This window comes from Urocitellus parryii, chromosome 7, assembly GCF_045843805.1.
Source record: "Urocitellus parryii isolate mUroPar1 chromosome 7, mUroPar1.hap1, whole genome shotgun sequence".
In the NCBI taxonomy this organism is placed as follows: Eukaryota; Metazoa; Chordata; class Mammalia; order Rodentia; family Sciuridae; genus Urocitellus; species Urocitellus parryii.
Window position 1 is genome coordinate 90926057 of NC_135537.1, and position 72089 is coordinate 90998145.

General features: G+C 44.8%; 2 pseudogenes; both read left to right on the forward strand.

Annotated features, from left to right (window-relative positions):
- Window positions 1-26575: 26575 nt before the first annotated feature.
- LOC144256318 (small nucleolar RNA SNORA70) lies at window positions 26576-26722 on the forward strand (annotated as a pseudogene).
- A 16625-nt stretch (window positions 26723-43347) lies between these two features.
- LOC144255840 (phosphatidylinositol 4,5-bisphosphate 3-kinase catalytic subunit delta isoform-like) lies at window positions 43348-54584 on the forward strand (annotated as a pseudogene).
- The last annotated feature ends 17505 nt before the right edge of the window (window positions 54585-72089 follow it).

Here is a 72089-nt window from a genome sequence, read left to right on the forward strand (position 1 = left end):
GTGCTGCCTGCAAACTTCCTTTTTCTCATTAAATATAAAATATTTTGTAATGCTGCACAGGAAATTTCAATTTCAGATTCTACAGTAAGTGTTTTTTTTTTCTTCAAAGATTTATGATGCACTTATTCAATCCAGTAGCTGTCAGCTGTTCCACCCTTTTGACCTTACACATTCTATTACAATGAGTTTTGCAGTTTTGCACATTTTTTAAATGTCATTAACTGTTAGGGAATTTTACTTGAATACTGAATACATATATGTGTATACTAAAATTGTGTTAAAAAGGAAATTAGAGTTGCAGTAAATTTTCAACACTGCACAAATAAGGCATTTAATTTTTCAGTAGAAATTGTTCTACATAGGCTTTATTGATTTGCTATTGAATAGTTTTTTTTTTTTTTAACGTGCAGTGTTAAGTCATTTCATAGTGTTAGAATTGGGACTAGGGCTTCAATTTCACTTCTTAAACATCATATATTTGATATGCCCAGACTGCATATGATTTTTAGCAGAGTACAATGACTATTGTAAAGCTAATGTGAAGATACTATTAAAAAGGATTTTCCCCCAGAAACTTGGTATCTTTCAAATTATACCTTGACCTTGACATTTGAATACCTAGCCATTGTATTTCTTAATGGTGTAGAATCCCATTTTCAATAACTTATTGGTGCTGAAATTGTCCACTAGCTGTGGTCTGACTAGTTATAATTTACAAATACAGATTGCATAGGACCTACTACAGCAGCATTTATAGACTTTAATGGTAAATAGATTAGGCAGAACTTCATCTAAAGTTTTCTTGGTAAATAATGTTTTCCATACCTCATCAATTTCACTCAACAAAGTTTTTAAATTTTTAACAAAGCTCCTAGGATTTACACATTTATAATTAAACACTGATATATAGAGTATTGATGGCTCAGAAGTTAAATTGGTAAAGACAGAGACATCTATTCCTAAAATCTCACCATTGAAATTTATGACACCTTATGTTTCATAAATGCTGAAAATAATTGACTAAAATGAGATATCTATTCCTGTTTTGAAATTAGTTATTAATATTGTTCTTTATTATAGTTTTGGGCACAGCATATTAAAACATAACTTGTATTGTTCCGATATGTAACATGGAGGGCCAGGTCATAAATAATGATATATACTGGGCTTTTGCACTGTTATTATTTTTCCTTTGGAATGTGAAGGTCTGAATGAGGGTTCTGATTTTGAATGTTTCAGTGTTTTTGAGAAGCCTTGCTTACATTTTATGGTGTAGTCATTGGAAATGGAAAAATGGCATTATATATATATATATATATATATATATATATATATATATATAATATATATAACAATATATATTATACATACTCTCTTTCCTTTATTTCAGTTACCATACCCCTAGAATTTGACAAGAATTGTTATGAATGAAAGGTTTTCAAGTCCTAAACTTTATTTATGTCAGTATTCATAATTAGCCTGAAATACATTCTGTAGGTAATCTCTCCCAAGTTTCTGGAATGTTTTCTTAGACTTTTTGGATATGCAGCAGCTTACATGTCTGAAGTTACTTGAAGACATCACTTAAGAAAGCTTACATTTGGGCCCTGTACCATACCAAGTCCTCTGTAACTCCTCTTGAACATTTTTGCCATAATTATGAAAGGGTAGTTGAATAAACAGCATCACCATTCTTTGCTGTGGCACAGGTTATAAACACATAAGTGGAGTTTACCAGCAGCATCAAATGTTTCAGCTTTAAAAATATGAGTAGGGTACAAGTTACATGTTTAGTTATAGAAAATTTGTGCAATATGTTCATAACGATGGCTGTGGTTGCCACAAAGTGCCTCGTTTACCTTTAAATACCATTAATGTGTCATGCATGCAGATGGAAGGGGTGGAACTGTGCACTAAAGTGGGAGCTTTAACTGTAGTATTTGGCAGAGTTGCCTTCTACCTGCCAGTTCAAAAGTTCAATCTGTTTTCATATAGAATATATATACTAAAAAATTTCAGTCTGTTAAACAGCCTTACTCTGATTCAGCCTCTTCAGATACTCTTGTGCTGTGCAGCAGTGGCTCTGTGTGTAAATGCTATGCACTGAGGATACACACACACACAAAAAAATGTGTACAGGATAATGCCTCATACCAATCAGATTTCCATTTGTTATTGTGTTTGTTAACAACCATTTATCTCTTAGTGTTATAAACTCCACTTAAAACTGATTAAAGTCTCATTATTGTCAAAAAAAAAAAAGAAATTCAGCAGAGGCATTGTAAGGAAATTTTGTAGGCAATAAATTCTGGACCATTATTTCCTTGTGATTCCTCAGGTAAAAGATATTGACTTGCTTTCATCATCTGGAATTATGCCAACAATGTATACTATATTACTAAAATAATTTCAAAATTTTCATTATAAAAGGATTTCCCATGAAATAAACTATAAACTCATCATTCCTTCAGCAAATATTTATTGAGATGACAGCTGTGTGAGGGATGGTGAGGGATATGTGGATTCAAAGGGGTGTGAAGGCTAAAATAGATTAGAATTTGGGTGTGTATATTCTCAGAGATTCTCACAATGAAGCTGATAATGGAAACTAAAATCCTTTAATAGAGTTGGACATTTCTGTAATACAATGTATTAAGGTGATGGACAGCTTGGCACTTAAAGATGGTACTTATTATTGGTAGGGGCTAAATCTTGGAAGAAATTCTGAGGCCATTCTTATACACAATTATGAGGCTTTTCTCTTTCATCCTACGCACACAACCTCAGAACTTGGTTTGCCTTTTGGGGGTGGGTTGGTGGGGATTGAACTCAGGACTATACCCCCAGTTCTTTTCTTTTCCTTTTAAACAGACATCATCCAAGGCTTATTTGGGAAGGTAGATACACATTCAAGGAAAATGTAGGAGAGAGAGAGAGAGAGACATCCCTGACTTGGGCTGAGGATCCAATATGTATAAAAGGACTGTACCAGCAGCTGAACTAAAGGTGGATCATGATGTATTTTCACAATTTTGCACCATTTTCAGTACTTTTTAAATTTTATTTTCATACCAGGTCTCACTAAATTCCCCAGGCTGGACTCAATCTTGCAATCCTCCTAAATCTTTTATGGTATTTAGTGTATCTGGTTGACTTTACCCTATCTTTTAAATTCTGTTGTTAAAAACTGTTTTTATTCTTTGGCTATAAACCACAAAGAGTTGATAAACAATGATGTAGATTGTCACTTAATTATTTGAACTTGTCTCTGAATTTAGGGCAATGAACAAAGGCTGATTAAGCCTTACAGATATGTATACATTTTGCATGAGATAAAGAAAAGGCAGCATAACATTTCCACATCTTTATGTTGTTTTTCATGTATGTTGAGAACTAATACATGGAACAGATCTAGCTGGTAGACTATTAGTGATTCTAGGTCTAGAGAGGGATCTTTTGGACATCACTGTTGATGGGCAGTAGAACTATTTATGTTAAATTGTTTCTAGCTATTTTAATCTTTGCCAAATTCTACAAAATAAAGATTATGTTTTGATATTTTGTTTGAAAGGGAATTATATTGAAATGCTATTCTATATTAAACCACTGAGATAAAAAATGTTTTGATTTTGCTGGGATTTATTTCATCTGATTGTTCATGACCCATAGTAAGCATTTTAGTGTTAGCTTCTGCTATTATAATTATTATCATTTCCTTGTACTATGTGATTGCTACTTTGTTTATCCGCATTTTAAGAAACCAAGTTATGATGGGTATGGTGGATTTAGTCATCCCAGCAACTTGCAAGGCTGAGATACAAGGATTGCAAGATCAACTCTAGCTTCAGAAACTTCTGCCCTAAACAATTAAGCAAAACCCTGTCTCAAAATCAAACAAATAAGCAAGAAAAACAGCTAGGGATAAAACTCAGTGGAAAAGTGCCCCTGGATTAAATCTCCAGTTCCAAAAATGAAAAAAAAAACTGAGTTATGCACAAATGTGTACAAGGTTACTCACCTAAAAGATCTCCCTAAGCTTTTTTTTTTTTTTTTTTTGCCAGTTAAAAGGTCTATTCCTCATTATTATGGGTTCCTTATTCCAGAGTCCTTCAAGGATGACTGAATTTGTGAAGTAGATATTTCTAGCCCACCATAAGCCTTCTCTGGCCTATTCACTATGGGCAATCACAGGTAGTCACTAGGCAGGCAGGCAGATGAGTTTACCTGGTGAGCACTTCTGTGTTCAAAAAAATAGTAGGGAAGTTATTGACCCAGCAGCCAGCTAGGCATGAGGAGAGAATGTGGGGCAAAACACTACAACTTCAACATGGGCTGTCAAATTGCTAATTGAACATACACATGTGCACATGCACACTCATACATGGACTGCTTAAAATCAAAGAGTTCCTGGTTGATATTTTTTTTCTACCCATTTGCCCTACTTTTATATTTCTAGTCATAGATTTCTGTGAGATGGATAAATGTCAAATAAAATGTATCTTTTGGGTACCAAAAGTTCTTAACTGGTACATTTTTTAAATTCAAAATGACGTTTTACACCTTTTATCTACTTTAGAACCCAAGACAGACTTAGGTTCATCAGGGAAGCTTTCTCTGGCTCCCCTGAGGTGGCATGATCACCTTCCTATACACCAGCCTATTGCACACAGTGCTTGTCCCTGTCACAGTAACAGTGGACAATTGAGTTTTCTTTAAGTTATTGGCACAGAGACATTGATCATTTAAATCTTAACTATTCTTTGTAACCATCAATCCATGAAATTCAAAACTGCTGTGGAATGTACACAGTGTTTCCAGCTTATAAGTGGTGGCCAGGGTTCTAAACCCTTGGCCTGGGCCTCCATTGATGACAGAACTGTAACCAACCACCTGCCTGCGTCTGTCTCCTGAAAGAGTTCCGGTTTCAAACTGAGAGCACTCCATAATTCCCAAAGTTACCTCTGCACATTTAAGATGCTCTGAAAAACAGTTGTGTTATCACTTTTATGCCACTGTTGTTTGAATTAACTCTCAAAGGCTTGACGTACAGGAGAAGGGAGATTATGAAAAAGTTCTTACTACCAAGTAAGAGCTTCCTGTATTCTTGTGATCCTTATACGTAACTACTAAAGTCTCTCCTTAACTTTCAGAAGGGTCATTGCACTAGTGAGCATGTTTGACCAGCAAATCCTTCATTTTTCACCAATCTGTGTCATTTGATGAATATTTTACTTAAAAAGACAGTCCATTTTCAGAATTTCGGTTATGTGCACATTGATTTGATTTGTAATTTATTTAATGGCAGAATATTTAAATGTTTCTTCACAAGAATTCAACAAAGAAGTTTTTGTATGTATTCTCACTTTTCCAATAAACTTTTTTTTGTGTGTGTGTGTTCTAGACATAGTCCATTTTTTTATCATTCCTATTTATTGGAGCCAGAATGGACAGGTGGCATCATGTTTAAATTATGATGATGATAAAATGTGTGTATTCATTTCTAGGGGATGACAAACTATTGTCTGTTAGTACTGTTGCTGGGATTACTAGGAAATAAAAATATCTGCAAGTGTAGCACATAAAATTCTGTGCTTGATAAATCTCTAAATTTAGAATTTCATAGCATATCTTTTGTGTTGCTTCAATCTTATAACTTGGCTTTGAGTTTGTGGAATTGTTGGATGAATAGACACAGTAACTTAAAATATGCAATTAGTTCTGTCTCCCTTTGTTCATTTACTGGTTTTTAACAGATGCTAATGTTAGTCTATCAGAGAGAGTAATTACACAATTGAAAATCAACTTCTCAAGAGAGACTCCCATAATTCAGGGAGAAGTAGCATCTCTTTCAAAATTGAGGGTTGACTGTTAAAAGGAAGAAGAATACCACCCTCTTGTCCTCATCATGACAGAGATAAGTTCCTGTCCTTTTTAGACTGTGGACAGTCTCAGTGGGTGCAAACCAGTTCTCAAACAGCACAGGAATGGACATGGTGTGGAGCTGGTGGTGGCAGTTCTTTGGAGGGCTTTGAATAGTTTGTGATTTTCTTCTAAGCCAGGGTATAGGGTCTACTTCACAGCATTTAGTCTCCCAAGTTGAAGAAAAATGAACTAAATTCTTTTTTGCTTGGTAAAGAAAGACTCAAATCCTGGGTGTTAGAATAATGTCTAGTACATAGGGGCTGGGCTGTTTCTTCATATGTCATAAGGCCTTAAATTGGTATGAGCTGTATAAAATTAAAGGAAAACCAAATGCTTCCAATTCACCCCTTGGATGGGGTGTTATGTGAGCAGGATGGCTGAGAGGAAAGAGGAAGCAGAAGAGATGAAAAGCTAGTTCCAGAACAGGCTGAACTAGATATGCAGCCCCCAACTAGATATGAAGTGCTGGAAGCACTGATGTCAGTGACAAGGTTAGTTATTTGGTATTTTACTTAGTATTTTCAGAATGAACATAAAATTCAGTTTGTAGTTGAGGAGTAGATTGGTCCTCCACTTGTATGCTTGAAATGGAAACATAGTAGACTTATTAATATAAATGTTGATTTGTACCCCAGACCAATAAGACTTGGGTATATGAATTTTTCTGAAATCTGAAGATAAAAATCACTTGAAAAGAGAATGTACTTGATCAGTTTTCCATAGTCTCTTCATTCACTTTTTAAAATATCTGTTCAACTAAATTTGAGGTTCTTAGCTCATCATCAAAATACAGGACTTGCATAGCCTGTGCTTGCCTTGGTCTTCATATTTTCCTATTCCAGTGTTTTTTCCCATATATACTTCACTGATTTAGTCATTCTAAATTTGGATTTTGTAACATGAAGTTTCATTTGTCCCTCTCCCTCACTTTCCATCCCCATCTTCCCAACCTCATTTTCTTCTTTTTCCTCTTTTTTCCTTTTAGAAACTGGTCACTTTCTATTTTTTCAGGCAAATTAGTTTAATAGCTCAGCAGATCACCTTGAACATCTAAGGGCAAGAATATCTGCAAGTATTTGTCAAGATCTTATGTATCTTTTGTCCACATGTATGCTTTCTTTCCTGACTGCTATCTTTTAAGTAGCTATACTCCTTCCTCCACCATCAAACAGCCATCACACAGTGACTTCCCAAGTAGTGGAAACAGCAAACGACTGGGCAAGGAGGTCCAGCCTCCACATGCATTTGCTCTATTATGGTCAAAAGCTTGTCATTGTGAGGAGAGCAGTTACTGGTGAACATCTTCAAATTCAGCTGCTTTAGATAAGCATGGAGCATAATTAACTGCCAGGCCCCAGCCTTGTATGGGGTCTCAGAGGACAACTGGATGACAAGGAGTCTGCGAGGAGTGGTGGAGAAACAACACAGACACAAAAGTGAAGGTGCTGAATCTGAATCTTCACTTATGTCTTGAATCAAAAATGCTATTCTTTTTGGAGTGATTACAATACTTTGTGTTTACAAGGCAGGAAGCACAGAAGTTGTTATTCAAGGAAGTATTTTCATTTTTGAGTAAGCCTAATCAGACAAAATTCATCATTAATCCTAAGCAGCAGTAAGCACTTTTAACTTTCATTTTGTGTTTTGCCTTGAGCTGTTACACTTAGCTAAGCTTAATAATAGTTGGCTATGACTCAAACATTTATCCTATCTCTCAAGCTGATTTATAGTATTTCAAACCTGGACCAGTGCTGCAGTTATAGCAAGTGGTTAACTTGAAAGATTGGACTATTATTTTTAATCACTCTAATGGTGAAGAGTCATACCATTCAGCCCTGCTAGCTGGTCCCTGAGTCCAAAACCATCGACTTATTTGTTTTCTAATGATTAACTTTTCTTCTCTAGGTTTAAGCATCAAGGGGTCCCCCTATGTCTGCTTCATTCCCATTTACTTAAATCTCTATAGCATACCCATTTATTAGTAACATTTAATATCAACCCTACATTGGGATCATATTTTTCTGCCCAGGACCAAGGAGGCAAGGTGGAAGTTGGCTCTGGTCCCGGACTATGAGGGGACGCCAAAACCTACCCCCAATCATGTTAGCTGGCCCATAGGGCCCCATGACTGTTGGCATAGGCCTATATTTTTTATTATTCTTTTCCTTATGACCTACTTTATCAGGAAGGACCTTTGGACTTTCAGGAGTAGATTATTAAGCTTATTTATTAAATTTAACAAGCTTTTCATAAACTTCCTTAACTGTTTTTTTCTTAGGGAGTTTGGCTATAATGCTTAACTGTGTATGAGAATTGGCTGCATTATTGCAGTTGTTGCAAGCTCACCTATTTTCCAGGATTGCTATGTTTATCCAGAGAGTAATGTTAATTCCCCTAGACTCAATGGTCACATGAGAGGTGAGTAATATTCCAATAGAATAAAGCCAAACAAATTCCATTCAATTCCCAGAAACATGCTGCACTCCCCTGGACGTGGGTTCCCTAGCACCATCCACCTCAGGAAGACCTTACCGTTTCCTGAGTCAGGGGAGGGGTGAAGCAATTAACCAGTCTTCTAAAAGTTTTTACCTAAGAGTACCAACTTATTTGTAAGATAAAGAAAAGTCAGATTAAACTAATGTCCCCTAGTAAGTCAGATCTCTAAAAGTAAGAAATTTTACTTTCTTCAGTTCCAAGATGAAGAAAGTACCCTACATGTGAGTGTACTCAAATCAATCAATGAATAATAAATGGCATTGGGTTGAGAGTTGTTTATCCATATAACTACCATAAAACACTCAAACAATGAGTTCAATAACCATGTTACTTTCATCTTTGTGTAGGAATCCCAATAATACCAGTAAGAACTGCTGCTGCTACTAGGTCCTCTTACACAGGTGATAGAAATGTCTTCCCACATCAACCCTGTGGATCCACTCTGTTATCCAACTGTTATTTCAAAAGGGAATGGGGACATGTCCCAAATAATAGCCCTCAAAGAACACAGAGCTACTCAGGTCACACTTACATTTGACTATGGGACACAGACACTTGAGAAGGTGTACAGAAGAAATCAACATAATCTAACATAACATAATGAAAGCATGGCTGAAGGAAGGAAGAGAGCACAAAGGAGAGAAGATCATGATACTACTACTGAAGCAGTTCCTACACTGGGGCACTGTGCTGTGTGCATGAAGAGTCCTGCTCAATAAACAGGGGTCCCCAAGCTATATTGTGCAGTATCTGTTACAGTTTCAATATTAGATGTCCCTCAATAGCTCATGTGTGAGACAATGCAAGAAGGTTTAGAGGTGATATATTATTGAGTTATAAGAGCCTGAACCCAATCAGTGAATTAATCCCTTGATAGAGATTAATGGTTTGGTAACTGTAGGCAGGGAGGGTATGGCTGCCGGAGGTGGGTCTCTGGGGATGTGCCTTTGGAATATATGTTTTTTGAGCTGGGCTTAGTTTTCTGCTTCCTGGCCTCTGACCAATTCTCCCACCAATGTTTTGCCTCACATAAATTCCCAAGGAATGGAGCCTGCTAGAAATGCACAGATATCTGTGAAACTGTGAGCTCCAAATAAACTTTTCCTCATCTAAATTTGTGCTTGTTGGCTGTTTCAGTCACAGCAGTGAGAAAGTTCACTAAAACAGTTATCACATTTCATATATTAGAAATCAATCCAGGTAAATCAATGGTTCCAGGTCAGTCAGTCAGATTCTCAGGTCCTCCTCATGTAGAGATTGGAACTCCACACTGTCCCAGAGGAATTTACAAATGAAGTGACTCCTTATTACACTATTCTAATGTGTGTATGCTTAAAATTTTCCATAAAGCTATTTTTTTTAAAGTTGCTCATCTAAGTGATCCAAAATGTACTTGAACGAATTATTTGAGATCAAGGAAATATAAAATATTTTTTATATTTACTATCAAATTAGATTTAAAAACTGCACAGGAAATTGTCAAAGGTATATATAGCATTCTGATTATGTAAATATTTTTAAATCACCTAGATGGATATCAAATTTAACATTCACTCATTCATCCATCTATTTTGGTGCTAGGGTAGAACCCAAGGCCTTGAGCATGGTAAGAACATGTTCCACCACTCAGTTACACCCGCAGCCTCAATGTTAATTTTTTATTAACTAACTGGATTGTACCACTTTTGTTGGCAAGAGAAGTTGTTTGTAGTTTGTTTGTTTTCAAGATCATCCTTATTTTGCTATTTCTTTTTCAACAGCACTGAATCTGGCATGCAAGAACTGAGGAAGTGGTAGATATAAACTAAATTATTATTTATAAATGATAGTAGTAAACGACTAATAAGCCCTTTTCCCCAACCTATAATTTCCACTGTTTAAGCAGTCTAAAGAAGTACCAGAATACGAGAAAAGAGAAACTGCTTTCCATGTATGTAAGGAGGCTCTATTTATTTAGTCACTGGTGATATACAGTGGTAGTTTTCCCATGAAGGATACTTAATAGAAATGTACAAGAGTAACCTTAACAGGTTAAATCATCAAGAGTTCCATAAGCCAGTGCAAGCATTTGATACTAAAGGGCATAGTTGTCTTCCCTGGTTGGTGTCTTTAAACAGATGAGAAGCATCACAAACCACCAACTGTGGCTGATCAGTTACATTTATCTCAACTTATAAAAACCCATTACATTTTTATTGACTACTTCACTTATTTTTCTGCTTAATGCATCCTGTAACATTACTATCTACACAAGTTCCTCCTCTGCTAAGTCTTCTTTCACATGTTCAAATTCAGTCTCTCAAGAAATGCCTCCCCACTCTACTGAAGTCATCATCTATGCTCTCTTTCATATTGCATGTTTCCTGAATAAAGAAACCCAAGGAATTGCCCTTTCTTTACAGGGAAGCACGCCTCCAACTGTTACACCCAATCTCTTTGTCCAGGCATGGCTATGTTTTTGGATTCTTTATTCCAAGAAATACCTGCAACAACTAAATGAAAATTTTTAATGAGAGGGAAATCTCCTCTGTTCTTAGAGTAAAAGTGAAGAATCTAATCTCCTCAGGTTTACACATACAACTGTTCCTACAATGCAGTGCTCCTCACTTCAAGGCTCTCCACAAAATACAGCATTACTTGTACTTGGCATTCTTCAGCATCCACATAAAAAAATTTCCCTATCACTAACAGAGTCTCAGATGTAATGGGGTTCCCAAGCTGATGTGGAGGATATTAGCTGATGAGGATTTTTTTTTGCCCCCACAAACTTCATGCTACAAAGCAAGACAATGTTTGTAAAGAACAGAAGACCAGCATGAGAACAGAAATGCACAATCAAAAACATCACTCAATTTCTATCCATGCATTTCACCAAGTCTTGTTGATGGACATATCACTGGTGACTGCTGGATTTCTAACTCAGGTGGCTGGGATCGTAAAGTCTCAGGTAAATGAGATTCCCAAATCTTCTATCAACACGCATTGCCTAACTTCTAGTCCTGGCCCCCAGAATATTTTACACAAGCTGAAAATTGGAAATGAGGATCATTTAAGGTCACAGCTATCACCTGGCTATTTCATAAAAGCATAGTATCACATCTCTTGGAACTATGAAAAGAGTGACAGACAAAAGCCTCACACAACTTACCTAGGAATGCAGGCTAGATATAAAATGATTCTCCTGAGATCCTCCTGCCATATACTGTCTTGATTGCTGCAGGCTGAAAATGTTAAAAGTGATCTCCATGCTTACCTCTACCACCTAAAAAACAAATATTGGGAACACATTTAGACTAAGGAGGATGAAATGAGACTCTCTACTCTCCATTTCAAGTCGAATGTTCTCATCTATTCACTCAGTCCCAATGATACCTAAGTGAACCACAGAGAGTGGAAGAATCACTCACTGCCCAAGATTCCTCAGGTCATCTGAGCTGTGTAAAGCTCAGATGGAACTCAGAAGAACAAGTCTTAGTTTGAAGGACAAATAGAAGGTTCAGCAGATGGCTTGCCTTTTCCTTCAGTGTGTTGGAAGAACGCCTTCCTTTAAGTTAATATGTGGGGAGAAAATGTACTTGTATGTGTGTGCTTTCTTGCCTCTCCACTCCTTTCTCACCACCCCTTTCCTATGCCCTCCTCTGCATTCTGAACCTTCTTTTCTTCTGCATCACTTAAACTGGGTTCTTAAAAGTCTTAAAAGGAAAAAAAAGATGCTATTCAAACGTTATCCCAATGATGACTTATTAAATGTGATATCTGCTGCATCTGACCACCAATAGCCAAGCTTTGTCAAACTCTTTCACAAAGTCACACATACAAAAAGAGAAAGATGGGCAAGAAATCACTTTAGAGAACTAGATTAGCTCAAGGACTTTTGAAAAATTACACCATACACCAGGAGTAAAAATCTCAGGCAGGCATATTTCTCATTGAAAGGAACACAATTTGAACACAGTAAGACTGGGTACTTTTGGTGAAACTGTCATATTTACTCTGTATTTCTCTCAAGGTTGTTAGCAAAGTAGAAAAGGAAAATAAATCCTTCTATAAGAGGTCTTTCATTTAGTTTTATGACTCTGATCATCTCTCTTCAAAAAATCCCACACTTCAAGTTACAATACAAAACTCTTAATTATTCTGTATACCAAAAATAATTAGCAGGGATAAAATTAAAATCCAAGCAAGGAAACAACAAAAATACCTTTCTTTAATGTAATCAAAATAATATACAATGCTGGGTGCAGTGGGGCATTCCTGTAATCCTAGCAGTTTAGGATGCTGAGACAGAAGGATTGCAAGTCCAAGGCAAGCCTCAGCAAATTAGAGAGGTCCTAACATCCTTTCTGAAAATAACAGCAAAACAAACAAACAAAAAATCTATATACACAGCAGAAGATGCTGGTATTTTGAAAACAAATTTTATCAATATGTTTTTTTTTTCTAATTTTCTAGAATGATTACACACGTTCTAAACAGTATGAAACTTAATTCTGACTGTGAATAATTAAAATGATTCTCACGTACTGTCTAGTCATGTAAACTAAAAGAAGTCTTAAATATCTGTAACTCAGTTATTCAGACAATCAATGGGAGCAACACCAAATCACAGATATCAATAAATCCTAACCATCATGAATGGTTAAGAAAGGGACAACCAGACTCTCCCAATAAATTCCCCACAGAACCAAACACCACCAAGTATTTCACATTCCTACCCTGCAAAATAAGCCAAGTCTCATCAAGCCTCAAGACCTAACTCAGAGTTTACAGGAAACTCAGAGGGAAGAGAAGCATGTTGAATGAGCACACAGGGACACAATGAACAAAATATAGAATGATAAAAAATCTACAGTAAAACACTCAACTTCCTCACTTAACAAAAGAGGGGATAAGGCAAAAAAAAGCAAGAAGGATGAAAAATCTGTAGATGAAAAGAGACTTATCAGATATCTTAACCAACTGCAACATACACTTGTTAAGAAACATTGAGAGAGACAAGTAAGGAGATTGAATACTGATTGGCTTTTATGGATTAAAGAATGATAATTCAATTTTAGATCATCTAATGATAGTGCGTTTTTTAAAACTTACCTTTTATGTATATGTGTGTGTGTATATATATAAAAAAACATAATAAAAATATATATTATTTATATATATTATAAATATGCATATATATTATTTATAAGCAAAATTGCAGGTCTAAAATTTATGTCAAACTTATCCAGAGCATGGTGTGCACACATATGCCATACATGTGATGTTTTTTCCTGTATATGCATACCTACGATAAAGTTTAACTTATAAGTTAGTTATGAACAATAACTCAATAAAATAAATTAATAACAACTCAATAAAGAAACACAACAATAGGCTGTAATAAAGGATTTTCTCACATGCACTAATCTCTCTGGAAAGAGCGAAGACATACTGGTATTTCAACCACAGCCTGACCACGGAGGGAGTAAATGAAACCATGGGTAAATTAAATGACATCCTCAGATAGAGGCAGGGGAGACTGCTGTGTATAAACCACATTCAATATAAAGTGTAGAACACTTCATTAACTAACTCTGACTTATTCCACTTGTGCTACTAGAACAGAATACCACAAATGAATAACTTATAAGGAACAGAAATGTATTTTCTCCTGGTTCTGGAGGTTGGGAAGTCTAAGATCCAGGTGATAGCAGGTTGGGTAACCTGGAAAAGACCACTTCTTCCCTGGAGGAGGATTGGTGGGGATGCTGCATTCTCATATAGTGTGCAGCTTGCCCAACCTGGGCTGATGATTGAAGCCAGGCTGCACACACACAAAGCAAGAGCTTTGCCACTGAGCTACATCCACATCCTATGTAGCCTTTCCTAAGACGATCATGCTACTAACTGCTTAACTGTGGAGAGAACACATTCAAACCACAGTGTCAGATGTGCCAGGTAATTTCATTTAATTCATCCTAAATGAAGGACATAATGTGTAGCAATCTTACTTCAATGAAATGAGTATTTTTAGGGTAGCTAGAGATAAGATGAATGATCCAAAATATTCAAGTTCATGAAATTCTAAGTGTTTATTTTTTTTAGAGATTCTTCCATTATAAGTATGTCATAGAATCACTTATCTTTTATCCTGCTTTTACTAAAGCCGCTTTTGTGCCGGGCTACTACGCCTCCCTAGATACATGACACTGCCATGCCCCGTCTGCGATCCTTGTGCCCAGGGCCAGCACAGTACTTGAGAGGAGAGCCCATTTTGGTTGGGTGTCAGGTGGGTGGGGGAACTCCCTCCCTCTCCCCCCCCTGCACCAAGGGGAGAGAGCACTCCCACTTCCATGGGGAGGCCACATGGACCTGGGTGTCAGGATGGGGGGGGGAGCTCCCCCCCAGCACCCAGGGAAAAGGGCACTCCCCCCTGGGTAGGGAGGCCCCTCGGACCTGGGTGTTGGGGTGGGTGGGGGGAGCTCCACCCACCCACACCCAGGGGAGATGGAACTCCCCACTCTGGGGCGGGGGAGGCCCCTTGGACCTGGGTGTGTGTGTGGGGAGCTCCCCCCCTCCGCTCCCAGGGGAGAGGGCACTCCCCCCAGCCGCACTCAGTGGATAGGGCACTCCCCCCTCCAGGGGTGAGACCCCTGTAACCTGGGAGAGTGGGGTGGGAGCTCTGCCCCTCGGGACCCACAGGAGAGGGCACTCCCACCTCCAGGGGGGAGGCCTCTCTAACCTGGGTGTCAGTGGGGAGAGCTCCCCCCTCCGCACCTAGGGGAGAGGGCACTCCACCATCCAGGCGGGAGACCCCAATAACCGGGATGTGTGGGGGGGCTCCCCCACTCCGCACCCAACAAAGAGGGCACTCCTGCTCCAGGGGTGAGGCCCTCTAAACTGGGTGTCCGGGGGAGCTCCCCAGAGCACCCAGGGCAGAGGGGCACTCCTCCCTCCAGGGGTGAGGCCCCTATGACCTGGGTGTCAGAGGGAGAGGTCCCCCCCACCCCAGCACCCAGGGGAGAGGGCACTTCCCCCTCCAGAGGTCAGGCCCCTTGGACCTGGGTTTTGGTGGGGGGCGAATCTCCCCCTCCCTCAGCACCCAGAGAGAGGGCACTGCCCCCCTCCTTGGGGGAGGCCCCTCTGACCTCAGTGTTGGGTGGAGGGGTGGAGCTCCCGCCCCGCACCCAGGGGCAAGGGTACTCCCCACTCGGGGGAAGGCCCCTGGGACCTGGGTTTCAGGGTGGGTGTGGGGGAGCTCCCCCTGTACCCAGGAAAGTGAGCACTCCCTACTCCGGTGAGGAGGCCCCTCAGACCTGGGTGTCTGGGTGAGGGGGAGCTCCCTAGCATGCCCAGGACAGAGGGTCACTCCTCCCTCCAGGGGGGAGGCCCCTCTGACCAGGGTGACCCTGGTGGGGAGAGATCCCCAGTGCACACAGGGCAGAGGGACACTCCATCCTCCAGATTCGAGGCCCCTCTGACCTGGGTGTCAGGGTGGGGCTCCTGCCCTGCACCCAGGGGTGAGGTTACTACCTCCTTGGGGGGAAGGCCCCTAGGAAATGGGTGTCAGGGTGGGTGAAGGGAGCTCCCCCTGCACCCAGGGGAGAGGGCACTCCCAGCTCCAGTGGGGAGTCCCCTCCTACCTGGGTGTCAGGGTGAATGGGGAGCTCCCCACCCCCACCTGTCACCCAGGGGAGAGGACACTCCAACCTCCAGGGGGGAGGCCCCTAGGACCTGGGTGTCGGGGGGAGCTCCCCAGTGCACCCAGGGCAGAGGGACACTCCCCGCTCCAAGGAGGGGCTCCTCTGACCTGGATGTGTGTGGGGAGCTCCACCCCTCACCCAAGGTAGAAAGCACTCCTCCATCCAAGGGGAAGGCCCCTCCAACCTGGGTGTGTGTGTGGGGGGGAGCTCCCTCCCCCACCTAGGGGAGAGGGCAGTCCCAGCTCCGCGGGGGAGGCCCCTAGGACCTAGGTGTCCTGGTGGGGGTGGAGCTCCCCTCCCTCCACCCCGCATCCAGGGGAGAGGGCACTCCACCCTCTGGAGGCAGGACTCTCAGACCTGGGTGTCCGGGTGTGTGGGGAATCTCCCCCCCACCTCACACCCAGGGGAGAGGGCACTTCCCCCTCTGGGTGGGAGTCTCCTCGGACCTGGGTGTCAGGGTAAAGCGGGAGCTCCCCACCCCCACCCCGGCACCCAAGGGAGAGGGTACTCCACCCTCCAGGGGGAAGGCCCCTCAGACCTGCGTGTTCAGGTGGGGGGGGAGCTCCCAAGTGCACCCAGGGCAGAGGGTCACTCCACCCTCCAGGAGGGAATGCCCCTCTGACCAGGGTGTCAGGATGAGCTCCCCAGAGCACCCAGGGCAGAGGGACACTCCCCATGCCAGAGAGGAAGCTCCTCTGACCTGGGTGTGGGAGGGGGGAGCTCCACCCCTCAACCAGGGGAGAAAGCACTCCCCCATTCAAGGAGGAGGCCCCTCTGACCTGTGTGTGTGTGGGGGGGAGTTCCCCCCCACCTATGGGAGAGGGCAGTCTTCCCTCTGGGGGGCAGGCCCCTCGGACCTGGGTGTCATGGTGGGGGTGGAGCTTCCCCCCTCCACCCCACTCCCAGGGGAGAGGGCACTCCACCCTCTGGGTGGGAAGCCCCTTGGACCTGGGTGTCAGGGTAAAGGGGGAGCTCCCCACCCCTACCCTGCACCCAGGGAAGAGGGCACTCCACCCTCCAGAGGGGAAGCCCCTCTGACTTGGGTTGTGGGGAGGGGAGCTCCCCCCCACCTAGAGGAGTAGGGCAGTCCCTCCTCAGGGTGGCAGGCCCCTCAGACCTAGGTGTGTTTGTGGGGGGGGGCTCTCTGTCATTGCTTGTCGCGACCCCTTGCCCGCAAGGAAGACGCAACTCGGGAATCTTCTCTCAGCAGTTTATTCAGGTCCTTGATACTTTTTCTTCTATCCCCTGGATGCCCCTCCCAGCCTTAATAAAGCACCTCAAGCCCCAATGCGAAGCTGCCACGTGGACTTTTCTCATAGGGTGCCAAGTCACAGCGTGCCAACTCATTCTGATAAGGAGTTGTTTGTCACAGACTACAGGGGAAACCAGCGCCATCTTGTAATGGCGGCCACAGTTCACAGAAACGGCTCACCACAATTGCTCTCCACACCTTTCTTGTCTCTTGTCTTCTTGCTCTTATTTGAATCCTTGTCTGTCATCAGGGAGTTCAAACTAAGGCTGTCAAATTTCTAGTTCATTTATCATATACAACTGTGTACAATTCATAGTATCTCTGAATTTCTGACCATTTGGTTAATAAATCCATTTTATTGTGCTTTAATAATTTCTATTGTGTATTATAATAACAAGAATTGTTATCATTTACTTTTTCAAATAACTTTTACAAGCATATTAACCTAATTCAGTGTTCCTTAACTCACTTTTATTTTTCTTTTAAATGTTTTTTTTGTGAATTATGGAAATATCAATTGACAAGAGATCTGAAAGATTACTTTTAGTACACCATTATCACTAAACCCCTAAGTAAAAATGAAAAGAAGAAAAGAAAAACTGTTTTGGAAAAAAAGTGAGGTGGGGCAGATGCAGAAGAGCTTAAATTACACTTAAAAGGTCTAGAATACCTGAAGTTTTTAATTTCTTCTTCTGCAGCTAAATGGGCTTTGCTCTGTCCTATTAAATCACTGTTTAAAAAGTGACCTAGAATTGTAAAGGTGATTGAACTCTAAACAATTCTTAAGTTGTTGGAGGTAAATCATCTCAGTATTACCAGGCATTACACTTCTTAGAAAGAAAGGGTTTAGGGATGTTAGGAGGAAAGTCACTTGATTCAAGTCCCCCTGAGGTAGATTTTTAACCTACTGGGGTTGCCTACCTATTTTGAACACTCTTCCTGTGCTGGGAAATTCTCCAACTTTTGATTCCAGGCCTTCCTGTGACAGAGTCAGACAACTTCTCCTACCTCCCAGTTAAGTTGGAACCAGTGAGTGACACAGGATATTCTAATAAGACACACTCACGCAACACCTCAGAACAAAGACAAGCTTCCAAAAAACTTTCTGGGTCAGCTGTGAGCTGCAGTGATGATGCCATTTGGTGACTCCACTGGGACCCATCTTCTGGTAGCATTTGCACATATCTCTGGGCCTTATGACCTTCAAAACTGATGTTCTGCTCCTCCTGAAGACTCTTGTGCTAGCAATAATATTTGATACATTTAATTACTGCTTAAAATATTTAGAATTAATTTCCCTTACTAGGAACTATAACTATAACTTTCATTTGTTCTGTTATATGTAAAACACTTTTGTGGTGGATAAAGCATCTCTGAAAGTTATAGTCTCAATGAAATCCTAATCTCAAAATTGTATGTCTGAGACAGGAAGATTTGTCCCTGTATTCCTTGGTTAAATTTTGTACCATTTTACTGGAAGTTTAAAAGTAAGGGAGGGTGCTGTGGTTGTGACTCAGTGATAGAGCACTCTCCTAGCACACTTGAGGCCTGGGTTCAATCCTCAGCACCACATAATTAATAAGTAAATAAATAAATAAACAAACAAATAAATAAATAAATGTATTTTAAAGAGTTTAGAAAAAGCAAGGGGGACTTTATCTTTTGTTGTATTTGGAGAAACCCATTATTTGCCCAGAAGCAAGTGAATTTACACTCTCTAAAATTTCCAATGACTTTGTAAATTGAACATAAATTATTTTTATAACATATATTTACAATTTTCATTTGTACATTTTTAATCAGTATGATTTGGGTTCCAGTAATGTTAGAACTGTTATTTTTTAAATTACAAATTAAATACTAACTTTAAGGACACAGAGTTGACTTTTCAAATACTGACACTAAATTCTCACTTTACCTCAAAATTTTGGTAATATTAAGATACTAGGACAATGAACTTAAGGATCCCTGAGTTCAATCCCTGCTACAAAAACAAATAAGGTAATACTTAGGACATTGTTTTTGAATAGACTGAAAAAAGACTAGTTATTGAAAACATATTCTGTAACAGGCTACATTTGGCTGTGGCCTTGATCATTGTTACTCTACTTCAAAATTGGGAGTGAAAAGGAAAATCCCTAATTCCAAGTATTGAGAAAGCAGTCAAGGTATCACCTCTGCGTCTCCCCAGCATCTCCTCAGTTCACATCAACATTCCATTATGTGGCTCTGTAGATAATTGGGAAACCTGTATAGTCTTCCCTAACTTCTTTAGGAGATTGTGATGTTCCACCCTCCTTATCCAACAGATGTGACTTGTTCATCGATTGATAATTTTCTAAGATCCAACCCCCAAATTTCCAGGACAATTACCCTACATCTTACACTCATATCTTTTTCACATGGGGAAAAATGAAGTTGACCATGGAAAAACCTTAATATTTTTGCTGTGAAAGACCTGCATTTTAATTATGGCAATTTACATGAGTCTCATGTTTAATGGTGAACAATATGATTTGAAATGTTTGCTAATGTGACATGACACTTAGGGAAGGAACAACCCTTCGAAGGCAACATGTGCCAGTGAGTTAATTCGCTGTGGTAGTAACGTAACAGAGCCTGAGACATCACCTCCCTTTATGAATAATTTTACATAAAAACTTATGGGTGTCTGACATTTTATTTACATGTGCCATGGGGGAAAAATACAAAACAAAACAAAACTAACATTATTTGGTTTGCTGTCAAATGTTGTCTCTATTTTTGTTGTCTTCAGTGCTCTGATTCAATGCATTCTAATAAGTTTTTAAGAATGCATGAATTACAGTCAGAGAAAGGCTGGGATGACACACACTCATTATAGAATATAATGGAATGAAACATTATCTATTGTTTGGCATGCCAGAAACTCTTAATACCCTTTCTCTTTAAGAACTGAAACATTCTCAGTGCAACTGGGCATACACCACTTGGCATAATTTGAAGTGCTTCTTTAAGAGGCTTTAAATCTTAAGTCATGCTTGAGGTATTCTGCAAATTTGATCTCCTCCAGATTTTAATCGGCTACATTAGTATCTGGGCTTTGGAAAGCCTCTTCCCTCCATGGCTATTAGAGGTTCATAGTTCATTGGGTGTATCTTGAACCAAGCAAAGGTAAATGTGAAATACAGTGTTGTTTCTGTGAAGGCATGAAGGATGCATGCTCATCCTCTTGATCTTTGGCATGTTATATCCAGTCAATGATGAAAAAAATTTAAAAGTTATAGCACTAATTATATCAATTGTTTTAGGTGAAAAAATAATTTGAACTCTTATTTGTGCTTCAGTCATCCCTATACAATGGGAAATCAGTATATTCAAGTTGCCTGCTTATTGCTGGAAGTAGAGCTTGTATTTTAAGTGACCAGAACTAAGAAACTTCGCCCTGGATCCATAGCCAATTTATGCATGCTAAAGCCTTCAGCAAGAAATTTCCTAATGCCAAGAACAATCCTAGTATATTCTAACACTGGCTGATATTCCCAGCAGCTGCAAGTAGAATGTGTAGCCTTTAGGAGAGGATTCTGTACAGGATACCACAGTATCTAGAATAACTATGTAATGTGCTCATGAATACAGAAATAGTAAAATGCTGAAATCTAATCCAAGTCTGTCCAACCTTAGCCTGCCCTCTTAGCTTTGATGCTATATCAGTTCCCATTGCCAGACCTATCTGGCCAAATTGCTACTATCTGATAGAAAATTTACATTTATAATACATTTTTTATGGTTTAGAAATGTCTAGTACACTTTGTCCTTCAAATTACCATCTGCTGAGGTTCCAGTTCATTGCCTTGTGTTCTCCCTGGGTCAGAGACAGGGTCAGACACTCTAAAATTGAAACAAAGCCAGATGTTAGTTTAGGAGTAATGATAGATCTTAATAAATAATACACTGTTGCAATGGAGAAGAGTACAGTATGTACTGAACTAAACTTCCATTTATACACTGGTGACTCAATATATTATTTTATTTTTGCTAATTTTTGTGTTTTGGTACCAAGGATTGAACCCAGGGATAATTAACCACTGAGCCATATCCCCAGACATGCTACCCCCATTTTTTTGAGACAGTATTTATAAAACACATTTGTTGATAGTCATTTTTCCCCATAATTAAAGGTCTTTGGGGGTGGTTGGTATCAAAATAACATTGGTTTTCCAGGGCACGTGGGTATATGCCTGTAGTCTCAGCTCATTGAGAGTCTCAGGCAGGAGGATCACAAACTTGAGGCCAGTCTGGTCTCAAGTAATACCTGGTCTCAAAATAAAATACCGAAGTGAAGGGGTACCCTTCACCCTCAGTGGTAGAGTGCTACTGTAACTTTGGTCATGAGTCATTCTAAACTTAGTAATTTAAATCTTCTCATTTTTATTTACCTCTGTGTTTTTCCAGTGATTTCATCTTAGATATATTGATTATTTAGATACTCATTGTCCCTCTCAAAAGGTTTTTAAAAATGTTTGGTTTCATCTGTATTTTTTTGAAGTTCTATTTTATTAATGTCTGTTCTCACTTTATTATTTCCTTCCTTTGTTTTCCTTAGATTTCTGGTTTGCCTTTTCCTTTTTTGTAAGTTAGAAGGGTAGATTATTGGGTTGAGAGTGCTTTTCTTTTATAATGTAGGTTTCCATGTTCAACGAGGAAATTCAACTAAAAATTTGCAAAGAACTTGGAAATAAATGAAAGTGAAAATTAAAGGTCGCAAACTTATGGAGTAAAGCAGAAACAGTTCTTAGAGGAAAACTAGTAGCTTACATGAAAACTAGTAGCCATAAAAACCTACATTATCCCAAATCTAAGAATTCCAGCAACAGCTATCAAGGACACCCAATAGATGCCCACTAATTATATCTACCCATCATATTTGAATGCTAGCCTCCATTTTCCTCTTAACAGTCCTGTATTCCAGAAGGCAGAGAAAATCACACCCTCTGGGACAGGAGTCCACCATGTTTCTCCTTAGCTAGCAAAACAATAAAACTCTTTTCCCCATTTTTCTCAAACCCTGCCATCTTTATTGGCTAGGCAATGGGGACAAAGACCACGCTTTAGGTAGCAGAAAGGGTACTCCATAATGTTCCTTCTGCACCTTCTTATTTTATTATCCCTCAGAAGGGTCAATCAGTATTATCAGTGCTATCAACATCTGCTCCCTTTAATTACAACAAAATCAATGAAACAGGGCTGGTGTTGTGGCTCGGTGGTAAAGGGCTTACCCTGCATCCGTGAGGCACTGGGTTTGATCCTCAGCACCACATAAAAATAAATTAAAAAACAAACGAACACATTGTGTCTATCTACAACTAAAAATATATATTTTTTAAAAATCAATGAAACATGAAAACAAAGAGGGACATTTGGGAAATGTAAGGAATTGAAGAAGAGGACACAGAGACTTATTGCAAGAATCATCTTAACAATCAGCTTGAGCGATTGTTAAATGCCAACCATCTGGCGATAAAACCCTGGTGCCAGCCATTTTTCAGTGAAGGCGGGTCCCACTGCACTCAAGCCCAGCTTCAGACTTTTGGGGGGTTGGAGCAGCCACACACGGGCGGGGTAAAGCAGAGCCCCAAGCCCAGTTTCTGACTTTTCCCGTGTCAGACCAGCTGCACCTCAGGAGGGTTAAGGCACCGCCCCCACCAAGGTTGGGACTTTTGGCGAGGTGGACCAAAGCACAGCAGGCCGGGTAGGGCACCGCCACCCGCCCACCCGCAGGAGGGGTGGTAAGGCAGCGCCCCACGCCCAGGATGGGACATTTCACGGGTTGGGTGAGCGGCACCACCCCACGCCCAGTTTCAGACTTTCCCCGCACCGGAGGCCGGTAAGGCACTGCTCCAAGCCCAGGTTAGGACTTTTCACAGGGTGGACCAGCCCCACGCAGGCGGGGGTAAGGCATCACCCATCCACGCGGAGATTTCGACTTTTTGCGTGTTGGACCAGCCGCAAGCAGGCGGGGTTAAGGCAGCGCCCCACGCCCACTTTCGGACTTTTGGCGGGGTGGACCAGCCGCAAGCAGTGGGGTAAGGCAGTGCTCCACTCCCAGTTTGGACTTTTCGGTGGATTGGACGCACCACACCGCAGGCGGGATAAGGCACTGCCTTTCTGTCCTGCGCACTGGGGTTAGGGCACTACCACTTTCCCTCCTGGCCCCGACCTCGATCCTGCTGGTCGAGTGCACTCGCTGCACCCCTGTGCGCATGAGCAGAAGGCAGGTGGTGAATCTGTCCCAAGAGTTAACATGAGGCGGACCAGGCGCATTCTATAGGTTTCCTTGACAGTGTGGGTGCTGTTGCTTGGCGGTTCCGTGGACCCACGGGGTGGAGCGTCTGAGGAGAACTGGAGGGAGCTGCAGGAAGGAGCGGGGATGGCAGAATTGTGAGTGTGGGGTGTTTGTCTCGCTACGCCGGCCAGAGTCCCTATGAGCCCGCACGCCCGATCTCCTCCCTTTCCCCAGGACATTGCCTCCCAGTCACGGAGCTGCGCCCAACTCCTCCCGACACTCACCTCCCCAGGGTCTGTGGCCAGCTGGGTGCCTCCTCCTGTTTGCCTACCTGGGAATAGTAAGCTGCTTCTGCATTGTGTTCCCCCACTTCTTTGCTAGTGCTCTGGTGTGCCACAGGATCTGTGCTGTGTCTGATTCTCTCTCAACTTTTTGTCAGGGCTTCGAGATTGGGATTCGGGAATAATGGATGGGGTGGCGTCTGACTAGTTCCCATGGTGTTTGTTTGAGAATGATACTTTACAGACATCCAGACTTACTTTCGTTAAGCTTTCTGCACAATCTCTAGCCTTTTGTTTTCCTTAGGAAACATCTGTTTGTGCTGCTGGATTTAGGATTTATTTTGTGGTTGTTGCACATGCTAAGTGGAAATAGGGTTATTTTAAAATATGTGTGCCCCCTCCTCACATTCTCTTTCTGCATCTCATTTTTCCATTGTGTATTCACAATGTAGAGGATCCTTGATTTTGTGACTCCTCGGACTTTGTAAGTGATGTTGCATTGAAAGATAAAATGAATTATTACGGTGGTTATTACAAACTCCTAATAGAGCTGGGTTGCAGTAATTCAAACAGACTCGTGTGTCTTGTGTGGTGTTTCGATTTAAAGTCCTTCTGCTGAAGTAGGAAATAGCTGTCTCTGATTTAGATGCTAAATGGAGTGGGATAACCGGTATTGGCCAATGGCACCATTATTCTCTATTGTGTGTGCATTGCACACTTTAAATACATTATCATACTTAATTCGCTAATGATAGCATTATCCCATGAGACAGATGAGAAACAAATGCCTAAATACCTTAATTGACCCATGCGGCTATTGCTATACTAGCTTTCTTTGGGCTTCCAGAATAAACATTGATTGTTAAAACACCTGCATCTTTAACACTCAGGCAAATACTCATGGATCCTGGATGAAGTAAATTGGCAGTTAAGGAGGCAAGTGGGAGTGGACAATGCCAAAAAGACAACCCAGAAGACAGGTTCAGTGACTTTTGAGTCATCAAAAATAAGAACAAAAATAAGATAGGGAAAAATGTTTAGTATGCATATAATCTGCAACTTGGTGGAAGGAGTCTTCAGGCACTGTTGAAGCTGCGGAGGAGAGGAAGTATAACCATTGGCAGCATTTGTTTTTTCCATCAGTAGATTGTTTTAGATGGGGACCTGTAAAATAGCTAATATTATAAACAATATGTTAAGCACTAGTGATTGTAAATTTATAAAATACACTCAAATATTCAGGATATTTTTAAACTCATTTGGTCAAATTGTCAGTATAACATCAGGAGAGGTATTAAGGAGAATATAACAAACATACTACACTGATGATGAGCTAAATCCAAATTAAAGCATCAATCAGAAACCATAGGAGAGTGTTTTCCTTCATTGTCCCTGGCTAAGGATTCTAAAGGTTAAAGAATTCTTTTAAAAATACAAGGTACAATGGTTTGTAAAAAGCAAGAATTGCTGCACTGGGTGGCACACACCTGTAATCCCAGGCTGAATCGAGAGGATCACAATTTAAAAGGTAGCCTCTGCAACTTAGCAAGGCACTGTCTCAAAATGTATAAACGGGGGGTGGGGTGGGGTTGGGGATGTGGCCCAGTGGTTGAGTACTTTGGATTCAATCCCTGATACCAGAAAAAAAATGAAAAGAAAATAAAGAAAAATATTTACTAGCCTTAACAGTCTGCTTTTCATTACAAGCGAGTTATTTTCAGTTAATGTATTTCTGATCAGAAGTTGTTATAGAAATATTTTAATTGAAATAAAACTTATTGTTAAGGAGTTTGAGTTTTATGTATAGTACTAATTTGATTACTCTCCTGTGCCTGTTTTGGAATTTCTCCTAAATCAGGTCAAGAAAATGAAAATACAGAAAGTGTATTTTTTTTTTAGCATTTTTATGCTTCATTTGTTCTGATTCCATAAGCTGAGGCAAATTTCAGAAAGCAAAATTGTAGGGAAAAATTAGGACCTGAGAAGATTATGAATGCCATTAAAATGCTAGTGTGGTTGGGCATAGAATTTGTAAACTCAGGGTCTTGGAAAATGGCTTGCCAAGAGTTTTTTTTTTTTTTAACCTGCTTAATATTTATGTGGGGGTTAGGTTTTGAAATAATACTTTTAAATAAAAATGCAGGTCTCTGGCTTCTTTTAATATTAGTAGGCTTCCTTCTTGTGCCAGCCATCCCTGTGGCAGTTCTACAGCATAGTAGTAGCTGCCATAAGTTGGAACTTGGGTTTCCTCATTCACCGTAGACCAAGGTAATTTTTTTCCCATTTTTCTAACAACTTACATTTGATTCTGCTGTATATAATTCTTAAAATGATAAGTTAAAAATTGAGGCTTCTTGTGGCCACATTATAGTAGAAAAATCCAGGGGATTTTAAGGTTCAATTATTATTCATGTGAAAATGCTCTTCTAACTTTAAAAATTTATTCTAAGTATTTCTGTTATGGAGGGTTATCATCCTTAATGAATAGTTCTTTTTGTTTCAAGATGCAGCATGAATCTTTATTGTGAAGATAAATAGCCATCTTTGGTGGGGAAAACTCACAGAATGATTAGTCATTTATAAGGTTATGTTATCTGAATCTCCTTTTTCCACATTATGTGCTCCAAAACTTTCATTACATTTTGAAGACATAATGTTCTCCATCTAGTTAAATTAGCCACAGCTACTTAATCCCACTTCACTTACCATCTCTCTGATGGAAGCTCAGCATACAGTGACTGTCAAAGCAGATTCCCTGGTTATGTATACAACTCATTCCTGGTTTCTGTTGTTTGCGTTGCTCTAAGGGACCTTGAGTACATCATCCTCTCCCTATTGCTCTGGCCTCCAGACTAGTATTTAATTTGTTTTTGAGAAGTCTGATAACACTCTGGTCACAGAAGATATTGGCCATGCCATCATTTGCAACTCACCAAGCTTCAGAATAAGGGCATAGTAGTAATAGCTACCTCAAGTTGGAACTTGGGTTTCCTCATTCACCATAGCCCAAGGTACTTTCTATTTTTCTTTCAAAGTCAAGGTCACATTTTTATTTGACTCTAAAATTGAATTTCATATCTAATACCTATGATTTAAGAATATGGGCTCTTAATAACAAAGCCCTAAGGTCATAAGGTCAGATACACTCTTGTGTTCGTTCCCTGCACAACTAGTGGGTCTTGTCCTTGAAGTTTCTCTCCCTACCAGCGTCAGTCTTATTCGTGGTGGTCACAATAAACCTGGGTACCTGATTGCACTGTCCCAAATGGTAACAATAGTAACCATTTATTGATCACTTAGCTATTGCAACTCCTGAAGTTTTGCATTTCTGGTTTAATCCTCACACAACCTTATGAGATATATAATATATCATATTGCAGATAAGAAAACAGGTTAATTCTCAGTCAATTGTGCTTGACACATGGTTAATAACAAGTGTAAGCTGGGATTGTCACCACCTTTATTATGAAAGATTCATAGTCTTTCCCATTTTAGCATCAACATAAACTGTGTTTTTCTTGTATGTCAGGTATTATTTGATTTGAAACCGAAGAGCCTGTTTTTTTTCTGTTAACTCATCCCTAGTATTTTTAATAATTATCAATCAGTGTAATTGATTAAGTGCGTACATATATACACAAATGTCTTCAGTAATCAAAGTTGACAAATTTTAAATTGAGCTAATATATAGTAATGTGTTTTCTAAAGTTGTTTTAACTACATAATTTGAATATTCTTCATTTATAACAAAACTCAATTATTTTAGGCACAATTTCCACAATCTTAATATCATTGAAATAATTCAGAATCGCCTTATATTAGTGACTGTCCCATTTAAAACCTGCTCTATGTCCTTTATCACTTGTAGGACTGAATGAATGGTTTATCATAACTGCTGTTTCTACTCTTAGTCAATAAGTATTTGAAGATTCTCAGTTATGGAGAAGGATGCATCAGAGTGTAATCATATCAGTAGGCCTCTACCTAGGATTAGGTTTGAAGAGTTGAGGTAATCTCATTTAGCAAGTATTTTAGAGAGCTCATTTTGCTTTATTAGTACCCTAACTTTCTTTAGAGAGACAAATAACACATGAAGCAGTCATGGTTGTCAGAGATTTGCAGTTATTTGGAAAGTGATGCTCTTGTGAAAAGGTGTGATCATGTTCAGCATAGGAGATGATTGAGCTTAGAGTGCTGGTGAGTCCTTTGGGAAATAGGATGAGGGGGGGAAACCTGCTGTTTACTGGAGCAATTCCTGGAGCCAAGCCTTGGCGAGGAAGTAGTGGGTGATAGGGTATTGTTAAGTCAGAATGAACAAAGGACTCTTTCATCTGCAATATCAGGTCTTTTAGTTTTATTGATATTCTAATCTGGAGTTGGAAAATCTCAAATCTGCCTACTGGCTTTGCACCTTGATGTCATTATCTGGTAAGCTAAACATTAAGGAGTACTTCTTCTCATTTAAAATTTTGCCAACAAGGTGGCAATTCTATTGGGTATGGGGGTGCATGCTTCTTATCACAGTGATTCAGGAAACTAAGACAGGAGAATGGATAGTTTGAGGCCAGCCTCTGCAATTTAGCAAGACCCTGTCTCAATGTAAAACAACAATAACAACAACAACAAAGTTTGGAGATGTAGCTAAGTGGTAGAGCACTCCTTGATTCAATCCCCATTTCTGCAAAAAGAACAACATAAAAACAATTGGGAAGATCCTTGTTTATGTATATATCTTGTTTTTTCTTGTCCATTTTTCTAATTTCATTTTGGCATTTTTAGTCACCCATCCTCCCTTTGTATCTATTTAAATTCCTTTTTTCTGTATCCTGTGTTTCTCTCCCTCTCTTTTCACTCATTCCTTTTTCCACATTCCCTTTAGTTGGCTAAAATCAGTATTCCTATTTCTTTTTTACTTGTAAATACCTGTGAAGTGATGTGGAATACACTGCCCTTTTTCTCATGGCATTTACTTTGCCTTTTTCTCTTAATTTCTGCTTGTTGCATTCTTACCCTTCCCTTAAAGAACAGGTTAAGCTCCATCTTCTCCTTCAAACTTTGTGGCTTTGGTGGGATCTTCCTTGTGGCCATTTCTCTGCATGGAAAAGGATCCCCTAATACTGTGGTAGGTAGGTAGTAGGGAACTATTGAGATTTTGCACTTGAAGATGCACAATACTGGAGAGCATTTAGGACAGTTGGAGAGAATCCCATATATTGGGAATGGGAAGCTGGAGGTGGTAGAAGGAAGAGTGCAAAGTTGACTCTACATAGAATCATTGAAGTCCCTGGAAGGAAAGCATTGCCCGGATGCTGCCTGTAATTTAAAACAGGATAGCAGAGTATGATGGAAAGTACCATGGGGGTGGAATTTAAACTTATAATTTAAAAATAACTAATTTTTTTTATACTTCAGGCACTATTTTAGTAAATTTTCTTATGGAAACTTTATATATATAAAATTTTTATTATATATTTTATTATATATTTTATAATTTATAAAATATATAATAAAAATATATAATATATTTTTAAAATATTATATATTTTTATTATATATTTTAATTTATATATATATATGTATATAAATTATCCATAAGGTTTGAACATAAAAGAGGCTTGGCAGATCACCAGCCTTCACACACTTTGCAAATGGCACCTTCTGTCCACTGGTTTTAAGGCACCAAGATCAGGATCATTGTGCATTGAGTCCCAAGTCCTGCTCCTGCTCTGGGTATTGGGATTTAAATAAAGAACTCCAAAGGCCTGGCCTTGAGCAACTGGGGTCTTGGAAGACTGAGTTACTTTGTTTGGTCAGCACTTTGCTTAGTTGAGGGTGTGAGCATTTGCTGGTGACACCAGAAGTGGGTGGATTCTGGTCCCACACCTGCCCCAGGGCACCTGCCCTGGGCCACATATCCTGGGCCATGTCCTTCCTCCAAAACCCTCTTATTACTTGCACCTCTGCCCTGAAGGCCTGCCCCAGGCCCTGTGGTTTCCATCCCAATACTAATGTTGGCAACCTCTGGCCTCTCCAGGATCCAACTACTGTGTGTAAGCATATCCAAGGAGACCAAACCCAGCCTCAGGCTCCGACACTTGGTAGAAATCACAACTGTGAGGATCTCTGTGGGTTCCCAGCACCCTCTTCCACATAATGCCCACTGTTGGGCTTTTTCAGCCCAGGGTGTGTGGAACAGGAGAATGTGGACATCTGCTGTATGGAGGCTAGGGGAGGTTGGGGCATCCCCCAGAGTGGACATGACCCCACTGAGGAGACCAACAGGTGCAGGAGGTCACAACTGGAGGCAGGAGGTTGCAACCACACTGTGATTGTCTGGACAAGTACAATGTTCTCCTCTCCTACTCTGATCACATCCTTTTTGCCTACCAGGTGATGGAATCCCCAGAGTCTTGACCACTGCCCTTGAAGGGATAAGCCAGGTCCTCAGCAGTCTCCAGACAAGGATGCCTTGTTTGGGACAAGAGGGACCAAGCAGTTCTGCATGGGTCGTCCCCTCCCCTACCTCAATTCTGGACCTAGCCTTTTCTGCTCAGTACCTCACTAGCATTTCCTACTAAACTTTGCCCTTGAACCTGGCTGGGTTAGAGGAGGGCAGACCTGTTCCAGAGATTGGGGCCAGCTCCCTGCCAGGAGATGTCTTTCCCCTGACCACCCTCTTATGATTTCTTTCCTGGATCCTCATTTCCTGATCTGAATTCTTGAGGATGAATTCTTTTCTTGCCTTCTTTGTCTCTTCCTTTTCTTGGTTCCATCACATATTTTGCCATGTCCTTCCTGTTCTAAAAGCACATTCCTGTGATCCCTCTCATGTCCCTGTGCCCAATTTTATGTGTTTTGGTGCCATGGCCAATGTGCTATTCTTGCAGGTTCTGACCAGGGGCGGTGTGGAATAGAAAATAAAATACTTACACATGCAGATTTTGAAAATTAATTGCTGGGATCAGTTGGAGTGCTTCTCTCTGATGGAGAAGCAGATTTAAAGAGTTACCCAGCAGTCTTTGTTTATGTATGTCTAATTTTCAGGTTAAAGACTACACAAGCCTTATTCTTTGTACTCAGACAGTAAATGGGCTAGAAACATTTATGTTGCTTTTCCACAGTTGCAATCCACAGTTGCAATGTGCAATGTTAAGGGCTTTGTGCAGTGCTCAAGAAAGTCCATTGTTTAAAATGACAGTTAAACAGGCAACCTCAGAAATGGAATTTTGTGGTTGTCTAGCAGGAGAGTTCCTCTATCCTAGGAGCTATGTGCCTGAGTTTAAGGTTGAGGCCGATAAGACTTTTGCACAGAGCCTCCTCATACAGGGCATTGCCACAGCAGCTAAGCATCCTGTGCCGTTGCACAGGAACATTCTCAGGCACCAGGCATGCAACAGCCATGAGGTCATTAGAGACCCCAAACTCAGACAGTGCTCTCCATTCAGTGTCACTGCTCTCCACATTTGGGTATCTCCAACATTTCTCTCTCTTTGTTGATCAGCAGTGGGAGTTATTTGTTCCTTATCCCTTAGTATTGGCCTCCAATTCCTCCCCCAGAAATGTCTTGGCAAGTCCTGGCTGTCCTCCCTCAATGCTGAGGGAAGGGATCATCCACACCCACTTTCCTCTGCTCTTGCAGCAGGGTCCCTAGAGCATCCTTCCAGGAACTGGGCTGGCAGCCCACAAGGCTCTAGCTTGGCCCCTGGGAAATGTGATGGTTTAGCACATGCCTCTTCCATCAGGTTTCTAAGGTTCTGCTTGCATCTCATACAGAAGCCATATTTTAGGTTTCTTGCTCTTAAGAAGCCCTCCCCAGCACACCTGCTGGATCCAGGCTGACTGTGCAGTTAACTGTGCCCAGGGTCAGGGTTGGGAGAAGGGACAGATTCTTCTTCTGGAATTCACCCAGTTGGGTTGGAGCTCTGGTGTTTTGTCAAGTCTTTTCTTTCTTTCTCTGTTTCTTTCCACTCTTTGTGATCAGAGTATTTCCAGAAGTTCCCAAGGTGGAGGAAGTAACACCACAAATTCAGTGAGCAGGTGACCCCTCCCTCACATCCTTTCATTTCATCTCCAGCCCAACAGGAATGAATTTTCCTTTAGATTGGGCTTTGAAAACAGATCCACATGATCAGTCAAATTCTCAAGTTTCTCAATCTACTTTCTGCAGCTATCAACTGGAATTAGAACCCAGGCATGGCTCTGATCAATTAGTTTCCTCTCAAAAAAATAAATAAAATTAACAAACAACTCTAAAAAATTCATCTGAGTCATCTGTATGTACAGCCCTGTTTCAGTGTCTGGAAATACTCCTGTGGTATGCTTTAGTACCACCAAAGGGAGCAGTGGATGGCACTGGCAAAGGCCGTGAGAAAGGCCAGTAATTCAAAATGGGAGTGGCATGCAAGCAGGGAAACAGGGTGAAGAAGTTGCAGTTAGGCTAAAGTCCTGTAAGAGCTTGCACTGGAGGTTTCTGAGATTCTGTTTTACGTGTGTTTTTTTTTTTTTCTTTTTTCCCCCAACAAATAAGCAGCTCAGAGTCAGGCAAGAGTGGGATGATGCTCATTGCCACCAAAGCACATTTGAGCTGCCAGGCAGCAGGGACTTTGCTAGTGGTCTTTCATGACTCATTCTGGAGAGGTAATTTGGGGAAGAAAGCAGTGTTTGGGGGAAGGGAGGAGAAATATGTTTTTGCAGTTAAAAATTTGGAGAAGATCCAACCTCCCTGACACTCTAGCCAAAGAAGGTCTTCTTCATAGGAATAGCAGTCCCAAAAGAAGAAAATGACTCAAACTTCAGCAAATAAGAGAGGAGGTGGACTAGACTTCAGGCAAATTCAGAGAAGAATGCAGCTGCCTGGTGTGGCCTCTCTTATTTGTACTGAGGAGCCCCAGAGCCGGTTAGTGAGCTGCAGCCTTTGGCATGTGACTTATGCCAGGCATCCTCCTGTGATCCCGATTAATTGAGAGGCTGAGGCAGGAGGATGACTTAAGCTGGAGAGTTTAAGACCAGCATGAGCAATGTAGTGAGACCCTTTCTCGAAAAACAAAATGAAATAAAATGTCTCCAGAAGTTAGAAGTAACCTCACCAGAAGGAAAAATGCTGCATACTGATCAAAGAACAGATTTACCATGGACTTTTTTAAAAGCAAAAGAAATATTAAAAGCTATACAAAAATGGATAGATGTTTCAAATTCCAAGGAAAATGAATTTCAAACTCAGAATTCTTTCATAATTTAAGTAAAATAGTACATTAGATACACCTTTAGATGTGAATTTTCTTTGCTTTCTTTCTTCCTTTGTGAGTGAGTGAGTGTGTGTGTGTGTGTGTGTGTGTGTGTGTGTGTGAGAGAGAGAGAGAGAGAGAGAGAGAGAGAGAGATTGATTGATTCTGTGGATTGAATCAGGTTGTTTTACCTCTGAGCCACATCCCCTAGCCTTTTTTTATTTTATTTTTGAGACAGGGTCTCACTGAATTGCCCAGGCTGACCTCCAACTTGCATTCCACCCATCTCAGCCTCCTGAGTTGCTGGATTACAAGTGTGCACCACTGTGCCCAGTTAGATGTGCATTTTCAAAAACTCCAACGCTCTTTGCATCTCTTTGCAAGGAAGCCTCAGGGGGATGTTTTCTACTAACATCAGAGAGTAAATGAGGAAAGAAGTGGATGCAGTTTCTCATTCTCATTAGGCCCAGCTATTAAATGGCTTTCCATGCATAGTTCACCTATTAGTATGTTGAATAGTCTTGGGAGAAGGCAGAAACAATAATACTATAGTAGGCTGTATTTATAACTAGATACATGGACCCAGATACTTATAAAGCAAAGAGGTTTATTGAGTTCACAGTTTTAGAACTTGAAAATTCAAGATGGGACAGCCCCATCAGTTTAACCTCTGGTGAGGGACTAATGGCAGATGGCATCACAGAAGAAGTGCATGTAAGAGGTAGAGGGCACATCAGAAAGCTGCAGGCTACCATGATGGGGAGGCACTGCACTCATATTTTGTAACAACTCTTTCCTGAGAACTCACTCCAGGAGAACAGCATTCCCTTCAAGGCAGCACCACCATGACTTAAGGGCCTCACACCAGGACTCACCTCCTTTTTGTTGGGGGTATTGGAGGTTGAACTCAGGAGCACTCTAGCACTGAGCTAAATCTCCAGCCCTTTATATTTTGAGAGAGGGTCTCACTAAGTTGCCGAGGCTGGCCTCAAAATGTGACCCTCCTGCCTCTGCCTCCAGAGTAGCTGGGATTAGAGGCATGTGACATTGCTCTCAGTTTAGGCCACACCACTTAATATCACCACAGAGTACCAGGATTTCAGCACATAAGTTTGGGATAGACTGTATCCATAGCAAATACCTCCCCACCATGGGAACTGCAAAATTTTGGCCTCTCTTATAGCCAGGACTTGTAGCCTGACCCAATTGATGAGATGTGTCTGTGTCACATTAAGACAGTGAACAGGGCTGAGGAGGGTGATCTATCCTTGGCTCTGGAGTGGCAGCATTGACACACTGCAAGGCTGCGATCCTGGCACAGAAGTGCCAGGGGTACAAACTGGAATCCAGAATCTGTATGAAATAGCAGCAGTTTTGCCTTGCACAGTGGTGTCCACTCAGTGCACCTCAGTCGTATGTCTTCTTGTTGCACTTTGTGTTTTTCCTGGACTTGGCAATTCTCCCAACTTTTTATTTACTTTGTATTCATTTTACTAATTATGAATTTTTCCTCATACTCTTTTATTTTGTGCAGGGGAAGGGGTCACTCAACCACATACCTACCACTTTTTGTATTTTATATAGAGACTGGACTCTGAGTTACTTGGCATCTCACCGAAGCTGAGGCTGGCTTTGAACTCACCATCTTCCTGCCAAAGCCTCCTGAGCCTCTAGGATTACAGGCTGGCACCACTTTGCCCAGGTCTTCCACATACTCTTCAACAGGATCATGATTTTTTTTATAATGCAGCAGATATTTCATCATCTTTGAACTCCTTCCCTGCTTAATAAGTGAAAGTCCACTTTTGTTTTTATTCTTCCAGTGTTGGGGATTGAACTCAGGGACACTGTACCACTGAGCTCCATCTTAGCACTTATTACTTCTGTAATTTTGAGACAGGATCCCCCTGTATTGCTAAGGCTATATTCAAACTTGTGATCCTCCTTCCTTAGCTTCCCCAGTAGCTGAGATTTCAGGTGTCTACCGTTGTGCCCAACTGTTACCACTTGATTCTTGGTTGCAAATAAAGCTGCTGACTTGGGGCTGGGAAGTAGCTCAGCCTCACATGCGTGAGACCACAAAACACAAGGCCTTGTGTTTAAGAATAATAGTACATCTAGCCTAGACATATCCTTTAGGGGGGCCCTGCACTATTTATTTCTCCTGACTTGTACTTCAGTTCAAGAAGTTGGTAAGGACAGCAGAAGTACAGCCTGCTGGGACATCTGCTCCTCTGCTTGTTGAAGTAGAGGATTCAGGTGTGTTGGGCTTGTGGGCCAGAGTTCTTTCTTCCCCTGGTTAATCTCTCCCCTGTCTGTTTTTGCCTGGGGTTTTGCTGTCTTCTCCTGCTTCCATCCTGAACCCCCTTTCTTCCACTTCTCTTACTGCAGCCAAAGCCATCTTCCTTGTAGAGGAAAAAACAGGCCAAGTCTGACCCCTGCCTAAAATCCTCCCATGGGCTCCCGTTGCAGTTATAGCAAAGCCTGGAATCCTGGCTGTGGCACCAGGGCCCTGCAGGATCACACGCTTGCTGTCATCTCCCCGTTCCTAGTCACCTGGCTTGGGGCCTTTGCACTTCCATCCTGCTGCCTGGAACCCTATGGTTACTCCCATGTCTTGGGTCTTTGTTAGCTTGTCTCTCATCAGGGCCTCACCTATTCAGTGTAACCTCCCCTAATGACCGTCTCCTGCCCACCCTTTCTCTTTTCCACATTCTAGGCATTTTCTTCTTTGAAATCATCTTGTTTATTCATTTCCTTCCTTTTAAAATTTGTCTGTTTCTATTAGACTACAACTTCTCTAGGAGAAGGGGTGGTGCCTGTGCAGCGCCTAGTGGGAAACTAGAAGGTGCTCACAGAAATGCCTGCTGAAGAACTGGGCCAAGGAGGGGGCCTCCTCCATCCTGCTACTCCTGGGGTCTCCAGAAGGCTGTGGTGGTTGAAGGGTCTTTGTGCTTTTTCTGGTAGACAGAGCCAGATGGTAGTTTCTGGGACCTTCCTGGTGAGTGTCTAGGAGTTCTGCTGGGAACTGGGCCCCCTGGCACAGCACCTTCTGACCCTGAAGTGCCCACTCACTTGTCCACAGAGGTTGGACAATGGGAAAAGTGTCAATTTCAGTTAATAAGGGCCTCTATGCATTGAACCCAGGTCAAGGAGCCGAGCCCAGACACTGCTGGCTCAGCATGGTGTAACAGGCTGGCCTCTGCGATCATCGGTCATGTACCTCACAAGTACCTCTGCAGGGTTTTCTCTTTCTCCTTGGTTGAGGAGGCTGTTGGTCTTGTATCCACCCAGCTTGGGTTTGGGGTAGACACTTGGACTGTGTGCATTTCTACCTTCTTGAGGTTTCTGTGACTGAGGACCCTTTTCTCAGGTTAGTTGGGTTGTGAATTCTGGTTCTGGTATCCAGAAGGGAGATGATATCTTGTCATTGGGTTCAGACTCATAGGCATGGCTCCTGTGCTTGAGCAGCTCATGGACACTCCATAGGTGACGTGTAGGGAACATGGCACACATCGCCTGGGGTTCCCTCAGGGAGATGTTTGTCACACAAATGGGCAGGACACATCTTCACTTCTTTCTCTCAGTGCCTGTCCACTATGCCTGGAGTGACTCATGTTTCCCCTGGAAATCCATTGCCCAGGACGTGTAACAGAAGGTCCCAAAGCCTGTCTTTACATCAGCAGAAGCTGGGCAGCGCTCCCTGGTCAGTTAGTCACGTTTGAAATGGCCAGGGAAAAGCAGTAGAGTCTACCAGACTGGGAAGGTTCTGGTCCAGAGCCCTAGCAGAGGTGTAGGATAAAGAAAGGGAATCCCTCAGGTATCCTCAGCTCAGCCAGGCCACCAGCCAGTGGGGCTATCAGCCTAGAGGGGCAGTCAATGGTTGCAGCTTCAGCTGGCGGAAGGATCTTTAGTTGTGGGTATGTCCCTACTTGACCTCCCTCAGAAGGCAGAGAAGTATTCCTGCTCCTGGCAGTGAGGCCTGTGGGCCATAGTGTGTTCCTTAAGATGTTTGTGGAAATTACTTTGTTGCCTCTGCAGGACCCAGATCAGACCCCCACATGTCCCTTAGCCTTGGGCTAGGAAAGAACAGCCAACAGGGACACTCCAGGACACTGGAAGGGATGACAGGGTTTCCTGAGATGGAGACCCACAAGAATCTCTGCTGTCCTTCAGCTGCCTTTTTGGACCTAGTGGCCAAGAGGTGGGAGGAACTGAGTCTGTGCTGTGCTACTTCCCTGATGCTCTCTGAATGTCAGGCTTGGACAGAACAGTCAGCTTTGGAAGGCAGAGGCCTGGGAGGGAGGGATTGCTAAAGTTTCATCCTGGAATGATGCCACCCTTGCTCCTGGGGTGCCCCTGGCCTTCTTTGACCCTCTGTTTAGGCCATATCACCCACTCCCATGAGGCTCCATTTGTCACATGCTGGCCCCAGATTAAATCTCTGCAACCCCACAGATGGCTCCCATGGGTTCTGGACCGGGTCACTGGACCTCTGACAGGGGCACACCTTTCTTTACTGGTGTCAATCAGCAGTTCACATTTCATCTGTCTGAGATGGACCACCTGTTGCCTCATCACCAGGGCTCTGTATCACCCTCTGCTTCCTTGGGCATCCAATGACCACCAGCCCTGCAGACTCTCAGGCCCAAACCTGTGGCTATCCATGACTCCTCTCCACCTGAACCCTTTCCTCTTGGGAGCATGTTGGATTCTGCTTGATATTCAGTGCTAGGTCAAGAAAACTCACTGATGCTCACCCACTGCCTCCTCGACTTGATTCCCATCAGTCCCTCCATAGCACTGCCAGTGGCTTTGTCTTGGATGAAAGTCACATCCCATCATTGATTTTCCAAAAAACCCTCCTAGGTCACCCATCTCACTAAGAGCAGAAACCCAGGTGCTGCCCTGTTTTCCAGGATGTGCAGGATTCGGACCCTCATGACCTTAACCCCCATCTCCACCACGTCTCCCCTCCACTCTCTGGCCCTCACTCCAGGTCCTCTCCATGGGGGTCTTTCCTAGCCTACTACATGTGGTGCCCCTTCCCACCAGCTACTCTCCGTAACAGCGTCATGTGGCACTGTCCTCCCCTACATGTGGGTCATGTGTGGGCACTCTGCTTCCCTGCCAATGTACTTGTGGACCAGTGACTCCCTGTGGAGTGTGAGCTCTCTCAGGGCCATCACCACCCTATTCCCAGCTCCTCCTGCAATGCCTAGTACTTAATCAAGCTTCATACTTACTAGTGGAATTAAGGAATGTATCCAAGACTGAGTGATACATATAAAATAAAAAATCCAGTAATGCATGAATGCAAGTCATGAGATGAAACTTAAAGATAACCATGAGTTCTTGAATTCATAAATCTGGCAATTGTTCCTGGACAGGCGTACAGAACGTGGCTTACTTTGAAAAATGGCAGGATTGCTGGCAGCAAGCTCAGCAATGCGGCCAGCAAGAAAGTTTTCTGGAGACTAGGGAGGGGTTGTGGCACACTTTTAGACTCTGCAGGAGCTTGGTACCTGAAACATTCTTCTATGATTTGTCCCTACAGGCCTCTCTCCAGCCACACATTGCCACTACCTTTCCCTGTTCTCATTTTGAAACTGTTTCCAGACACTTTGGGCAAAGTTTGGAATTCTGAGCTAACCAGATGCTCTAGATGGGGTCTTCCATCAGTGACAGTGGTCAGGTGGACTGCCTGTTTGCCTCTAGATGGCAGTACAGAGGACACAGGTTGGCTCACAGAGACAGGGCACCTTCCAAGCAAAGGACTTTCTAGACACTAGAAACTTCCAAAAAGGAAACGTGACTGCACTCATGGAAAGATACAGCAAGTGGCAGAAAACCCAACTGAAACTTCTCTGGAGAGAAGAGAGAGTGAGACGGGAAAGGAAGAAGGGACAAGCTGCAGACATGGCCAGGTCCAGGGACTCAGTGACATCCTTGTGCCCATGCTTGTGTTCTCCATTTCCATTTGGAGTTCTGCTTTCCTATGTTGGTCTCTTCTCAGTTTCTGCCCCTAAGTGCAGTGGACAGTTCCTAGAAGCTTCATGTCAATAGTATATCTTTTCTGCTACTCCAGAAGGAAGTCTGGACATTGAAACCTAGTCAATGGACTTGATATTCACATGCCCTTCCTGGGATTATTGGAGCCAGGGAGGTGACATCCAGGGATGGGTTGGGCCTGAGTTCCATTCCTGTGTGCCATCTGACCCACAGTTGAGTGGAAACTCTGACTTCTGATTGGCTGGGCCTGTGTCTCATGCCATCTTAGTGGCTAGGAGTGAAGTAAGCCCATCTGAACCATGTGGACCAAGGGTGTGAGGCACTTGTGAAAAGTCTCCAGATAGAAAACCAAAATGCTTTCAACACCCAGAAGCCCTTCAGGCCCTCAGGCTGGGGTAACTCTGCTGCCAAGATAGATGAGTGGTTCTCCCTTGTCATTCTCCATGTGGTTGAAATCATGAGCACCTGGTTTTGGTTCCAGGATCCTTTTGTTCCCCCTTCTGTGTATGAGATTCATATACCTTGTGGCATTGTGTGTGCCTTTACAGATTATTCATCCTCCCTGTGATATAATATTATACTTGGAAAGAATAACCGCAGTTTACTTCCCCACCATACTGCTGATGTGAGTTTGTCAGCCTGTCCCAAGCAGTGATGTCACAGTCACTCTCACGTGTCTCTGGGCCCATCTGTTGAGGAGTGGATGTGTTGGTGCAGGGCACAGGTGTGTTCACCTTTCATAGATTCTGCCAGAGAGTTTTCCAAGGTGGTTATATCAGTTTTCATTCTTGGACAGTTCTGAAGTCCCTGAATTTGCTGACATCTGTGAGAGAGAGAGTGATGGGTCTGGGTTTTGTCCAGAGAAGAGGGTTGAGGCTTTTTGGCTGATGAACTCTGAGTCCTGGGAACAGAGAGAGGGAAGGAGATCTGGCTTTCTCCTGTCCTGTCTCCTGTTCACTCTCTATCCTGCACAAGCCTTCATGGGTCTTCCACTTTTTCACTTTCTGTGGAATTATTTCCCTGCCACCTAGCTGGGGAAGTATGGTTGAAGATTTCACTTCCAGGGTGCTGAGGGCAGGGGAGCAGGAGTGCATTTTCTCAGAACCCAGGCCTTTTGTTCAGAGCTCCTGGTAGGTCTTTCCTTGTGTGTTCATCTTGGCCTCACCAGATTAGGTGACCCAGTGTGTCCCACTTACTTCCCCACTTGGCCAAAGAACATATGGCATCATAGACAGATTCTCCAGGATTCCTGATAGTCCCCCAGGTTTTGAATAATAAAGGAATCTTTGGCTTGGTCATTCTAAGAAAGAGGAACCTCAAATAGGATGTGGTTTCACAATCCAAGGAATCGTCTGCCATCAGCAGTGCCCTGGGATGACAAGGTAATGTGTGAATCACACTGCTCCAAGCCACTTGCGCATCCCACCAGGGATGCCTGGCCCCAGCTGGCAATGCCACCAGAGAATATCACTCTTAAATTAAACATGCTGTAGCTGGGCACCACTACACATGCTTGTCATCCCCACTACTCAGGAGGCTGAGGCAGGAGGATCGCAAGATTGCATTCAACCTGGGCTACATAGTGAAGCACTCTCTCATAACAAATGAAAACTGAATGTCCTTTCAACTACTTTCAAAAGTCATTTAAATACAGGAGCTGTGATGTTACAGTAGGTAGGGAAGTTGCATGGGATTGCTTTCTTTTTTTTTTTTTTGTAGTGCTGGGGATGGAACCCAGGGTCTTGTGCATGCTAATTATCTCTAATACTGAGTGATCTCCTCCAAAAACATTGATATATTTTATTTCATTAATAATAAAAGTTTTATTTACCAAAAATAGATCATATACCAAGAGAAAAGATGACTCAGAGTAGGAAGAAAACATTTCCACTTCATTTAATCCACAAGGAATAGAATGTAGAATATATAGATTCTATAAAGTAATAAGAATAAGATAAATAACCCCATAGGACACATGCCAAGGTTACAATTAGGATTTCTGCAAAAGCTAAACATTTTGTGAATTATCAGCGAAAACCAATTTAAGCAAAGTAAGCCAATTTCATACCCATCAGATTGGCAAAAATGAGTAAGTTTGACAATAGCAAATGCTGAGGGTAATTTGGAGATCGAGCATGAGCTCACGATGGGCAGCACCACATTGAGGAAAACATGGGGGTACTTGAGCAAGTGAATGATGGATTTATACCTATCATAGGTTTCACTACATGGAACTCTTGGTCACTTGAAATGTAGATAGTGCACAATTGAGGAATGAACTTCAAAACTTTCTGTTTGTTTGGGAGGCAGCTCAGTAGTAGAGCAATTGTTTCACATGCACAAGGCCCTGGGTGCCATCCTCAGAATTGCACCTCATCCCACGCCCAAAATAACCCACAGTTTATTTAATTTACATTAATTGAAATTTAGAATTTGATACCTGGTCTTTATCAGAAAAGCTTTATTTGTTTGGGACAACTTGGGTTGGTGAATATTTTTAACCTATAAATGGTGTGAAAATTGAGTAGACAAAATAATTCTTGTGGTATTTGTTTGGGTTGGGCTGGGGATAGAACCCAGGGCCTTGAACATGTTAGGTAAGTGCTCTGACACTGAGCTAAACCACCATCCAAGGCCAGTTATTTCTGATAAAATTCTGAAAGTGAAATGGCAGAAAACAAAAAGAAAAAGAAAAGCTGGCAATGGAATAAGCATAAACTATACAAAAGATTTCAAAGGATCAATACTAAAAATAGTTGGAATATCTCTAGTATTTTTCCCTGTGTTGACTTCATGTCAACATGATGATAATTTGGATACATTGGATTAAATAAAATGCATTCTGAACCTTAATTTTACCTGTCTTTTCCCTTTTAATGTGTATATTTTTCCTTGACACCAAACATGAGGTTCACATACTGCTCTTGGACCAGCCTCCTCTCTGCTCCCAGGTGCAGGCTATGAACCCAGTATAGGAATATACATTGTAGCATCTTTTGTAACAACTAAGGAAAATAGAAACAAACCTTCCAAGTTTATCACCATGCTCAGGGCAAATACAAGGTGCTTTCTTTATACAGTGAAACACCTTGCAGGAGTTAAAATGAATGTACTATTGCTACATGTATTCATCCACCTGGATGGATCTAAGGAACATAAATTGAGTAGCCAAAGCAGGTTGCAGAAGTTTCACTAGTTAAGGAAGATTTAAGGCATTCAAAAATATTAGGACTTCTTTGTGGATACAAATTAGTAGTAAAAACACTGATGGAGGCTATAGATAAACAGATTCCAGATGGTGGTGACCTGGAGGGGGAAGATGGGAGTGAGGGAAGTAAGGGGCTGATCTGGTTCTGGAGTGTATGGAAGACAAAATTTATCTGTAATGTTTTGTTATGTATGTGGTGGGGGCAGGTTTGGGGCTCAGTTCAATCAATATATCTCACCAAATCTTACACACACACACACACACACACACACACACACACACACAAACACACACATACACACACACACAAACACACACACACACACACAAGCACACACTCTGGGGTGCACACCTGTTACTCCAATTGCTTGGGAAGCTGAGACAGGAGGATTTCAAAGAGAGCTTCGGAAAATTATCAAGGCCCTAAATACCTCATGGAGATCTTGTGTCTAAATACAAATATGGGCTGGGGATGGGGCTCGGTAGTTACATTCCCTTGGGTTCTATCCCTGTGGAGGAAAAAATCAATAAAAAGGATGGGGGATGTAGTTCAGTGTTAGAGTGTCCCTAGCTTAAATTCCCAGTGTAAAAAAATAAAAAAATACAAATTTTGTCCAGTCATAGCCTTTGGCCTTTCACGAATCCTGAGTTGTACACCCAGCCACACTGCCATTTTTCCTTGCCAGGTGATGGCCATGATAGTGTTTCCCTGATGCATAATTTCCAGAGGAAAATTATTTGGTCTATGGCTCTGGGCCCGCTGTGAGGGAGGCAGATGTGTCCACCATGGTGAGAGGCAGCCGAGTGCAGACAGTTTTCTGGGGCAGTAGGAGCAGCAGCTACCTGGGCAGTGGGGGCCCTGTGGGAGGAGAACACCATGTGCCCACCTGGGAGCCCTCAGCCCTGAGCCTCACATTGCCCGAGGCCCCCATACACTACTCTCAAAAACTCTCTGCCTTTGCTTCCTTTACATGTCACGTGGCCACAGAGAAATAACAAAGCAGAATGCCCCTGGGGATTGACTGTCCCGTGGAATTCTGGACCGAGGTGGAGAAGAATCAGAGTGTGGTGGTTGACTTCCTTCTACCCACAGGGATCTACCTGAGCTTCCCTGTGTCCTGCAATGCCAACCTCAGCACCATCAAGCAGGTACTTCCTGGTCTCCTGTCAGCCCTGGGAGCTCAGAAAGACAGAGACATTGTTCCTCACACTTGAGAACCTCAGATATAAATTTTGAAAAATATACAATATCAAGAACTTGTATAAAATGGGTGGTTAACCTCCACTTACTATCCGAATTCAGCTTACCCCATGGCAATGTGTTCCCCTCCCTAGTTACCAGAGGGCAGGCTACTAGCCTCAGTTGCCCTTAAGCCTCCAGTGCTGGAATGGAACTTTGAAAGTTTGACTCAGATTATGCTGTCTATCACTTTAGTGACCACAATCTGCTCCCAGACACATAAGGGCCTTGCAGGAATTTGTCTTTAAAACTGTTGCCAACATAGTGCCCATCATCCTTGGAAAGGGTCCTCAGGTTCATTGAATAAATTTCAGGATGAATTACTGAGTCAAAGCAATGAACATCTGCTTTGGTAGAAGCTGTCCTGTGACTTTCAATGGGGTTTTGCCACTTACAAACTCGGGTTTAATGGGTCATGCCTTGGACTGCCCGAGGGCAAGAATTTATTCACAATTTTAAAAGCTATTATTGAGAACAAGAAAAAAATGATAGAAGCAATGGACCACACTTGAGGGATTTTTTTTAATGTCCTGGAAATTTTCTCTCTGCCTTCCTTCCATCCTTCCTTATATTTTTCTACTTCAAAAGTAGCTGGGTGTGTCCCCAAATGTTCCAGTGGCTGAGTCAGGAGGATTGTAAGTTCAAAGCCAGCCTCAACAACGTAGTGAGATTCGAAGCAATTAAGTGAGAACCTGTCACTAAAGAAAATATAAAAAAGGGCTGAGGGTATGGCTCTGTAGTTCAGTGTCCCTGAGTTCAATAATAATATTGGCCCATAAAATTTTGGAAAATAAGAATGAGAAGGAAGAGACATGCCTGTGATCCTGCCATAGAAGACAGCCACAGGCACGACCTTAGCCATTTCCTGTTTTCTAACCACATTCTAACTAAATTCTGATTATGAACTTTCATGACTTGTTTTTCTGAGTCACCACAGTAACATCTTGTTCATATTCTAGTTCCTGTAAACATCATTATATGGTTCACTTGATGTGCTTACAGAACTTCAAACAGTGTGCCTAAAGTTGAAACACTACAGTAGCAGACTTGTCCCTGGGGTCCCATCTCTCACTTCATTGTGGTTTTGGTTTCTTCATATTTTTATTGATATGAAGCTTTGTGGGCTACGTGTTATGTGTCACAGTGGTTCAGCTCTGCCATGGCTCAAGGCCACCATTGCCTTGGTGGGGTGAAAGCAGCCCTAGATAATGTGTCTAAGGCAGGCGTGGCTGCTCAGTCCCCAATCTCCACACATCAAGTCCTTCACAGAGCACAGGGACAGGAAACTTGCTGACTAGCTGGTTGGTCCTAAGGGCCAAAGGGTTCCTAGGAAGTGATGTTGGGGTCTCCCTTTGCCTTCTATGTGGCTCATACAGAGTTGGATGCCCAGAGTAGAGGCCTCTGCCTGCCTTCCAGCAGCTGTCATGGCCAGCAAGGCTGACCATAACCATTCCTCCCAGATGCTGTGGCACGAAGCCCAGAATGAGCCCCTCTTCCACATGCTCAGTGACCCCAAGGCCTACGTGTTCACCTGTGTCAACCAGACCGCAGAGCAGCAGGAGCTAGAGGATGAGCAGCAGCGGCTGTGTGATGTCCGGCCCTTCCTGCCCATGCTGCGCCTGGTGACCGCATGGAGAAGCTCATCAACTCACAGATCAGCCTCCTCATCGGCAAAGGTAGGGCTCACAGATCAGCCCCCACCTTGGCAAGGTAGGGAACACCTGGGTCGCTGGTGCCACATGCACCTGCACTGAGCCTGCTCCTGTCCTACAGGCCTCCACGAGTTCGACTGCCTCCAAGACCCAGAAGTGAATGACTTCCGCACTAAGATGCGCCAGTTCAGCGAGGAGGCGGCAGCCCGCCGGCAGCAGCTGGGCTGAGAGGCCTGGCTGCAATACAGTTTTCCCCTTCAGCTGGAGCCCCCACCAGGAGCTGGGGGGACAGCAACACCTGTCAAATCTCCAACCCAGACCTGCTGGTCAATGTCAAATTTGAGGGCAGCAGGGTGAGCCCATAGCCCATGTCCTAGGGAGGCTGCCCCAGCTGTGGCACATGGGCTGCTGTGCCCATGGGGACCTTCCACTGATAAGACACTCCAGTGTCCCAGGCCCCCAAATTTCCCTTCACTCACTGGCATCACACAGCATTTTCCAGGTATGCAGGCATCCCACCAGGTAAGCTCACCAAGGCTGAATTGGTCCCTTATTCACTGGACAAGTATTTCCTGGGTGTCTGCTGTTACTTTCACCAGTGAATGACCCAGGCCCTGCCCTTGTAGGGCTCACACTTGGGGATATCCAATAAAGGCAGGCATGTGGCCTTGCCCCTTTTCCCCAAAAGCCTATGGGCCTGAGAGCAGCATGCCAACCCTCCCTCCTCCCCACAGGAGAGCTTCACCATCCAGGTGTCCACCAAGGATGTGCCCCTAGCGCTGATGGCCTGTGCCCTCCAGAAGAAGGCCAAGATGTACCAGAACCTCACAATGGAGCGGCCTGAGGACTATGTGGTGCAGGTGAATGGGCGGCATGAGTACCTCTATGGCAGCTACCTGCTCTGTCAGTTCAAGGTGAGGCCTGCAAAGAGCCCTCTGCACTCTGGGATCCCTACCACTCTAGAAGGGGCCAGCATAGGAGTGAGAGAGCCAGACTGTGGGTCTCTCTTGGTTCCAGGGAATGGATATACCACCCATTGACAATTCAATCTTACACTCTCATCTCAGTACATATGCAGCTGCCTGCACAGTGGACAGACCCCCCACCTGACCATGGTGCACTCCTCTTCCATCCTTGCCATGAGGGATGAGCAGAGCAAACAGACCCCTCAGGTCCAGAAACCACACACCAAACCGCCCCCCATTCCAATGAAGAAGGTGAGATGGTGTCCTCCCCTTTCTTACCCTCTTTCTCTTCCTACCTCCTTTTGGCCAATCCTAGAGACTCTTGGGCAGCACCAGGGCTAGGTGTTGATCCAGGGGACTTTGGATGGTGCAGTCCTTTTGGAGAGTCAGGGCCTTGAGCTGACACCCAGGGTAGGGTCCTGTCTGAGCTACTGCGATCCCAGATTGCCTACTTCTCTGCAGATCTCAGGGGGGCTGGAGCCCCTGGGCCCCTGTGTGGCAGATTGGTAAAGGATGGTGTTGGTGACAGGTTTCTGAACCTTGCCATAAATTTGGGACCCTCTCCCCCTCTCCCCAGCCTTTCAGTAGCCAGGGGAATGAGCTGGGATTTAAGCCCCTCTCCTCTCCTCTCTAGCCTTCCTCTGTGTCCCTGTGGTCACTGGGGCAGCCTTTCTGCATTGAGCTCATCCAGGGCAGCAGAATCAATGCTGATGAGCAGATGAAGGTAGGGGCTCGGGTACCAGGTGAGTGGACAGGTGTTTTTTTTTGTGTTTTTTTTTTTTTTCACAAACAGGGTGTGCTGTAGCCTGGAGGGGCAGCAGTGAAAGAAGAGTGGGAGGGTGTCACACAAAAGTCATCTGGGCACATTACTCATTATCTCTGCCTGGATTGGCTGTGAACCACATCCAAACAATAAGAGGGGAGGGGAGCAGGCCAGCAGGCCAGGGAGGCCAATTAATGGAAACCCGGGCCAAGCAACTTGTGGGTATTTGACTTTGGTGGAGCTTGTGGAATCAGACACAGCCCATTGAAGTAGGAGGCCCAGTAAGAGATGGGTAAGGCACCATAGAAGCTGGCTGCAGCTGGGCTGAGGTGCTTCCAGGGGTTACCAACCCAGGGGTGCCCAGAGTCTGGGGGACACTGCACATGGTTCCCCCTGGAAGCTGAGCCCCGATGGGCTTGGGGAACAGTGCCCTGTTGTCTCTTCAAAAAGCACTTTCATGGCTCCTCTGCACTTAGAACCACCTGCAGAGGTGGATTTATTGTCCCACTTCTGGGAGGTGATGCCTGTCTGGGTCCACAGAGCGTAGCATGTCTTGTCTGGGTCTCTTTTTTTGGCATTACTTTACAATCTGGGAAGGGGGTTGTGTCTGCAGGAGTCATGGAGGATTGGGTGGGAGCTGCTCTGGGGATGGGCTGGCAGGTTGGAACTGGAATAGGTACACTGGAGACTGGAGCCACATGGGGCTCAGAAGATGCTAGGCATGAAGGTAGCCAGAGCTGTTAGAAGCAGAAGTGACCCTGGAACTTCTGAACCCTGATGAGGAAACTGAGGTTCTGAGTTGACCCACAGAGTCAAGTGTACTGAGACTGGCTTGCCCCAGCGCAGCCTGGGGTACCAATGCCGCAAGACACCTGTACCACTGAGCTGCCAGCCTACACTCTGCTTGACCACTCTCAATGCAAGAAGTAGATTTGGACCCCTGTGTAAATGGGGGCCTTCACTCCCTCATCCATGCCCTGTACCCCTTCCCCAGCTGGTGGTGCAGGCCGGGCTCTTCCATGGCAATGAGATGCTGTGCAAGACGATGTCCAGCTTGGAGGTGAGCATGTGCTCAGAGCCCATGTGAAGCAGCATCTGGAGTTTGACATCCACATCTGTGACCTGCCGCGCATGGCCCGGCTCTGCTTTGCACTCTATGCGGTGACGGAGAAGGCCAAGAAGGTGCACTCTAGCAAGAAAAAAACCAAGAAGGAGGTGTGTTGGGCTGACTGGGAGAGGCCCAGGCCTCAGACACCCAGTGAAACCCCTTACTGGGGCCTCTTGCCATCCTGCTCCCACAGGCAGGCACCCTGAGAACAGGTTCCTGGGAGAGCCTGGGGACCCCAATCTCTCTGCCTGCCCTAGTCTGGCTCCTTAGTCTGGCTTCCTGTGCTGCCTGAGTAACAGCTCATGAGTTGCCTGACTTGAAATATCTAGCCCAGACCTGTGGTCCTTAGGGGTCTGTTTCGACCCCTTGCCCGCAAGGAAGACGCAACTCAGGAATCTTCTTTCAGCAGTTTATTCAGGTCCTTGATACTTTTTCTTCTTTCAACAGTTTATTCAGGCCTTTGTTTTGACATGTCTTTTAGCTTCTACTGCTACTCCTACTACTACTTCTACTGCTACTCCTACTGCCACTACTACTACTCCCGTGTGCCCCAGCTTTAATAAAGCAGATAAAGCCCCAATGCACAACTACCACGTGGACTTTTCTCATAGGGTGCCAAGTCACAGCATGCCAACTCATTCTGATAAGGAGTTGTTTGTCACAGACTACAGGGGAAACCAGCGCCATCTTGTAATGGCGGCCACAGTTCACAGAAACGGCTCACCACAGGGGTCCTGGAGGCAGCTCCCTTGGTGGAAGGACACTGTTCTCAGGGGGACAGAAATGATGAGTGAGTGGCTGCCTGGGAAGAGTGTGGCTGGGCCCCAAGTCACTAGACCCAGGATGTGACTTGCCCCTTGACCTGGGCCACCTATGGGACTGGTGGGCTTACTCAAGTGTCTCTGGATGCTGGGTGTGAAGATGCAGGCAGCCAGGAAGGGATCTTTCTGGCTTAATTACTGAAACTCTGATAGGAAAGAGATAGTGGGTCCTTCCCATCCTCCTGGGTCTAACTTGGAGACCTTCCATGCAGTCTGGATCTTCTCTCCTGGTTGGCCTGGAGACTGGTTCCATTCTGCATATGAACAAGAAGAGGCTCACTCTGATCTGTAGTATCCTTCTCCAGGACTTCCCAATCGCCTGGGCCAACCTCATGTTGTTTGACTACAAGGACCAGCTCAAGACTGGAGAGCTCTGCCTCTACATGTGGCCCTCTGTCCCAGGTGGACCCAGGCCCATCAGGGAGAGGCTTTTGGAGGGTGAGGGATCCAGAACTGGTTCCCCTACAACTATATCTCTCCCTGCCTTCAGATGAGAAAGGAGACCTGCTGAACCCCATGGGTACCATGCATAGCAATCCCAACACAGAGAGTGCTGTCACCCTGGTCATCTACCTGCCCAAGGTGGCCCCTCGCCCTGTGTACTACCCTGCCCTGGAGAAGGTAAGTGAGGTCCTTCTTGGAAGCTGAGAGCTAACCAGGAGCTTTCCTGGAGCTTCTCAGATGGGGTCCCTGGCCACCCCAGGCTTTGCCCATTGCTGGGGGCTGGGTCATCATGCTGATTTGAGGCGTTCCAGTAGCTATGTGGCCCACCAGGGGATGTTGGTGATGTCTGATGACATTTTGCTGTCACAGCCAATGGGAGAGGTACTACTGGCCTGAGGCAGGCTGAGCCTGGAGATGCTACTGAATGCCCTGCAGTATGCAGGAGTGCTCCCACCAGCAAGAGTGGTTGGCAGTAGTGCTGAGGTGCAGACGCCCTGCCTAGAGCCCTGCCAGTGCTGGCCCAGGCCTGGGGAGCTCACAGCAGGTACACTTGTTGCAGATTCTAGAGCTGGGACGTCATGGGGAGCATGGGCCTACCACCAAGGAGGAGGTGAGCTGGGGTGCTGGTGGGGCATGGAGCCAGGTGCTGGGCTGGAGGCCTCAGTCTGCCTGCGCCCCTTAGAAGCTGCAGCTGCAGGGAATCCTGGAGCAGCGGGGGTCGGGAGAGCTGTATGAGCATGAGAAGGACCTGGTGTGGAAGATGCGGCATGAAGTGCAGGAGCACTTCCCAGAGGCTCTGGCCCACCTGCTGCTCGTGACCAAGTGGAACAAGCACGAGGATGTGGCCCAGGTGGGTGGAGAGGGGCACCAGGGGCACAGCTGGAGTAGAGAGATAGCAGTGGGCCCCCCACCACCTGACTGCAAAGCATCCTCCAGATGCTCTACCTGCTGTGCTCCTGGCCCGAGCTTCCTGTCCTGAATGCCCTGGAGCTGCTGGACTTCAGCTTCCCTGACTGCCACGTGGGCTCCTTTGCCATCAGGTCTTTGCAGAAACTGACGTGAGTCCCAGCTGGGCACTGAGGCCCACAGGCTGCCAGCTCCTCACTAAGACATCTTGCCCTGGCAACCTGGAAGTGGGTGCTGGGTGGAGATGAGCCTAGGCTGGCCTCACCCTCTTTCCAGTCACCTGCCAGCTGGAGACCTCTGTCCTGAGTTTCAGAACCCCAGACTCAACCAGCCTTCCTCCCCTATAGAGACGACGAGCTTCTCCAGTGCTTGCTGCAGCTGGTGCAGGTCCTCAAGTACAAGTCCTACCTGGACTGCGAACTGACCCAATTCTTGTTGGACCGGGCTCTGGCCAACCGAAAGATTGGCCACTTCCTATTCTGGCATCTTCGGTAGCTGGATGCACCCCTGCTGATTCCTTGGGAACCTAGAAAAGCCATGGGGGATGAGGGTCTCCTGGCCTGCTGACCTCATGTTTACTGGGCTGGGGAGGGTCTATGTGCCACTCCTGGCCATTCCCAGCCCCATCTTCTCCCTCCAGCTCTGAGATGCATGTGCCGTCCGTGGCCTTGCGTTTTGGCCTCATCATGGAGGCCTACTTCAGGGGCAGCACCCACCACCTGAAGGTGCTGATGAAGCAGGTGAGGCTCAGAGTGCCTGTGCCTGAGGCGGGGTCCCCTTCCAGGCCCCTTCACAGTCATACTCCTGGTTCTGGCTCAGGCTCATGTGCACTGCTGCTACTCCATTCTGCCCACCAGGCAGAAGCACTGAGCAAGCTGAAGGCCCTGAGCGACTTTGTGAAGGTGAGCTCCCAGAAGACCACCAAGCCCCAAACTAAGGAGCTGATGCACTTCTACATGCGCCAGGATACTTATCTAGAAGCCCTTTCACACTTGCAGTCCCCATTGGACCCCAGCACGATGCTGGCAGAAGTCTGGTGAGCCCCAGGCCTAGCCCCACCTGGAGCCAGGCCCTAAGCCCCCTCCCCCGCCCTAAGCCCCCAACTGCCCAGGCCAACACGGCCCTCTGCCTGCAGTGTGGAAAAGTGCACCTTCATGGACTCCAAGATGAAACCCCTGTGGATCATGTACAGCAGTGAGGAGGCAGGCAGTGGTGACCGCGTTGGCATCATCTTTAAGAACAGGGATGGTGAGCCAGGCTGGGCAGGGGACATGCTGAGGCCTTGGCCTTCTCACCTAGGCCCATACTGTTCTGTGGTAGGGCCCCAGGGGGTTCCCTGAGAAGACAGAGCTCAGATACTCTGAGCCTTGCATGGGTATATAACCCACTAGAAACTCCTGCCCTTCCAGACCTCCACCAGGACATGCTGACTCTGCAGATGATCCAGCTCATGGACGCCCTGTGGAAGCAGGAGGGCCTGGACCTAAGGTGGGGCCTCTATCCATCACCTGTTTGTTTGGGTCTGTAACAGGCCTCAGAGCCTGCTCCTGGAGGAGTTCCTGGTCTAAACTGACACCTCCCTGTTGGATGTGAGAGCGGCTGTTCTTACAAGAGGGTTAGGGGAGCTGGAGGGGTCTGGGTAAGGCCATTCCTGGTGCTCAGCTCCTATTTCCTGGCTTCCTACCCCTTGGGGAGCAGTGCCACCTTCTTCCAAGCCCGCTGACTCATTCTCTTCAGAGCAAACATGAGCCCAGCCAAGGTGTGCTCTGCAACTTGGGTGCCAGTTCTGTGTCTCTAAGGCACCTTCCCCAGAGCCCCACACCCCATCTGGCATCCTTAGGAATTTTAGCAGTATTCCCTGTGGTTTTGTTGGGTGCCTCAATTTCCAGGGGGTTCCAGTAGCCCCAGAGAATGTCCTTAACCATAGTGTCTGCCTGTACCTCTTCTCATGTGCTAGGATGACCCCCTATGGCTGCCTTCCCACTGGTGACTGCATGGGCCTCATTGAGGCAGTGCAGCACTCGGACACCATTGCCAACATCCAGCTGAACCAGAGCAACCTGGCTGCCATGGCTGCCTTCAACAAGGATGCCCTGCTCAACTGGCTCAAGTCCAAGAACCCTGGGTAGGCTTTCTTATTCCTGGGAGAGGCTCCATAGTGTGAAAGGTGAGGGAAGGCCTGTGACAGTTTCCATGGCTGCTTGGCTCAGCTGAGCACTGGCGTCCACATCTGATTTGGAGTAGGACAGAGAAGGTCACTGTTCTTGGGTGTCCATTTTTCATGGCTGTGTTATGCTACTCAACTCTTTGGGCGTTAAAACCACCACTGTGTTTAGTCACAAATATGTAGCTTGAGTGGGTTTTGCTGTGGTTTGAAATAGCTGGTGCTATGGCTAGCATCTGTGATATTGCCTGAGCCCAGAGCATCTACCAAGGGCCCAGTCACACACCTAGGGACTTGGCTGTCAGTTGTGCCTCTTTATGCAGCCTCTCTTCATCTAACACATAGACCTTGGCTTCTCTGAATGGTATTGTGTGGAAGAAGGGGGCAATTTCAAGCTGGGCATGGTGACCTATGCTCCAGAATAATGCCCTCCTTGTTGATTAACACAAGGCCAGATTCAAGAGGAGGGAAAATATAAGGAGCCTGGTTTTCAATCTACCCCACCCAGAGAAGCCCTGGATCGAGCCATTGAGGAGTTCACCCTCTCTTGTGCCGGCTACTGTGTGGCCACATATGTGCTGGGCATCGGTGACCGGCACAGTGACAACATCATGATCCGTGAGAATGGGCAGGTAAGGGGCACTGTGTTCAGCTGCCCAGTGAGCTTGTCCTACATGCCTGGCCCAGGGTCCTCTCTGCCCTGCCCACAGCTCCCAGAAGAGTGCCCCAAGTCCTGCTGACTTCCTCTAAACAGAACCTCTCTTTGTGAAGCCTGTTCAGTAGCTGCCCTTCATTCCACTCAGCTATTTCATATTGACTTTGGCCACTTTCTGGGGAATTTCAAGACCAAGTTTGGAATCAACCGTGAGCGAGTCCCATTCATCCTCACCCATGACTTTGTCCATGTGATTCAGCAGGGAAAGACTAGTAATAATGAGAAGTTTGAAAGGTGAGGGTGCCCAGGGCCCCAGTGAGGGGACAGTGTCAAGCCAGGGGCAGGGATGGGGACATAGCCCTCAGGCTAACTCCTGCCACCACCCTGGGGGTGCTGCCTTCTCTGCAGGTGCACCCCAATCCAAGAGTACCCTGTTGGGCAGTGCAAACAGGAGGTCCATGGGAGTTGTAGGAGGCAGGCCCAGGCAGGGGCATTGGTTAGAGGATCTGGGTACACCCATAATATGACCACGGGCAGACACTCAGGGGCAGGTGCTGGCTGGATGCAGAACCCCTGCTTGTTTGGGGCTGGGGGTGGCAGGGAGGACCCAGGGATTTATCTATTTCCTCCACCTCTGCAGATTTCGAGGCTACTGTGAACAGGCCTACAGCATTCTGCGGCGCCATGGGCTCCTCTTCCTCCAACTCTTTGCTCTAATGCAGGCAGCAGGCCTGCCTGAGCTCAGCTCCTCCAAAGACATCCAGTATTTGAAGGTATGCCAGCACAGGGCCACACCAGACTAGAGGCCAGGGTCCACCACAAACTTGCCAAAGCCTGCCTGAACCTCTGCAGCTGTGGAGGAGCCTGCCTGCCATATGTATAGTATAAAAAATGAGCTTGGCAGAGGTCATCCTGGTCAGAGTGCATCTTGCCCAACAGCTCGGGGACCTAGGAGATTCACCTCACAGATGGGGGCCCTCATGCCATCCCAGGCCCAGCATTGCAGTATGATGCGAAGTGGCCAGAATGTTGCACTCCCTGGGCCTAGTCCTGCCCAGTTGAAGGTGAACTGTGATCTTGTTTGCTAATCCCATGTGTCCTCAGTGTCTTTCATGAATGAGATAAAGTCTCTTGTAGGTTTGCAAGACACTTTCCATTCCTGTCTTTTCAGTTAGTGAGAGGCAGAGTGGGAGGGGGTGTATTCCCTAAAGCTTCTCCTGCCCTTCTCTCAGCTAAGATGAGGCCGCCTGACCATCTGCTTGCAGTTCTTTTAGGAAGGAATTTCAACAACCGGAGGGGGCAGGAGTACAGGGAGGCAGAAGGGATTGCGATGAAGCAGGGTCAGGAACCCTGAATGTTGATGCAGTTGTGATGATTCTGTCCCAGGACACTCTGGCGCTGGGGAAGACGGAGGAGGAGGGGCTGAAGCACTTCAGGGTGAAGTTCAATGAAGCCCTGAGGGAGAGCTGGAAGACCAAAGTAAACTGCCTGGCACACAACCTGACCAAAGACAACCGGCAATAGTGGCCACCTCTGAGCTGCCACAGGCTGACAAACCTGTCTGAGGACAGCTACCCTGGGTTGTCCTAGATGGGGCCTACACCTGAACTACACCTCATGGTAAAGAACAACACAATTGCCTTTTGTTTACACTAGTTATTAGACAGACAGGAAATGTTTCAAGATGATGGGGGAATGTGATGGACATTATTATCCAAAGTAGATGTACAAAGACACAAATTTGTGAAAATATACTTTGTATAAAACAAGAGATAGGAAAAATTGTGTTTTATTTGTGTAATAAGAATTGTAATATATTCTGCTGTCATATAAAAAAAAAACTATTATAAAGAACCAAACAGCCAGGGCTGGGGTTGTAAGCTCAGTAGTAGAGTGCTTGCCTTGCACGTGTGAGGTGCGGTTTCAATCTTCAGCACCACATAAAAATAAATTAAAAATAAAGGTATTTGTCCATCTACAAGTGAAAAATAACAAAAAGAACAAAACACCATAAATGCAAACGCACTCAAGTGCAGAGGAGGGGTGCTGCACTGTATCCAAGCACAGTGAGTTGGGCACCTTGAGGTTGTACCTTGCTCTTATCTTAGGATGGGCATTCCAGGTCTTCTAGCTGGTGGATCTTGCCCAGCAAAGACTGACCTCCTCTTGGGGAAGCCTTGTTCCCAGGCTCCCCACCTAGCAGTTACTTGGCCTCCTGTCCACTTAGGACACCTCAATCCTCAGATCACCTTCTGCCACCTGTGTGGCCCACCCTGCATGTTCTCCATTGACCAAGTCCTGGGAAGCTCCCAAAGAAGCCAGGGTACCCTCCAGACACAGGGATGCTTACTCTTCACTGCTAAAGTGACTCTCAGGTAGAGGATGCCCTCAATTCTTTCACCTTCAGGTAAGAAAATAATACCACTCTATTTACTGAACCTCTACAGCTGCAGAGGAGCCTGCCTCCCCTATCTGTAGTATAAAAAATGAGCTTGGCAGAGCTCCTCCTGGTCAGGGTGAAAGGTCAGAGAGGGTCTGTGTGGTGATGTGTGAATAGGCTGCCTGCTCTGGAAGGTTTAAGGGAGGGATGGGGCTTGATGTCCCCCGGGGCTCACCTTTGAGGAACCATCTGGGAATAATCTTGGGCCACATGAGGTGGGGTCTTTCTCTCTGAGGGCACTTACTCTGAGATAGTCCAAGTTTAGCCTCAGTAATCCCAAAGGGCTAGACAAGAGAAACTGCCCCTACTGCAGGATCCTGTGCCTCTTTCAGCTTTCTGAAGCCCGCTGTAGTGAAGCATCCAGGACTTGGGCTTTTAGAAACCCACAGTGGGATGGGGCCAGAGACCAGTCATAGAGCATGTGCTGAGTATGCATGAGGACCTGGGTTTGATCTCTAGCAGTGTAAACAAAAAAATATGAAGAAGCTCCTGATAATCCTGATGCACATTTAGCTCACTCAGGACCTTCTGGGCTCACTTCTGATCTCTCAGGTGTCTCCCAAGACTTGGCAGAGCCAGCAGACTCTGGCCCTTAGCAGGAGAGGTGCACAGCTTAAAAGGAATTCCAGATGCCAGCTCTCTGCATTTTCAATAGCTGTTGGGCCACCAGAGCACCTGTCTCATCTGCAGTAGCCAGAGATGACACTTTTGTTCCCAAATAAATGCTAAATTTAATCAGGCCACCTGTCTCCTTTACAGTATGAAAAACCACACACATGTCTATGTATTATGCTTCAAGGCATGGGCTACAGACCTTGCACAACCTCAGTGATTTCTGGGTGTATGGTCTGTTGCCCATTGAGAACAACTTCTATTTGTTTTCAATTATTTCATGTTGCAAGTTAAATATCACTGATGTGGGTTGAGTCTGCAGTCTTTTGTCACAAAACAAAAAGGCAAGTGGAAATAAATTAAAGCCTTTCTATGGTCTTATGTTCTTGGCTCAAAAGGAAAACAAAGTTTAAACAAGGCAGTAAACAGGCATCACTCCAGCTGGAGTTAGAAACAGAACTTTACTGTAGTGTACACACTTTCCCACCTAGCATCAATGCATGCATTTGGGCAGGAACTCCAAGGCACTACAGAACATATGAGGACATTCCCCTCTGTTAGCTTTTACCACTGTCTAGACAGCATCTACACAGACTGCATGTGGATGGGCAGCCACACAACAGCACAGCCATCCTTAAGACTGGCAGTAAGGACACAGGGGCAGTGTGCTGGATGACCCCCAGGTTTACATGAAGAGCAAAGTTCTTTGTGGCTCTATCCCCAACTTCTTTCTCTTCTTGACCTTCCCATGGATCAGAGCAGCAGAACTCCTGGCTACTGGAGTGAGGATCTGACCCCAATGCACGGGCATTCTGCAGAAGCAACCCACAGGGGCTGGGGTGGGGTAGATGCAGACTGTTTTGGAACATTGTAGCACTCTGACTTCCTCCATTATGAGTGCAGATCCCTCAAGAAACCACTGCTATCTCCAAAACCAAGTGGTCAAGTGATCTGCACCACAGCTTTCAGTTTCAATGAAGTGTAGAGAACTTCACCAGCAGAAAAATGTACATTTATGAAGCCTCAGTACAAGAACACAAAGCCTGGGTGACAGAAAAGGAAGCTTCTGTTCCTGAGAGGAGTGCATGGGAAGCCACAACTCCCATCCCCAACATAATGCTAGAAGTCTGCAGAACCCCAAAGATGAAGACACATTTCCAGACTTCCAACACAAACCACTACTCTGGTCCCAAACAGAACATCAAATCCTACATAGCCTTATGCCTAGACCAGAGTGAGTAGGCCTCCCCTCCTAGTTTCCCAAGGGAGAGGGAACAGAAGCAGAGTCACTGCACTTGGCATCCTAGTCCTGAGTACACTAGCACAAAGGACACAGAGAATTACAATGTATTTACAAAGCATTAAAAAGTCAGTTGATCATCTTCATATTAACCCCATTCTACCACTTGTAAAAGCACTAGTTTGGAAAAAATAAAGACCTTCAAAAAGAAAAAGAAAAAAATGATTACCAATTTTTACTCTCTGTCAGCTCAGCTTGTCTAGTCACTGCAACTTTTCTGGAGGTGCAAGAGGTGGGCAATTCACTGGATGGCAGGATCCTGGACTGCTGCAGCCCCTGAGCTGGCAGGACATGGCAGGGAGGAAGAGTCAGCTCCTGGCTTTTGGGAAAAAGTGATCCAGCAGGGCTGGGCAGATGGTGGGAGCCTACAGTCCCACACACTTGGCATGGGAGGACAATTAGCAATGGGGGTTTTCAGACCTGCTGGCTGAAGAGTTTTTTACATGGAGGACACGCTGGCTGGGAGACGGGTAGCATTCTGAGGTGGGGATGCAAGAGTCCAGGTTGCATTCAGTAGCTGAGTGTGGAGCTTTCCCACTTCAGCTGCTGATGCTGGTTGGAGTTCTGGCTCTCCCCAGGGCCACCCTCCTTCTCCTCACAGCTCTCCCACTGGTTGATAATGATGTCTTCCTCCTACTCCTCTCCAGCCTCACACTGCTCTTCCTCTTTCTCCTCCTCCTCCTCACCACTGTGCTAGTACTGGTAGGTCTGCGAGTCCAGCTCATGGCCAAGTCACCGAGTGTCCACCTTCCAGGAGCAGCAGCAGAAGGGAGATGTCCCCCAGTGAGGGAGACTCTCCAGGGACAGGGGCCTAGGCCTCGCTGGAAGTGGCCTCTCCATGGAGTACAGGCATGCAGAGAGCTCCTGGATGGGGATGCTCAGTTCCCTCCTTGGAGCACTGTCTCTGCATAGAGTGGGAGGAGCACCAGCCTGAAGCCAGCTCATCTCTGCACTTACACTTACTAGGTTGTATGAACTTCAGTAAGGCCTCACCGAGCCTCAGATTACCCCCCTGGATTTGAGGATCCTAGCTCACCAAGTTGTGTGGTTATAAGGTGGAGGCACATGGACATGGAGGAGCCTGGCCTATAGTACTCTGCAGCCTGGGGACTTGTCTGCTCCTACCTCCTTTTGGAGTTCATGGTGATGGTCAAGGCAGAGTCATTGCCATCCACCTCATTCTCCTTCCCTGTGTCCTGGTCCCATGAGGTTCACTGATGTGCAACCCAGATATGAAACACCCTCAGGATGATCATAAAGACCATGAAGTAGATGCAAACAACAATCACCATGGTGGCAGGATTCAGGATGACTGTCAAGGGAGAATAAAGGACAAACAGGGCTGCAGAAAGGTCACCCAGATTGAGGCTTCCCACCTGTCATTGGCTATCCTAGGTTGGCACACTCCACCTGACCCTCAGAGACTAGAAAGCACCAGGAAGAGCTTTGCATGGTCACAAATTGCTTGGTCCCTGTGGCTGTGGGCAGGCAATCATTTCCTTGTGTGTGATGGGGAGTGGGAATGGTGCTGCCATGCTCCCAGCCAGGTGGGACAGGGATATCTGCCTAAGCTCTGTGTGATGCTTAGTGTTTGCACCTAGGTGCTTCCCAAGTTCTTCCTGTAAATGATTGAGGACTGAGTAGGTTGTGGCCTGACAGGTAAACAAAATGCATTTCTTAGGGAGAACAAACTGTGGTTTGGCAGCCATGTGGCTGGCATGTTCCACAGGATTGGCAGCATGGATCATGTTCACCTGCAGTGGACAGGAAGAAAGGGTCACTAGGGATGAGCATCCTGACTGTTTCCAAGAGGAGAAATGGGGCAGCAGCAGCTGTGAACAATGCTAGTCTGAGTAGCCCCTGGACCCTGCTGTAAGAAAATGGTGCATGTGTCAGTGACCAGAAAAAAACAAACAAAAACAAATCAAAACAAAAAAAAAAACATTTGTAAGAAGTAAGAAACCACTGTAAATCTGATGTTGTTCCATGTCCAAGAAACAGCACTTTTTAATTTTTTTTTATTTTTATTTTTGAGAGAGAGAGAGAGAGAGAGAGAGAGAGAGAGAGAGAGAGAGAGAGAGAGAATTTTTTAATATTTATTTTTTAGTTTTCGGTGGACACAACATCTTTGTTTGTATATGGTGCTGAGGATCGAACCCAGGCCGCACGCATGCCAGGCGAGCGTGCTACTACTTGAGCCACATCCCCAGCCCAGCACTTTTCTAATAACAACAAACAAACAAAAACAAAACAAAACAAAAACCACTTGTAAGCACTTAGAAACCACTGTAAATCTGATGTTGTTCCATGTCCCAAGAAACAGAACTTTTCTAATAATTCCTTTATAGTTAACTTTATCAAAAAATCCATCCATGAGAGCAGAGTGGCAAAGCAACTTCAGGTCCGAGTCACTTGGGAAGTGGATGGTTTAGACATTTCTCCTGCCTTACCCCCAAACCTAGAAACTGGAAAGATGACACAATTCAAAATCTTTTATTTTCTTTCATGGTAAAGATGGTCAGTTGCTAATAACAACCCTGGATCCAATTCCCCAGACCACAGAGCCCTTGAGCAACGACAAAGCCACAGAAGATGCTGATGAAGGCTTCAGAGCAGGGTGGTCCTCTCCCTGCTATGGTCTGACAGTGACCACTGCCAGCTAGGGCAGTGTTAGCCCTGTGTGCGGTGGGTCCCTGAATCAGTCCAAGGACCCTACTTCACTGCCAACAGATCCAGTGACCTGACACCACTACAAGGATCCTTTAGTTAACCAGCTCCTGTTCTTTATAGAAGAGCGTCCTTGTGTCTCATGTGTGAAAACTTCAGCAACAACCTTGTCCCTTCCTGTGGTATTCCCTGACACTTGCTCTCTATCACCTCCCTCCAGGGTTCCTCAGGCTCTCACTCAGAATGCAGCAGATGGTGGAATGGAGCAGCAGCCCAACCTGTCAGTGCAGACTGCACAGGTCTATCCACATCAGGCCAGGCTGAAGAAGGCCACCACTCCTGGGGGAAGCCTCATTTGCCATGATGAGTGTGCTAAAGTGTGTCTACAAATATCAGGGCCAAGAGACTGGGCCCCCTGTCACCACCACAGCTGGCTCTTCTGGGTAGGAGCCCTATACACACCTCCTCCTTAAGTTCATTGCTGAGGTAGCAGCCATTTATCTCAGAGCACATGAGAATGAACTACCAAATAGTCAGTTGAACTACCAGTTGGTCAATGAACTACCAGGTATGCCAGTTCCAGTAGCACAGGAGTTACAAAACATTTTGGTAGCTGTCCATGGTGCCACACCTGCAGGGTTAAGAAGATACCAGGTGGCTCAAGTTAGGAAGCTGGGTGGGGCCAGAGCCAAGGCCCCAGTGGCTAAAGGTAGGCACCTGGGTTGCTGAGCCAGCAGGCCAAATGCATGTGGTTTTCCAATTGAGGAAACAAACAGCATGCTTGGCGTTTTAGGGGCATATGCTAGTCCTTTGTAAGTTAGTGCCACATGTCCTCTTCTTGTTCAGAAGGGGGACACTGTGCAACAATGATGGCTCTCCACAAGTTTGCAGATGTTGGGAGCCACGTGGCCTCCAGCTGGCTCTGGCCTCTCACCTGTGAAAACCGTGCCCAGGTCAGAGGGGTTCACTTCAATGCCCTTCTGCTGTAGGTGAGCTTTGTCCACCTCCAGACTCTCCTGGTTCCTCTCAGTCTTCCATATGCAACCGCCTCAGATAGCAGGGACTCTTGAACTGCAGAAATGGCCCAACCAGATGTCACTGAGCCTGTGGGGCCCACCAAAGCTGGACATACCTAATGGACACCCAACTCAGGATCAAGCTCACAAACCCCTTTTCAGGAAAGCAAGAGAGTTAAGGGAGAGTCAAATTCAAGAATTGGGGGCTACTTACGGTGTGGCTCAGTGGTAGAGCATGTCCTTAGCACACACACACAGCCGTGGGTTTGATCCCACTGTGAAATAAACAAAGCAAACAAACAAATGAGAGCACTACGCAAATCCTGGGCAACAACAGCAGGAACACTGTCCTCCTATGGAATAAGCGGAAAGACATATCTCAGAGCCACAGATCAGTCAGGAAAAGGTGGAAAGACCCTGAATTGGTTTCCAAAGAGCATGATGACACCAGGCAAGTAAGAAGCCCTCTCAGGAACAGGATCTCCCAAAACCTCAGAGGGAAAGAAGGTGGGTACATCAGTAGCAGTAAGGAGTGTCCAGGAAGGTAAGGAGGCCTCCCCAAGCAGAGTGGCTGTTACCCTGGGGTCTTCAGATTCATCCCCCAGGAGCTACACTTCTCATGTGATTGTGCTGATGATTCCAAGCTCAGGGCACAGGAAAAACCCTAAGAGCTCTGAAATTTAGAAGCAGTTCAGGCAAAGCTGTGGACTCCACTCTGGTTGATCCTGGGCTTTTCCAGCTACAAAATCATGATGTAGCTTTGGACTGGGGGGGGGGGGGGACTGCAATGCAGGGCACCTTATTAAAACACCTGCCACCAAGAATGAGGCTATCAGGGCTCTGAAAACCACCTGGGAACCCACAGGTGCAAATGATGGTGGAGGGGGACCACACAGGTTCTCACTACCTTGGGACAGAAGACTGTGGCCCCTCCACGAAACACAGCCATCAGCACAGCTCCCACCCCCACCATGTGGAGTGTGGTGCTGGCCAACTTGGAAGAATATCATAATTATCATGCGAAGTTACAGAAGTTACACACAATGTCTGCATGCTGTAGGCTTTCATTTAGGTAAAGCACTAGAAAATACAAAATAATGTATGGCAACTGAGAAGAGACCAGTGGTTGCTTTGGGGCTGGTGGCTGGGGAGTGGAGGCTTAGCAAGGCATTAGGAAAGGGGAGAGAAATATTTGGGATAATAAGAGAGGGGTTCACTATGATTGTGGCAAAATAAATCATGGGTATATACATATATCAAATTTACCAAACTGCACACTCCTAAATATGTGAAGTCTATTATATGTCAATGATATTTCAACAAACACATCTTTAGAAAATACAGAGGAAAGAAAAGTTTCCTGCCCTCTGGAACCTGTGTCTGTCCAGCAGAGTGAATTCCAAACATCCATGGACTCCCCAGCCCACATAGGGCCAAAAGCCTCACCTGTAGAGGTCCCCTTAGGGGCCACTGTCAACCATGGGGAGGAGCTCGAAATCTGCCCCAGAGTCTGCCTCAGGAGTTCAGAAAAAGGCTGAGGAGGGGCCTCCCTCTCAGCTCTGGGCCCGTCCCACCTGTCCAGCCTGAGTGCCCTGACTCCTGCTACCAAGCATGAAGGGTGCCACTTCCCAGCAAGGAGCCTCAGCCTGAAGCTCTGCCTGCAGGAGGAATAAGGGAAAGCCCGGTGGGCCTCGCAGGCTCCAACCAGCAGCAACCCAGCACCTTCCTGTCCCTCCTGCAGGAGGTGAGGAACATGGGCCAGGAAGGCTCCCAGCGCCCTGCAGCCTCTTTTGTACTGTGGCTACTATGCCTCCCCTGACACTTGCTGCTGCCACCCCCAGCCTGACATCCTCAGGCCCAGGGACAGCACAGTAACTGAGAGGACGGCCCATCTTGGTTGACTGCCTTCCAGGCCCTAATTCCTCTGCAGCGCCCTGGGACCTGGGAGTCTGGGTGAAGGGGGAGCTCCCCCCTGCACCCAGGGGAGAGGGTACTCCCCCCTCCGGAGGGAGGCCCCTCGGACCTGGGTGTTGGGGTGGGGGGGAGCTCCACCACCCCCGCACCCAAGGGAGAGGGCACTCCCGCTTTCCGGGGAGAGGCCCCTGGGACCTGGGTGTCGGGGTGAGGAGCGGGAAGCTACCCCTGCATCCAGGGAAGAAGGCACTACCACCTCCCGGGGGGAGGCCCCTCAGACCTGGGTGTGGGGATGGGTGGGGAGCTCCACCCCCCACCCCATACCCAAGGGAGAGGGCATTCCCACTTCCACGGGGAGGCCCCTGGGACCTGGATTTCGGGGAGGGGAGAGCACCCTCCTCATCCTCCCCACACCCAGCGGAGAGGGCAATCCCCCCTACGGGGGGAGGCCCCTCTAACCTGGGTGTCAGGGGGGGTGGAAGCTCTCCCCTCCGCACCCAGAGGAGAGGGCACTACCCCCTCCACGGGGAAGGCCCCTCTTAACTGGGTTTATGGAGGGAGCTCACACCTGCACCCGGAGGAGAGGGCACTCTTGACTCCAAGGTGAAGGCCCCTCTAACCTGGGTGTGTGTGTGGGGGGAGCTCCCCCCCTGTGCACCCAGAGGAGAGGGCACTCCCCCCTTCAGGGGGGAGGCCCCTGTAACCTGGGTGACAGGGGGGAAGAGCTCCCTGGCTCTGCACCCAGGGGAGAGGGCACTCCCCCCTTCAGGGGGCAGACCCTTCTAACCTGGGTGTGGTGGGGGAGCTTGCCCTCTCCACACCCAGGGGAGAGGGCACTCTGCTGTCCAGGCGGGAGGCCCCTCTAACCTGGCTGTCAGGGGTAGTTCTCCAGCACACCCAGGGCAGAGGGGCCCTCCCCAATCCAGGGGGGAGGCCCCACTTACCTAGGTGTCCAGGGAGCTCCCCAGCACACCCAGGGCAGAGGGGCACTCCCTTCTCCAGGGGGGAGGCCCCTCTAAGCTGGGGGTCCAGGGGAGCTTCCCAGTGTACACAGGGCAGAGAGGCCCTCCCCCCTCTAACCCTAACCCTAACCCTCCTGGGGGAGGCCCCTGGAAACTGGATGTTAGAGTGGGGAGGTGAGCTCCCCCTCACCACGCACCCAGGGCAGAGGGCACTCACCCCTCTACAGGGGAGGCCCCACCAACCTGGATGCCAGGGTGGGGGAGGGGAGCTACCGCCCTCCCACCCTGCACCTAGGGGAGAGGGCACTCCCCCCCTCTAGGGGGGGACCCTCCGACCTGGGTGAGTGGGGGCGTGGGAGCTCCACATCCGCCCCCAGGGGAGAGGGCATTCCCCCTTCAGGGGGATGCCCCACTAACCTGGGTGTGTGTGGGGGGAGCTCCACCTCTGCACCCTGGCAAGAGGGCTCTCTGGACTCCAGGGGGGAGGCCCCTCTAACCTGGGTGTGTGGGGGGGAGATCCACCCCTCCTCACCCAGAGGAGAGGGCACTCCCCCCTGGGGGGGGAGGGAGGCCCCCTCCATCCTGGGTGTTGGGGTGGGGGGCGGAGCTCCCGCCCCTCACCCCTCACCTAGGGGAGAGGGCACTCCCTAGTCTGGGGAGGAGGGCACTCAGACCTGAGTGTTGCCTGGGTGGAAGCTCCACCTCCAGACGCAGGTAGAGGGCATTCCCCCCTCTGGGAAGAATGCACGACTAACCTGGGTGTGTGTGGGGGAGCTCCCCCTCCACACCCAGGGGAGAGGGCTCTCCCAAATCCAGGGGAAGGCCCCACTTACCTGGGTGTTGGGGGGGGTGCTCCTCCCACTCCGCACCCAGGGGAGAGGGCACTCCCCACTCTGGAGGCCCCTCTAACCTGGGTGTCCAGGGGATCTCCCCAGCGCACCCAGCATAGAGAGCACTGCTCCCTCCAGGGATGTCGCCTCTCTAACCTGGGTGTCAGGAAGAGCTCTCCAGCATACCCAGGTTGAGAGGCACACCCACCTCCAGTGGAGAGGCCCCTCTAACCTGGGTGTCGGGAGGAGTTCACCAGCGCACCCAGGGCACAGGGGCACTCCCCCCTCCAGGGGGGGAGGCGCCTCTAACCTGGGTGTCAACGGGAGCTCCCTTGTGCACCCAGGGCAGAGGGGCACTCCGCAGCACTCTAACCCTAACCTTTACCCTCAGGGAAGAGGCCCCTGGAAGCTGGGTGTGAGAGTTGGGGAGGTGAGCTCCCCACATCACCCCGCACCCAGGGGAGAGGGCTCTGCCCCCTCCAGAGGGGAGGCCCCTCCAACCTGGCTGTCCAGTGGGGGGAAGCTCCCCCTCCACGCCTCACCCAGAGCAGAGGGAACTCCCACCTCCGCGGGGGAGGCTTCACCAACCTGGGTGTCTTGGTGGGACAGTGGGAGGGAGCTCCCGCCCCCATTCCGCAGCTAGGGGAGAGGGCACTCCCCCCTGGGGGAGGAGACCCCTCTGACCTTGGTGTAAGGGGGGGGTGGGAGCTCCACCTCAGCACCCAGGAGAGAGGGCATTCCCTCCTGGGGGGGAGGCCCCTCTAACCTAGGTTTTCAGGGGGAGCTCTGCCCACACCCAGGGGAGAAGGCACTCCCCCCTCTGGGGGGGATTCTCCACTAACCTGGGTGTGTGTGTGGGGGAGCTACCCTCCACATCCAGGGAAGAGGGCTCTCTGGACTTAAAGGGGGAGGCCCCTCTAACCTGGGTGTGTGGGGGTGAGCTTTCCCCCCCTCTGCACCCAGGGGAGAGGGCACTCCCCCCTCCAGGGTCAAGGGCCCTCTTACCTGAATGTGTGTGGGAGGGAGATCCCCTCTCTGCACCCAGGATATATGGCACTGCCCCCTCCAGGGCAGCGGCCTCTCTAACCTGGGTGTCAGGGGGAGCTCCCCAGAGCACCCAGGGCATTTCCAAACTCATGAGAGTAGCATTACCTTGATATTAAAGAGGCAATAGCAAAATGAAAATTATAGAGCTCTCTCTCCTTATCAAATGAGACTTATTCCAGATACACAACATGGCCTGATATTTAGAAATCATTCAATGTAATATAGTTCAATGTTTTATATATTTATATATATTTTAGTTTCAAATAAAAGAGAAAATCTTTTTTTGTTTTTTTTTTAATTTTTTTTTATTATTAGTTGTTCAAAACATTACAAAGCTCTTGACATATCATATTTCATACATTTGATTCAAGCATCAACACATTTCTACAAACCATGATTTCTACAAACATATCTGAATCAGGTGGATATATACAATTAAAATATATCAATTTTTAAGAATTTTTTTGTAGGTGGACACAGTGCCTTTATTTTATTTATTTACTTATGTGATGCTAAGCATCAAACCCAGTGCCTCACACGGGCAGGTGAGCACTGTACCACTGAGCCACAACCTCAGCCCTTAAATAGATCAATTTTAGGCAAGGAAATAGAAGATGCCATCAAAAGCCTATCAACCAAGAAAAGCCCAAAAGCAGATAGATTCTCAGCTGAATTCCACCAGACCTTGCAAGAAGAACTAATACCAATATTCCTCAAATTATTCTATGAAATAGAAAAGGAGGGAACCCTTCTGAACTCATTCTATGAGGCTTTTATCACTCTGACACCAACTGCAGACAAAGACACATCAAGGAAAAAACTTAAGACCAATACCCCTGATGATCATAGACACAAAAATTCTCAATAAATTCCTGACAAATTGTATACAAAAAACACACTAAAATACAGTGAGTGCACCATAACCACGTGTGGTTCATCCCAGGGATGAAAGTTTGGTTCAACATATGGAAATCAATAAATCTAATACATCACATCAATAGACTTAAAGACAAGAATCATACAATTTTCTCTATAGATGCTGAAAAATATAGAATCATTTCATGTTCAAAACAATAGAAGAACTAGGAATAGTAGGATTATACTTCAACATTGTAAAAGCTGTCTACACTAAGCCCAATGCCAGCATCACTATAAATGGAGAAAAATTGGAAGCATTCCTCTAAAAACTGGAACTAGTCAGGAATGCCCTCTTTCACCACTTTTATTCAACATAATCATTGAAATTGTAGCCAGAGAAATCAGGTAAGCAAAAGAAATTAAATGGACACACATAGGAAAAGAAGAATTCAAACTATCACTATTTGCTGATGACATTTATAAGACCCGAAAAAATTCCATCAGAAAACTTCTATAACTAATAAATGAATTCAGCAAAGTATCAGGATACAAAATCAACACCCATAAATCAAATGCATTCCTATATATCAGCAATGAATCCACTGAAAAAGAAATTATGTAAACGATTCCATTCACAATAGCCTCAAAAATTAAATGTCTGGAAAAAATCTATCAAAAAAGGTAAAAAAGCTCTACAATAAAAAGTAGAGAACCTAAATAAAGATATTGAGGAAAACCTCTGAAGATGGAAAGATGTTCCTCAATAGGCAGAATTAATATTGTTTAAATGGCCATACTACCAAAAACATCATACAGAAATAATGCAATTTCTATTAAAATCCTTACGAAAGTCTGCGTAGAAATAGAAAAGGCAATTATGATATATTTTTTGGTAAAATAAGAGACCCAGAATAGTGAAAGCAATCTTTAGCGAGAAAACTGAAACAGGAGGCATCATAATACCAGAACTTAAACTATACTACAGAGTTATAGTAACAAAAATGGCATGGTATTGGCACCAAAATAGACATGTAGATCAATGGTATAAAACAGAGGACACAGAGACAAACCCACATAATTTAAATATGGTTATCTCATACTAGACAAAACATTCACTGGAAAAAAAAGATAGCCTATTCTTTCAACAGATGGTGCTGGCAAAACTGGAAATCCACATGTAGCCAAATGAAATTAAACCTACATCTCTCACCCTGAACAAAAATCAAATCAAAGAGGATCAAAGTTTTAGGCACTAGAACAGAGACCCTGCACCTAATAGAAAAAAAATAAGCCCAAATCTTCACCATTTCAGCCTAGGATCTGACTTCCTTAACAAGACTCATAAAGTGCAAGAAGTAAAACCAAGAATAAATAAATGGGATGGGTTCCAATTAAAAAGCTTCTTCTCAGCAAAGGAAACAGTAAAGTGAGGAGAGCACCTGCAGACTGGGAGAAAATCTTTACCACATGCACCTCTGATAAAGCCCTCATCTCTAAGATATATTAAGAACTCAATAAACTTAGAACCATAAAAACAAATAAACCAACAAATAAATGGGCTAAGGAACTGAACAGATACTTTATGGAAAAAGAAAGACAACTGATCAACAAATACATGAAAAATTGTTCCAACACCTCTAGCAATTAGAGAAATACAAATGAAAACTACTCCTCTCACTCCTGTCAGAATTGCAATCATCAAGAATACAGGCAACAATTAATGTTTGTGAAGATGTGGTGAAAAAGCCACATTCATACATTGCTGGTGATACTGAAAATTGGTGCAACCACTATGTAAACCAGTATGGAGCGTCCTCAGAAAACTGGGAATGGAACCAGCATTTGACCCAGCCATCCCACTCCTTGGATTATATCCAAAGAACTTAAAATCAGCATACTATAGTTCCTGAATAGATGAATGGATAAATAAAATTTTATATATATATATATATATATATATATATATATATATATATATATACACACATATACATATACACATATATGTGTGTGTTTCAATGGAATATTACTTAGCTTTAAAGAAGAGTGAGATTATGGCATTTAGTAGTAATGACTGGAGTTGGAGAATATCATGCTAAGCAAAATAAGACAAACCCACATAACAAAAGGCTGAATGTTTTCTCTAATATGTGGATGTTATTTCACAATAAAGTGGTGGCACTAGGGAAGAATTATATTACCTTAGATTAGATAGAGAAAAGTAATGGGAGGGGAGGGAAGGGGAGGGCATGTGAGGCTAGGAAAGACAGTAGAATGAAACAGACATTATTACTGTAGGTATATACGTGATTACATGACCAATATAACTCTGCAACATGTATGCTCAGAAAAATGAGAAATTATATCACATCTCTGTATGACATAGCAAAGTACATAACTACATTCTAATGTCATATATAATTAAAATAAATAAAAAACTCATTAAAATTGAAATAGATAAATGTAAGTCAAATAGTAAAAAAACTCAACTGAAAAATGATAATGCATCAAAAATCACATGAATGGACTCATAAGAGTTTACAGTAACAGAAGACAGAATAGCTTGAATGATAAAATGTATATGAATAGTGAATTATAATTCACAGAATGGAAAAAAATGAGTATAAACTGATAATTAAACTGCTATAGTAGAGTTCTTCCTTACAGAATTCACATTAATGAATGAAATAATGCAATTCCTTAAAAAAATCACCATTACAATATTGTAATAATTGTTGCAGGAAATGACCACAATGGGTGCTAAAAATAGTGGACAAAAGATTAAGGAAAATCAATATATTTGCATGGACTAAAATGAACATCAACCAAGACAATTATTAATTAAAAAAGAAAATTATTAACTTTAAATTATTAACTTTAAAGTGGAGAATAAACCAGGCAAGGTGGTGCACACTTATAACTTGAGAGTTTGAAGCAGGAGGATCACAAGTATGAGACTGGCTTCAGTAAATTAGTGAGAATCTCAGCAAGTAAGCAAGACCCAGCCTCAAATAATTAACATGACTGAGGATGTAGCTCAGTGGTAAAGTGCTCCTGATTTCAATCTCAGTACCCAAAAGAAGTCATAAGTATATGACTTATCAACATTATATATCCTCTGATATAATTCATTGAGAAGGACACCATAATCACTATTATGTTATTTTCAGCAGAAACAAGTATACTCAAAGTAGTCACAAAAATACCATAGAAATAAAAAATGAGTGACACAGTCCAAAATATCTGAGCAGGACTTTTTATCATAGCAAGGTCATAAAAGAAAAGGAAAGGAGCCGTGGTTGTGGCTCAGTTGTAGAATGCTTGACTAGTATGCATGAGGCACTGGGTTTGATCCCTGGCACCACATAAAAATATAAACAAACAAAATAAGAATACTGTGTCCATCTACAACTAAAAAATCTTTTAAAAAAGGAAAGAATTTTAGTCCTTCAACTAAAAGACTTTCATTGTTTCAAATTTTCACAGATTGGAGCAGGTTACAGACACATGACTATTAAATGTAATGTGGAATTTTGAAACATAAATTGGACATTAGATAAAAAAACAAGTGCAATAAAACAAATGATTAAGTTAAAATGATTGTAACAATATTAATTTCTTGATTTTTACAATTATTTGTTAATATTAGGGCAAGTTCAGTGCAGGATATATGAGAAACTTCTACTGGTTTTACAGTTTTGCTGTAAATCTAAAATTCACTCAAAATGAAAAATAAATTAAAGATATTAGTGATACATTAGAATTCCTTTTGACATGATTACAAATGCATGGGGTATGATTTGCTCCAGTTCTGTACTAAATTCTTACCCTCATCCTCTCCTCCTCCTGCTCCTTTTCCTTTAATGATTTTTCTGCTAGTTATTTACATGTGTTTTTCTTAATTACTTTCTTGTGGATACACATATGGATATATATATATATATATATATATATATATATATATATATAGTTAGATGCTTTAAAAACAAATGACAACTTAAAATTAGTCAAACATTTTCAAATTCATTTTCTCCAATGAAAATCAGAGCAGATTCAGTTTGTGATAAATGTCTAATTACATCTACTTTCTATCTTATTTTTAAGCCTATAAAATAATCTTAAGAAATGTAGCATTAAGTAAATCACAGGGAAAATAGAACTTATAAAAAAGTATAAAGAATTTTTGTTTAAGGTTTTTTTACACCATAACTTTAATTAATTAATTTATTTATATATGGCACTGAGTATTGAACCCAGGGCCTCATGTATACTAGGCAAACATTCTATCACTGAGCCATAACCCCAACCCATATTAGGAATTTTCTGATATGGAAAAGCACTCAAAAATTATTAATCATAACACATACTAAAATCAAAAGAAATAATTCAAATCCTCTTACCAATTTCAGCAGGTCTGATTTTGTTCCCTCAAAGGCTAAGTTTTCTGAGTCTTGACAGGTTTCTTATCTCCTTTTCTATATTAGTTATATGATTAAAGCGAAGGTAGAGAGTGGTGAGAGAATCTAACCTATACACCACTGAAGGAATTTCTCTCAGTTTATTATGCTGTAAATCAAGCAACTGCAGTTTCTTCATGTTGTCAAGAGAGTCAGGCAGACTGGTAAGTTAATTTTTACTTAGAGACATTATCATGAGATTTACTAGACAGCCCACTGCTGCTGGGAGGGACTGCAGTTTGTTACTGTATATGTAAAGTTCTGTTAATTGAGTCAAGTGTTTGATTGATGCTGGCAATATGTGCATAGACCTCTTGGATAAGTCCAAACACACTGAATTCTCTTCCAGGCATATATTGCTCTTTAGTCACTTCTGCATTACTGGATTTTTTTCCTAGTCCCATGTGCAGGACTTGGCCACTTGATCGTATTGTCAAGTGAAAAAGCCATCCCTAGTTGGGCAACACTGGAGACTTTTTGTCTGTCTTTGTCATCTTTCCCTTTGGTTTTAGATTCGTTTTCATGGCTTTCTGTCCCCAAATCTCCAAAAGCCTTTGCCACCTTTTTTCTTTCCTTGACTGATGGTACTTTGGGCTCTTTCTTTTTAGAGTGTATTATTTCCCTAGACTACTAACTCATGGTGACTTAAACTTGAACAAAAACCACAGACTTTTACATTATTTGCTAGCAATCAAATTTAAAGATGAACAGACACCTTACACAATACCTGTCTGTCACATGTTGGATCTAAAAGCACTATTACCATTTCTGACAACTCATTCCAACTGGTAAAATGGTGCTGGTAAATCAATTATTTATTAGAATTTCTGAAATATAATAGAGAATATTAAATTACCTTCTGTTAAAATTTACATTAAATAAATAGCCTAAGAAAAACAATCTTAAAGTGAAGGTTGCTGTAGAGA